Genomic DNA, 72,089 nt, shown 5'->3' on the forward strand with positions numbered 1-72,089 from the left:
ATTGCAAGTAGGGGCATAAAAAACTGGGTACCACACTAGAAATGCTACAATGGAAGACAAAAAATGGTGTGTCTGATAAGGCATTTAAGGGGATATTGAAAATTGTAAAGAACATTCTTCCCGAGAATAATGAATTGCCGTCCACAACATATGAAGCTAAACAGGTTGTTTGCCCTCTGGGATTGGAGGTTCAGAAGATACACGCATGCCCTAATGATTGTATCCTCTATTGTGGTGATAAATATGAGAAATTGGATGCTTGTCTTGTGTGAGGAGCGTTGCGGTATAAGATCAGGCGAGACGATTCTAGTGATATTGAGGGGCAACCTCCCAAGAAGAGAGTTCCCGCGAAGGTGATGTGGTATTTTCCTATAATACCACATTTGAAGCGTTTGTTCAGAAACAAGGTGAATGCTAAGTTGATGCGATAGCACAATGAAGAACGTAAGAAAGATGAGATGCTGAGACACCCCACGGATGGGCCCCAATGGAGATCAAGTGATAGAGCATTCTTGGACTTTGAAAGTGATGCAAGGAACATAAGGTTTGGTACTGATGGCTTCAATCCATTCGGTGCGTTGAGTAGTGGTCATAGTACTTGGCCTGTGACCCTATGTATGTTCAACCTTCCTCCTTGGTTGTGCATGAAGCGAAAGTTCATTATGATGCCGATGCTTATCTAAGGCCCAAAATAACTCGGCAACGACATTGACATGTACCTAAGACCATTGGTTGATGAACTTTTACTGCTCTGGAAGGAAGAAGGTGCACGTGTGTGGGATGAGGATAAATAAGAGAGTTTTGACCTATGACCATTGTTGTTCGTAACCATCAATGATTGACTTGCGCTGAGTAACCTTTCAAAATAGACAAACAGGGGATATCGGGTCTGCACCCATTGTTTAGACAACACAGACAGCATGTATTTGAAACCTATAGGAAGGTCATGTATATGAGTCATCATCAATTTCTTCCTACTAACCACCCATTAAGAAAGAAAAAGGGATGCATTTCAAAGGGGCGCCAGACCATCGTAAAAAACCTGCACACCATAATGGAAAGCGTGTATTTGAGATGATAAAGGATGTAAGGGTAGTCTTTGGAAAGGGTTTTGGTAGTGAACCTGTTCCGAACGATGATAATGGACGTGCACCCATGTGGAAGAAGAAGTCTATAATTTGGGAGCTACCTTATTGGAAAATCCTAGAGCTTCGCAACGCAATAGATGTGATACACCTGACGAAGAATCTTTGCGTGAACATGCTAGGCTTCATGGGTTGTCATGGGAACTCAAAAAATACATTTGAAGCATGATAGGACCTAAAACATATGAAGCAACGAGATGAACTACATCCGGAAAAGAGAGATAAAGGACAGGACTACTTACGCCCTGCTAGTTACACTCTCAATAAGGAAGAGAAGGATAGCATGTTTGAATGTATGAATAGTATCAAGGTTTCGTTTGGGTACTCCTCAAATATAAAGGGAATAATAAATATGAAAGAAAATAAGTTCACAAATCTAAAGGCCCATGACTGTCACGTGTTGATGACCCAGTTGTTTCCGGTTGCATTGAGGGGTATTCTACCAAAAAATGTACGATTGACACTCGTAAAGCTATGCGAGTTTCTCAATGCAATTTTTGCAGAAGGCAATCGATCTAACCAAGCTATTAAAGCTACAGAACAATGTGGTACAATGTCTTATCAGCTTTGAGTTGGTATTTCCACCATCCTTCTTCAATATTATGACGCACCTCCTGGTTCACCTTGTCAAAGAGATTGCTATTCTCGGTCCAGTATTCTTGCACAATATGTGGCCTCTTGAGAGATTCATGTCAGTCTAAAAAACTATGTTCTTAATCGTGCCCATCCAGAAGGAAGCATCACCAAGGGATATGGAATAGAGGAGGTCATTGAGTTTTATGTTGATTTTATTGACTCAATTAATTCGATTGGGATTCCAACATCACGTCACGAGGGGAGGCTACGGGGAACGGGCACCCTTGGAAGGAAATCAAGTTTGAGCAATGATAGTGATTTGTTCCATAAAGCATACTTCACGGTTCTGCAACAATCATCCTTTGTGGCTCCGTATATCGAGGAACACAAACGGATTCTATTTTCCTAATACCCAACGAAATACGATGCCTGGATTATACGTCATCACATGGATACTTTTCCCTCTTGGTTGCATCAACATCTTATGGGTAACTCTGCGATTCACGAATAACTCGCTTGGTTAGCTAGGGGACCTTCTAGTACAATCGTGAAATTTCAAGGTTACGAGATAAATGGTTATACATTTTACATGAGAGCCCAAGACAAAAAAGCACCAACCAAAATAGTGGTGTCCATATAGATGCCACAGATAGCAACAGGAGTAAGGACTCGTATTATGGTTTCATAGAGGAGATCTTGAAACTCAAATACGGACCGCTAAACTCAAATACAGATAGTATGGAATGACAATGGTGGACCTGACCAAGACTGGATACAAGCCTTGCCAATGATGTGCATCAGGTTTTCTACGTGAAGGACATGTCTAGCAAATCCAAGAAAAATTCAGAAGATAAAGAAAAATCATGGAAGCCAAAGCACTACATAGTTCTTCCAGGTAAAAGAAAAATCATGGGAGTCGAGGACAAAATAGACCAGTCAGATAATTATGATCAGTTTGATGGCATGCCTCCATTCGCTGTCGAAATTGACCCAAACATCATGCTAGCCAAAGAAGAGGCTCCATGCTTACGCCGTGATCATGACCGAGGAACTTTCGTCAAGAAGAAGTTTTCTAATATTACATTGTAATGCACTAAATATGGTGCACCTTTATGTAATGCTCTATGGCCATCAGAGCCTTCGAATTATATTGTAATGCTCTATAGTGAACCTTTATTCGATCAATATAAACAATGTTAACTTAACCACATACATCAATTGCATTTTTGCGCGTTGAAATTATTTAATTGAAGAGTTTGTTGATAATAGTGATGCATTAAAATAATTATTTTAGAAACTTAATCAACTAGTATAGAACAATTGACTGATTCAAACTTATTTTAGATATACTTGCTAATTTAATATATTTTTGCATGTTCAAAATATGTAAAGTTTTTATTTTTCTTTAACAACACCAGTGCAAAACAACGTAAAACATATATAAATTAAAACTACAAAACCAGCGGGAAAATGAAAAGCGAGGGCCTTTAGTCCGGGTTGTAAAATCCAACCAGGACTAAAGGCACTCTCTAGTCCCAGTTGGAATTTACAACCGGGACTAAAGGTCCCCACTTAGTCCCGGGTTGAATTTGCAACAGGAATTGAAGGCCCTTTAATCCCAGTTGCTAATTCAACTCGGGACTAGGGGGTGTTATAACGTCCGCCCCCTGATCCCCCACCTCGTTTCCTCCTCACTTCACTCCGCCACCTCATTTGCTCGTCTCTGCGACACCCTCCCCTGGCCTCCCCTCGCGCACCGCCATACACCGCCGTCCACCGCGACCTGTTGTTGTTGCTGCATTTCGCCTCCGTGCCCCGGATCCCCGGCCACCCCTTAACCTCCTTTCCCCGGATCCCCAGCGGTGCCCTCCCAGCCCGCCGCGCGCCCTATCGTCCGCCGTCCGTCCCACCGGTATGGGCGCGCCCCTAGCACCCCCTCCCCCTCCCCAAGCGGAGCTTGCTGATGCAAGCCCCATTTTTTTAGTGTTTTTAATGTGTAATTTGTATAAATTACATTTAATCCTTAGAAAATTAGTATGAACTACTTTAAATACTTAGAAAAATTGTACAAATTAGTTTAAATACTTAGAAAAATTAGTAATTTAAATACTTATAGACAAATTGTACAAATTGGTTTAAATACTTAGAAAAATTGTATATTTCATGAGTTTCTTTTAATTGCATATACATGTCATTAGTGTGATATTGATTTTCAGAGTGATATAATTGTATATAATTATGATATAATTGTATATACATGTCATTAGTGTGATATACTTAGAAAAATCTTATTTGAGGCATTTCTATTCCCAGTATCTTGTATTTCAAATTTCAAGAGCAAGTAAGACAATTTTAATGTTTGGATGGAAGCAACGGTATATTTCACAAGTATCTTATTAGAGGCTTAATGTGAAGATTTATCCTTCCTCATTAATGGGTCTCAAATATCTCATGTGTATATTTCACAAGTTTCTTTTATTTCATGGTTGTTTTATGATTTCATGCTTATACATTAATTGTACTACTTGATATAATTTTTAATTTAATGTATCTATGATTACATATGTGTTTAACTAATGTCATTATTAGTTGAGATGGGAGACGAAGAGTCAGCAAGGTATATAATGGAGGAGATTATTGCTGATGGTAGTGGTTCCAACGTTCCAAGGACCTACACCGAGGATGAGGGTAGCCAAGTCGACATGTTCCTCAACATGTCCGATGATGGCAATGATGAGCCCGAGCACGGTGTTGATGACAATGCGGAACAAGACCTTGTCGTGATGGAAGATTACGGTGAGGTATATATCATTTTCATTATTTTACCCCATCTATAATTTCATATTCATTATTACCATGTACTAATTAACTAATCTTGAACTTTTAGCCCTCTGGATTGATGAAGCGAAATAAGCCGCAGGGTCGTACAAAGATAATGGAGGGAAGGCCTCACATCACCGAAGTGACAGAAGAGGGTCAGCCAATTGCTCCCAAAAAAGTGGCAAGAAAGTTTGTGAGTCAATGCGGGGCTATTGTAAGGGACAATGTGCCCATCAGCATTCGAGAATGGAAGGGTAAAAAAGATGATCCATACATGCTCCCGCAGACACGGAAAGATATGTTGTGGGTAGATGTCAAGAAACACTTCACACTTCCTAATAGTGTCAAAGAAAAAGTTGTGAAAGATTGGACACTGAAGAAGATGGCAACCCAATTCCAAACCTTCAGGAAGAATCTGGATGCCAACTTTTTCAAGAAGCGCCGAACTCCAGATTTTAATGACTGGCCAAGTTAATGGATCACTTGAACTCATTTCAGTAATACAAGATGAGTGAAGTTACTGCGAACAAGGTTCATGTCAACTCAACCAATGCCCAAAAGAAGGAGTACCATCATTATCTAGGGCGAGGTGGTTACATGAGTGCAATTTTCTAAATGGAGAAATATGGAACAAGACCTATTCGATCGAGGTATTCTACCAGCGACTATTGACTGGCCCAATCGATCGAAGAATTGGTACTACACTCACAGAGGCAACCTGAGCCATGAGGATGGGACACTTTGAAACAATACGTCAGGAGGCCCTCAGGCTTATCCAAAACATTGAAGATGCTAAAGTGGGAAAGTTGAAGGTTGATAGAGAGAACGATAAGCTGACTTTGGCGCTCGGGAATCCCGAACACCCAGGACGTTGCCGAGGCTTTGAGGTCGTTCCGTGGAAGTTTTCTTTCCATAGGGACATTGACAGGTACAAAAGCCGGAAGAGAAGAAAGGAGGCGCAAGAGGAGAACTGGCGGCGCGTGTTAGAAGTTAAAATGCATGCACAAGAAGTAAGAATGCAAGATGAAATTAATCGGCAAGTAGCCCTAGCAGTTACTAAGATGGCCCAATCTGGAGTATTGCCGGGTCCCAACGTCATCATCAGCCCTTCTCAACACCAAAGCAGCTGTGCTTCCATGGGGATCACAATGAGAACATGCTAAGATTATTCATGGTTGCGCAAGACAACCAATGGTACCCTATGGATGACATCACTCAGCGCACTTCATGTGAGCTGTACAGACCATTTGACAACCTCACTATTGAGGTATACATATATATAATTTATACAATTATCTCAATTGATCCACGCCATGGAAGTTTAATAACTTCTTTATTTCTCCTATATGTACAGGTGGTGTATGGAAGGGCTTTACCAATCCTGCCAGGGCAGACAAGCCAAGGCATGGAGATTCCACCTGGCTACTCCAGCGTTGGCCTAGAGTAGATTTGTGATAGTCAATATGAAGGCCTAGAGCTCGACCTCCCCGGAGGTGATGGGAAAGGACACTAAGAGATGTACTTCACGGTATCATTCTATGGTGCAAACGCTACATCATCATCTCGGCAAGGAGGCATCATTGCTTCCCATAGTCCCCCCGCAACCACCATCTCCTCAAAACTCAAGACCGTCATCTCTAGCACATCCACCTCTAGGGCCATCGTCACCACCGGGACCGTCACATCCTGCTCGATCACCATCTCCATCTCCATCGAATCCTGGTGGTGCGAGCAACGACGACCAAAACACCGCTCCCCAATCACCGTTGCTGGGACTAAAACTCTGGTGCGAGCAAGGAACCTGTAGCACCTCTCAAGAAGTCACGACCACCACCTTCCAAGCCAAGGCAGCCAAAGGTGGAAGAACCTTTTAAGAAAACAAAGAAGTTTGAACCCATTAAGAAGCTACCAGGCGATATGACTCTTGTGGAATTGCAAGAGACATCGCAAGCAAAGGTGAGGGAGTTCTTCCAAGCATGCGCTGAACAAAGAAAAGCGAAGATGATGGAGCCAAAGCCAGTAGATCCAACAAAATTAAAGTTTTTTATTGGCATGAAAAAAGAAGTAAAGAAGACTTTACTATCGAACTGTGATCGTTTGTTAGTTAAGTCTTATCAGAAGAAAAAACAAGGAGAGTCATCTTCTAGTCGTACTATCCCCCAGCTTGGCTAGCAAGCAGATAAATATGCTCAAGCTATAGTAGCTTTGCCCTTACAACAAGAAATGAAAGTCATTACATTTATGGAAGATACATGTTTGTCGCTTGTTGAAGTTCTAGGGCAAGCTGAACCGCTAGCTCCTGAAAAGATTATACCTAAATGGCCCTTTGTGGTAGGCAAGCCTCTAGTCAGGCCTGTATTGGTATGGAAGCTCCCTACAAAGATGTATGAATTCCATCAATGGTACATGGAGCAGTCGGCCAACGAAAGGTACATGTTCGCTCTTCATGTTAAACCGATTGATTTTTATGTGAAGGTGAGAAACTCCTATGGTTGCAATTCAAGGATATATATGAAGTGTACCATCAGGATGCCCTTGACGTCTCTCTCACCAGCGCTTGTTTTCTGTAAGTATGTGGTTATCAGGATGTAAATTTTAGCTCAGATCATTATTTTGTGTGTGTGCGTCGCCCTACTAACTTTGTCTTTAATTTTATGTAGGATGCTAATTCAAGGGTGCCACAGATAATCCTACTTCAGTATTGGCTTCATGGATCAATCGCTTGTTAACCGAAAGCAGATATGGGATCAACCAAAACCTACATTGGATGCAATATACAAATTCTTGGAGCAACAAAATTACAAGCAGTACATATTGCTACCATACAACTTTAAGTAAGTGTGGGTACCGTCTATTTTTGTTTTCCCTTTCCTTACCTAATTAATGTTAGTTAGTTCCAATATGAACATTTATGTATGCAGTTTTCAATGGATCCTCCTTGTAATTATGATTGATAAAAGCAACGTTATTGTGTTCAATTCATTGACGAAACCCCCAGTGGAGTACAAAGACATTCAAGACATGCTAAACTTGTAATAATTCTGGACCTTTATCTCTATGCAAAAGTTTTTTTCCTAAATTTTCACCCAACACTATATCATTTATTATTTTAATTTGTAGCGCATGGAAACGATTCCGCAAGACTCACCGTGGTGAATTCGAAGAAAAGCTTACATTCAATACAATGTTCCCAGTAGTATGAAGTTTGCATATTTTGTACATTCTATAACACGAATTTTTTACAACTTATCTTTTTTTCCACTAAAGTGTTGTAGATAGGAACAAGATAATAATTTATGTGGATACTATATCTGTGAGCACATGTACCATTTTATGCAGGACAAGGTGATATTGGATAATATAGCTATATGTAAAATGAAACTATTAATAATTAATTGTTTTCTAGCTCTTTATATTTAATTGTTTGTGTAACATTCACATATCTCCAAATTACAGATATTGCGAATTAAAGAAGAACTCTTGGAGAAGGAGAGGCTTTTGGTAATCCAAGAATCTCTCATAGAACTTCTGGTGGACGAGGTGATAAATCCCAAAGGAGAATTTTATTCCCAAAGGAGAATTTTAGTACGATGGACATTCAGTAGCCGAATGAAGCAACACCACAATAGGAGGATCCTAAAAATGAAGAGGGCAAATTATTGTATATATAGTAATTATATAAATACTAGTTTGATGTGTATAATATACTAAGAATTGTATATATATAGTAGTTATAATTAATATTATGCATATATTATCATGAAATATATACGACTTGCATACAATATGAGCATATATGTGTAAGTAGTGTACGGTAAGGATGTATACGTATATATATGTGAAACAACAATTAGCATTATTATGGAAAAGAATTTAAAAAAAGATCTTTAGTCCCGGTTGGTAAAACCAACGGGGACTAAAGGGGCCACGTGCTTGCGCCTTTAGTCCCTGTTAGTTTTACCAACCGGGACTAAAGGGGGTCTTTAGTGTTGGGTGAATGAACTGGGACTAAAGAGAGCCCTTTTTATCCCGAATAGTTAGTCCCAGTTGATTTTTTGGGATCTATGTCCCTTACCAATCGGGACTAAAGGTGAGTTTTCCACCAGTGACTGTGCTCCTTGGTGGCAAGCCATTGATCGTACATTGCAAGAGCTCCTTGGAGATGGGAGTTCTCTTTGTTATCTAGTGGATTTGTTACAACATTAATTAGTTATAACATATAATGCAGGTTGGTCAATGCTGTAGCATGTGGTAGATCATGCAGGTATCATTAATACAAATAGGATCATCTCGTACAATTCAGTAAACCTTATCTCAGAAGACTTTTGACCCATCAAAATTATAACGTAGGTAAAAAACCGTCCGGACAAAATATTATTTCGCTTGGTTCTTATTTGGTTGCAATAGTTAGAGGTGATGAATATATTGGATTCGAAATAGTCGTAGATATTTGGTTATAGAGTCTAAGAAAAGACAAAAAAATATAAGATTCGCCAAAAGAAATTGAATGGCCGCTAGGTCAACCCAAACTACGCCAAAAATGATTTTGTGCTGGCACGTCGAAATTAGCGTGCTGGCGGGTGGAATTGGCACCCGCCAGCACAAAGGTGACCGGAGCCGCCGAGCTAGTGCCTGCCAGCACAGATGGGATGCATCTGTGCTAGTGGGTGCATTAGGTGGCCTGCCAGCACAAATGCGGCCCAGATAAAGCTGCGAACAGCTTTTTTCCCAGCCAACATTCCATTTGGAGCTTGCCCGAGAGGAGCTCTAGAAAAGCTCCAAAACCACCAAATCTAAGGGGGAAGGTTTTGCTCTTGTTTTCTTTGGAGGAGGTGGCTATAAAAGTTAAGTTTGTGCCACTCCAACTTATGTTTGTCATTTTAATGTAATATAGAATTGAGTTTGATTATATTTTTCCTACTTATTAATTATTACATCCATAGTTTTAATTAATGAGTTTGATTGAATTTAATATATAATTAAGTTTGATTTTTTGTCCTTCTTATTATTAATTATTATATCCACAGTTTAATTGAGTTTCATTGAGGGTAATATAGAACTGTTTTTTATTATATTTCTTCCTACTTATTAGTTACTACATCCATAATTTAATTGAGTTTATAGAATTGCGAGCCATAACTCATTAAATTAGTTAATATAATATAGAATTCTTGTCATAGGTTGTTAAAGATGGATCATAGAGCATGAATGTATGGCATACGGAGACATTCACATACATTCATGTCAGAGGTATCAAAGTTTGTGGAGGTTGCGGAGAAACACGCTCACATTTGCAAGACAAAGCAAATACGTTGTCTATGTTTTGATTGTAGCAACAATATTGTATGGGAGGATACTGATCTCATCAAGAGGTATTTGATAAAGCAAGGTTTTGTGGATCAATACATAGTTTGATCCCACCATGGTGAGGCAGGGGATACTTTCAACAACACAGACATCGATACTAGCTCTAATGAAGTGGGTGGTAATGATGCAAATGAAAACAATCATGTTATGATGGATGACGATTATGACTGTGGAGATCAAAATGGTGATCGAACAGATACGCGTGTGGAATCACTGGTGGACGAGGAACGCGATGTTGATATGGAGGACATGTTGCGCCACATTGAATCAGAAGTGTTGCGAGGGAGTGCTAAAAGGTTAGAGAATTTTGAGACACTCAAGAAGGCAACAAAGGACCATATGTATGAGGGATGTGGGAAGGAGTGGACAGTGTTGTGTTTCATCCCTCATCTTCTGATATCCTTACTCTGCTGGGCAAGTTGCTCCCGAAGCCTAACTTTATGCCAAAAACACATACGAAGCAAAGAAGATTATCAATCCATTTAAGATGCGAGTGCAAAGCATACACACGTGCAGGAACCACAACATATTATATCGCGGTGAGTACGTAGCATTGGAAAAGTGTCCAAATTGCGATGCTAGCTATTACAAAAGTAATGTCGATTTCTATGAGGACCATGCCAGTTCCTTCATCAGGAATAAGAGGAAGAAGGGTGCAAAGAAAAGTACTAGTACTCAAGTGGAGGACGAGTCCTATATAGGTACTGACACGACGACTCAGCGCAGAATCCTTACCTTGGTGATGTGGTACTTACCGTTTGTGGACCTGTCACAGCACCTCTCGGCAAAAGGAAAAGGATCAAAACCTCAATTTCTTTACATCAAATGATGTCCCAATGGATCATGAGCATAACAAACCATTCTTGTATCAGTGGGATCTACTGGAGGACCCATAGGAACTAAATAACCTACATGGATGGATCATGAATGCAATGAAGCAAGGCATTAGAGCAATCACCGCGTATGTCCCAACTAAGATTTTCCTTGGCAATCTACGTACCAGATTGTGATCGATTTCAAGGATTTGCATAGACTTTACTGTCGACAACACCTCGATGTGAATCTCATTTCCGTATGGTGCTTGTAAGTCCACATGTACCGTATACATGAGTTTTAAATACATACGTATTTTATTTCAAGTACCTGAGCAACCTATTCTGCAGGATGCAATGGAGGGAGGAAGAATTGATGCACTACAGGTTCAAGGTAGGGTACCTTGACCCAGCACGAATAAGCGAGCTAGAGTACAAGCTCAAAATGACGAAAAACGATTAAAGCACAAATAGAAGCAGCAGAGACACAAGCGGAGAAAGATGATATAAAAATAAAAGTCCACAGAGAAGAATGCACAAAGTGTCCATATACATTGCAAAAGTAATGAATAAAAAGGCTGACAAGGATTATATCATGGCTCCTTACGATTTTTATTAAGCTAGTTTTCATTACTATATATATACTAGGTGCTATTTAATGCCATCTATAATATAAATTATTCTAATATAATGCAGAGACCACTGGATTTGCATCATTATTTTACCCAAGCTAGGAGAAGCAGTGGTCCTCAACTCAGCCAACCATCATAAAAATAGGTACAAGGATTTTATAGGTATTATACAAAAGTAAGACATTCCTTGGTAGTACTTAAATTCATGTTGACATTCTATGCACCTAAGTTGTATAACTAACTCTTGTCTTTATATCCTCAAAGTACGTACAAGCTTTACATATTGAAAGGCGGGATCTACAATCCAAAAAGGATGAAAGCTATTATCATCGATTCGTAAGAACATAAAAACTCATTAATAACAACTCATCATTTTATTATTTGTATGCAGTGCCACAAGCAACCTCCCAGCTCTGTGCTATGCGGATATTATATGTGTGAGTTCATCAGAAACAATGGGAGGTACCGGATGAACCCTTAAGATGTAAGTCTCTTATACACTGCCATGTGTTAACTTCCTAATAGTAATACATCCTAATCTTCATTTACTATATACCTGCAGATGCTTACCATCGACAGTAACTATAGCAAGATCGAAGACAAACAAATCGACAACATTTGTACGGACATGGCGAAGTTCATCTTACGCGAGATTTGTCATGAGGATAGAGCATTCCTTGATAAAGATGGCATGTTGATGGCGAACGAGTGCACAAATCTTCGTAGATGGGCGTAGTATTTTTAATATTAGCGTGGCAAAGAATAGCTCTATTCCAAATGTTGGATCTTAATAATGTGAATTATATATTATATACGATGCAATTTTTTTAATAATGTGAATTATTTATTATTCAAGTTTGTTGTTATGTGGTTAGAAATACATATTTCAATTTGATGGCTAAAAACTGAAAATAATATATTGAATGGAAAAATACATATTCCTGTCAGGCGGCATAAGCATCCATCTGTGCTGGCGAGTGATGTAACCATACCGCCAGCATAGAAAGCATCTGTACTTGCGGGTGGCTAACGTCGCTCGCCAGCACAGACAGCATTTGTGCTAGCTCAAGGTTGCTAGCGGGTGTGACACCCGCCAGCACAAACCTGTTCTAGCTGCCAGCACAAATGCTTTCTGGCGTAGTGCCATCTAACTACCTTTCCACTATCACTATGACCATATAACGCCATTATCATCCCTTATCATTGTAACCCATATCCAGACACCCCCCCTAGGCCCCTAACAATAAAAAAGCGAATTCCTGGCTCCGCCCCCTGTCCGCCATCAAACATTTTTTGTAACTTGTGAGCTCTTGCTAAGACTTAAAACTCCAACCTGCTCAGTTAGCGTGTGGTTCAGGATATAATAGTCCTTTTAACCACTAAAGAATGCATTAAATCTTACATACGCTTAATCTACGTTCAATGTATTTTTTGTGTTTAAGGGTGGTTAGGTGATAGACAACCGGAAGGCTTTCACTAAGCATCTGACACAGGGAAGAGCAAATGTCCCATGTATATGAATATTCTTCCCTTTTATTTGTGCATTTATATCTTCCACACACTTAATCATACATACATAAATTCCTTTAAACCTCTTGCTTTGCAGTTTTTGATTGATCCCATGTATTTAACATACTTCCTTCTATCCATAATACAGGTCATTTTAGCAATCCACACTCTCTATGTAACAGATATACAGTTCTTCATTCTAGACTTTGGAGGCACCTTTAATCATTCTTTCCTATTTTCTCTTTCTTAGGTTTCATAGTTCTCTATTTCTAATGACTTGCATCCCATTTGGTCAATGATGGCCTGTCTATCCTTCAATATCCCAATGATACAGTTCCCTTTTATGGAACATAATTTCAAAGAAGTTAAGAATATGAAGCTCGTGCTTATAGCTTTAATTTTGAGCAATTATTGGCCTTAAAATAAACTTTCATAAAAATAAGTTATTATGCTATTGGGAAGCAGGGGGGCAATACATCCCAATGCACTGTACACAACGACATAATAAACATTGGAAAGTCATAGAAGGCATATTATTTCGTAGGAAACTGAGTACTTGGAAAAGTAACACTAGTAGAGAATTGGCTTTCGATGCGCCCCCTTTTGTCCCGGTTTAAAGTTGGCCCGGGACAAAAGGAGGTGTGCCACGGTAGGCAAAAAATGAGGGGAGAGTTAGTCCCGGTTGGTAATTGCAACCGGGACTAAAGGCCCCCCTTTAGTCCTGGTTGCAACGGCTAGCTGGGGGGCGTCGGTGAACCCTTTTATCCCGGTTGGAGCCTCCAACCGGGACAAAAAGTTTAGTCCCAGTTGGAGCTTCCAACCAGGATAAAAGGGTGTCCCTTTTGTCCCGGTTGGATCTTCCAACCGGGACTAAACCTTCAACCGGGATAAAAGGTGTTCCTTTTTATCTCGGTTGGAGTTTTTAACCGGGATAAAAACTCATCCCCATTGTATACCAAGAAAGAGGACTTTCTTCCTCCTCTAGCCCGAGCCAGTCCAGCACATTGACAGAGAGAACTGAGCTTCACCTACTCTCCGGTGGTGCCGAAGCAAGGGAGGTGCTGCCCGAAGTTTTTTCCCTCATTTTTGTGGGAATTTCACTCAGCCAACACAAGTGTTGTGAAGGTTTGCTACTTCATCCTCGTGTTATGATTTGATTTATGCTTTGGAGATGGAAAGATTATTTGCTAGAATGTGATGATGAAGTAGAAAATGGAGAGGTATTTTGAGCTAGAATGTGAGGGAGATTGATGTGTCATATATAGTATGCATTATTGCAGTGGTTTAAGAATGATGCTACCTTATCTAGACGGTTTATCTTATCAAATTCAATATGGTTTTTCAAATCTATACTTGTTGAACTTGCATACCGTGTTCATTTTGGTGAGGATGTTCTCCGCCGAGCAGCAACGTATGTCAAGAAGGAGGTTCGATTCTACGAGAAAGAGTGGATACGGACATCGTGACCGTGTCCCCTTTTCCGTAGAATCGAACCTCTTTCATGACGAAGTACGGTGCCACCCAGTTGAGGACATGCTCACGAGATGATCACGGTTTTCAAGTTCAACAACTTCTGCAATGCTAAGATAAGAATTTTTGTACATAGATGACTTCTGCTACTTGTTGAACTTATCAAATTCAATAAGGTTTTTCAAATCCATACTTGTTGAACTTGCATACCGTGTTCATCTCTCCAAGGATGTTCTTCGCCGAGCAGCAACGTATGTCAAGAAGGAGGTTCAATTCTACGAGAAAGAGTGGATACGAACATCGTGACCGTGTCCCCTTTTCCGTAGAATTGAACCTCTTTCAAGATGAAGTGTGGTACCGCCCAGTTGAGGATATGCTCGCGAGATGATCACGGTCTTCAAGTTCAACAACTTATGCAGTGTTAAGGTAATAATTTTTGTACATAGATGGCTTCTGCTACTGGAGGAAGTGGCGATGGTGGGGGCGATCGTGGTTCCTATTTCGGCAAGGGGAAAATCATAGTTGGCCCTCAGCATAAGCTGAAGAAAAAGAGCGCGCTGGAAAAAGCAATGCTTCGTTATTTGCAGCAACGTCATGAAGAAGCTGTTGCCGCGGGTCAGGAACCTCCTTTTGGTGGTCGTTATGCTCCACCCTCAGTCCCGGGTGTTTCGCGTCCACTTAGTACTACCGTTTCAGGCGGCACAAATAAACCTAAGGATGAGGCTGGGTCAGTGGAACCTTCGTCTTCACCGTCCAAGGATGCTTAAAGTCCTCCTAGATAATAACCAGTGGATGGCTTGTTGTATTGTATCATGTTGTTTGAATCTTTAATTTAAATATGTGTATTTGGATCTTCATGTTGTTGTATTGTACCATGTTGTTTGGATCTTTAATCAATTTTCAGGCGTAATCCATTGTCAAGTGTAATCCATTTTCATGCGTAATACGATGCATATGGATTGGCAATGGATGTATAATGCAGACAGGCGGAGCAAGGTGTTTAATAATGGCTTGCATTATTTTCTCGAAGTGGCCAAGCGAACAAGCCAGAGAATGGGTTCGTATGTTGTCCATTCTTCCAATGCAATAACAAGAAGGAGTATTCAAAGGATTTCTGGGGGACTATTCACAGCCACTTGTTTAAATACGGTTTCATGCCTAACTATTTGGTTTGGACCAAGCACGGTGAACTAGGGGTCGTAATGGAAGATGGCGAGGAGGAGGAGGAAGATGACACCATTCCGGACTGGGTTGCAGGCCAAGCTTTTGCAGGTACTAAAATGGGCGAGGCTGATAAAGATGAGTTTGCAGAAAATAGCACTACTGATGACCTTGGTCAGGTGATACGAGATGCATACAGAGATTGCGAAAATGAGAAGGAAGCAGCAAAGTTGCAGCGCATGATAGATGATCACCAAAAATTGTTGTACTCAGGTTGCCAGCAGGGCCATAAAAAACTAGGTACGACACTAAAATTTGTGCAATGGAAGGCAAAAAATGGTGTGTCCGATAAGGCATTTCAGGGGATGTTGAACATTGTCAAGAAGATTCTCCCCGAGAATAATGAATTACCGTCCACAACATATGAAGCTAAACAGATTATTTGCCCTCTCGGATTGGATGTTCAAAAGATGCACGCATGCCCTAAGGATTGTATCCTCTATCGTGGTGATGAATACGAGAAATTGGATGCTTGTCCCGTCTGCGAAGCCCTGCGGTATAAGATCAGGCGAGATGATCCTGGTGATGTCGAGGGGCAGTCTCCCAAGAAGAGAGTTCCCGCGAAGGTGATGTGGTATTTCCCTATAATACCACGCTTGAAGCGCTTGTTCAGGAACAAGGTGAATGCTAAGTTGATGCGATGGCACAAAGAAGACCGTAAGGAAGATGAGATGCTGAGACACCCCGCAGATGGGGCACAGTGGAGATCAATTGATAGAGCATTCCCGGACTTTGAAAGTGAAGCAAGGAACATAAGGTTTGGTTTAAGTACTGATGGATTCAATCCATTCGGTGAATTGAGTAGTGGCCATAGTACTTGGCCTGTGACCCTTTGTATGTTCAACCTTCCTCCTTGACTGTGCATGAAGCGGAAGTTCATTATGATGCCGACGCTTATCCAAGGCCCAAAACAACCAAGCAACGACATTGACGTGTACCTAAGACCGTTGGTTGATGACCTTTTACAGCTCTTGAAGGAAGAAGGTGTACGTGTGTGGGATGAGGATAGACAAGAGATCTTTAATCTATGAGCATTGTTGTTCGTAACCATCAATGATTGGCCTGTATTGAGTAACCTTTCAGGACAGACAAATAAGGGATATCGGGCATGCACCCACTGTTTAGACGACACAGACAAAATGTATTTGAAGCATTGTAAGAAGGTCGTCTATATGGGTCATCGTCGATTTCTCCTTGCTCACCACCAGCTGAGAAAGAGCGGGATGCATTTCAAAGGGGCGCCAGACCATTGTAAAAAACTAGCACACCGTAATGGAAAGCATGTCTTCGAGATGATGAAGGATGTAAATATAGTCTTTGGAAAGGGTCTTGGTAGCCAACCTATTCCGAACGACGATAACGGACATGCACCCATGTGGAAGAAAAAGTCAATATTTTTGGGAGCTACCTTATTTGGAAATCCTAGAGGTTCACAACGCAATAGATGTGATGCACCTGACGAAGAATCTTTGCGTGAACGTGCTAGGCTTCATGGGTGTTTATGGGACCTCAAAAGATACATTGGAAGCACGACAAGACCTGAAAGCCATGGGGCAACGAGATGACCTACATCCGGAAAAGAGAGATAATGGACAGCACTACTTACGTCCTGCCAGTTACACTCTCAGCAAGGAAAAGAAGGATAGCATGTTTGAATTCTTGAATAGTATGAAGGTCCCGTCTGGGTACTCCTCGAATATAAAGGCAATAATAAATATGAAACAAAAGAAGTTTACAAATCTCAAGGCTCATGACTACCACATGTTGATGACTCAGTTACTTCCGGTTGCACTGAGGGGTGTTCTACCAGAAAATGTCCGGTTGCCGCTCGTAAATCTATGCGCGTTTCTCAATGCGATTTCGCAGAAGGCAATCGATCCATCCAAGCTATCAAAGCTACAGAACGATGTGGTGCAATGTCTTGTCAGTTTTGAGTTGTTATTTCCACCATCCTTCTTCAATATTATGACGCACTTACTGGTTCACCTAGTAAAAGAGATTGGTATTCTCGGACCTGTATACCTGCACAATATGTGGTCTTTCGAGAGGTTCATGGCAGTCCTAAAAAACTATGTTCTTAATCGTGCCCGTCCAGAAGGAAGCATCGCCAAGGGATATGGAAGGTGATCGAGTTTTGTGTTGATTTTATTGATTCAATTGACTCGATTGGGGTTCCAACTTCACGCCACGAGGGGAGGCTCCGAGGAATGGGCACCCTTGGAAGAAAATCAAGTTTGAGCAATGATACTGATTTGTTCAACAAGGCACACTACACTGTTCTACAACAGTCATCCTTTGTGTCTCCGTATATCGAGCAGCACAGGCATATGGTAGTTTCCAAAAACCCGACCAAATCCGACGCTTGGCTTACGCGTCATCACATGGAAACTTTTCCCTCCTGGTTGCGCCAACAACTTATGGGTAACTCTGAGATTCATCCACAGCTTGCCTGGTTAGCTAGGGGACCTGCTAGCACAATCGTCAAATTCCAAGGCTATGAGATAAATGGTTATACATTTTACACGAGAGCCCAGGACCAGAAAAGCACGAACCAGAATAGTGGTGTCCGCATAGATGCCATGGACAGAAATAATAACAAGGAGTCGTATTATGGTTTCATACAGGAGATATGGGAACTCGAATACGGACCACTGTACATCCCTGTATTTCTTTGCAATTGGGTGAAGCTAACTGCCGTAACCAAAGATCAGTACAGAATGATAATAGTAGATCTGAGCAAGACTGGATACAGTGATGACCCGTTCGTACTTGCCAATGATGTGCATCAGGTGTTCTATGTGAAGGACATGTGTAGCAAACCGAAGAAAAATTCAGAAGAGACATGGGAGCCAAAGTGCCACATAGTTCTTCCAGGTAAAAGAAAAATCGTGGGAGTCGAGGATAAAACAGACCAATCAGATGATTATGATCAGTTTGATGGCATGCCTCCATTCGCCGTTGAAGTTGATCCAAGCATCCTGCTATCCAAAGAAGAGGCTCCGTACTTACGCCGCGATCATGATCAAGGAACTTTCGTGAAGAAGAAATTTTACAACGTTGTATTGTAATGCGCTAAATTTACATGACCTTTGTGTATTAATTGATACAATTTTTAATTTACCCTATGTATGATTTCATGTGTTCTTAAATTTATTAGGTGAAGATTTTTTAGATAAACATGAACAATGTTAACCACATACATACATGGATTTTTCTGCGCATTGAAATTATTTAATTGAATAATTTCTTGATCAAAGCGATGCAGTAAAATAAATATTTTAGAGGCTAAATGAACTGGTATAGAATTAATGACTAAATCACACTTATTGTCAATTTACTCGCTAATTAAATATATTTTTGCATGTACAAAATATGTGAAGGTTTTTGTTTTTCATCCTGAAATGCAGTGAAAAGATAAATAAAATCCATTTCCAAAAAACACGCGGGAGAAGAAAACTAGGAAAAAGACCTTTTGTCCCGGGTGCCAACAGCAACCGGGACAAAAGGCCCCCCTTTTATCCCGGCTGCAAACTGCAACCGGGATAAAAGGGTACTTTTCGACTCCCGCCTGGATGTACCCTTTTATCCCGGTTGCCAATTGCAACTGCAACCGGGATAAAAGCCCCCCCCCCCTTTTATCTTGGTTGGTGGTGGCACCCGGGGTAAAAGGGTAGGCTCCCAGGCCCACCTGGCGGACGCGCCCTTTTTGTCCCGGGTCCCGTCACCAACCGGGATAAAAGGGGGGGCCTTTTATCCCGGTTGGTGATGGGACCCGGGACAAAAGGCCCTTTAGTCCCGGGTGCCATTACGAACCAGGATAAAAGGGGGGGTTAAAAGGCACTGTAGCCCCTTCTACCCCCGACGCCAGTTACACTTAGCAAAATTTTCGCCAAGTCCCGCGCGTGCTCTGCTCCGTCGCCGCCCGTCCGGCTCCCTCGCCGGCCGCCGCCGCCGTCGTCCCCCATTGCTGCCCGGCTGTCATCGTCCCGCTGCCGACCGCGCCCCGACATTCTCCTCCTCCATCGCCTCGGCCGGCCCGCCTCGATCCTCCTCCATCACGCCCGGCCCCTACCTCGTCGCCGCCGGCCACTAGCTCCATCACGCGGGCCTCGTCGCCGCCTCCATCCTCGTCGCCGCCTCGTCGCCCCTCGTCACCCCTCGTCGTTGCCTCGTCGCCCCAGGTCGCCGCCTCATCGCCCCTCGTCGCCCCTCGTCGCCGCCTCGTCGCTGTCTCGCCTCCGCCGTCCCACCATCCCGCACGCCTTCGCTCCGTCGTCGCCTCCGCCGCCCCAACTGCCACCGTCCCGCCGCCCCGGCCACCTCGTCGCCCCGGCCACCGTCGACCGTGCGCGAGAGGTCCGCCGCGCCGGCCGGCACTGGCGCCGGGAGTATCGCCTTGCTGGGCTTGCGTCAGCAAGGGCCTTTTTTTAAGTTAGAAAGTAAATAGGTAGTAATTAGGTAGAAATTCAATAGATTTTTGTATATGTGTTAGAAACTCAAATTAGTGTAAATTAGTAGTAATTAGTAGTAACTAGGTTCGTCGCTCCACCTAGGTTAGAAATGAATCGTGTTTCGGCGTGGTTCCGTCCCCGCCTCCGCCGTCCCGCCGCCCTGACCGCCGCCGTCCCAACCTAGACCATCCGTGGTTCCGTCCCCGCCTCCGCCCTTAAGCCTGCGTCGCAAATTTAGTAGAAATTTGGTCGAAATTAATCATTGCTGCGGCCACCTCACTCCATCCCTGCCTCCTCTGTTCCGCCACCCCGGCCTCCGCAAATTCATGTTATTGCTAGAAAATCGTAAAAATTCATGTTATTGCTAGAAATTCGTACAAATTCATGCTATTGCTAGAAATTCGTACAAATTCATGTTATTGCTAGAAATTCGTAAAAATTCATGGTATTGCTAGAAACTCGTACAAAATTCATGTTATTGTTAGAAAATCGTAAAAATTCATGTTATTGCTAGAAAATCGTAAAAATTCATGTTATTGCTAGAAATTCGTACAAATTCATGTTATTGCTAGAAATTCATCACAAAGTACTACTAATTTGTAGAAATTTGTATAAATATTCCGGACTTTGTAGGATTCATGTTATTTTATGATTTCATGTATATACCCTTATGTACATATAACTAAGACGATTTCTATGACTGTCATGTATGATTCCATGTATGTTTCAATCAATAGTTGAAATAGCAGACAATGAGACCGCAAGGTGTATCATGGAGCAGATAATCGCTGGTGATGGTAGTGGCGACAACCTTCCACTATCGTACATGGATGAAGAGGGCACCCAGGCGGACATGTTCCTCAACATGTCTGCCGATGGGAATGACGAGCAAGAGCCCCAGCAACACCTTGCCGTGGCGGAAGGTTCCAGCGAGGTATATATAACGATTCTTGTATTGTTTCACGCCACTGTTACTACTACGTACTAATTAACGAATCTTAAATTGTTAGCCCTCTGGATAGACACAAGGGCAGAAGACCCGAGGTCGTACAAAGGTGATGGAAGGGAGGCTTGTCATCACGGAAGTGACAGAAGAGGGCAGGCCGGTTGCTCCCGAGAAAGTAGCAAAGAAGTACGTGAGTCAGATAGGGGCAATCGTCCGGGACAACGTGCCTATCAGCATCAGAGAATGGAAGGGCAGAAGCACTAATCCGTACGCCCTCCCGGAGAAAGAAAAGAATATGCTGTGGGAAGACGTCAAGAGACATTTCACATTCCCCGAAGGATATATTGAGAAGGATGTGAAAGCATGGACGCTTAAGAAGATGGCTACACAATTCCAGACATTCAAGAAGATGCTGGATACCCACTACATTAAGAAGGGCCGAACTCCAAACTTCAACGCGTGGCCAAAGTTGAGGGACCACTGGGATGCATTTGTTGAATATAAGAGGAGTGAAGACGGTGTGAAAAAGATCATGACCAACATAACAAATGCTAGTCAAAAGGGCTACCATCATCATCTGGGGCGAGGTGGGTAAGGCTCAGCAATTCCCAAGTGGAGGAAGATGGAACAAGATCTGATCGAACGGGGAATCGTACCTGCAACTATTGAATGGCCCGAACGATCAAAAAATTGGCACTACGCTCATGGAGGCTCCCTGAGCCAAGAGGATGGGACGTTGATTTTCAATGACACAATACGTGAGAAGGCCGAACATCTTGTGAAGAACATTGAAGATTCTAAGGCTGGGAGGTTGAAGGTGGACCGAGAAAATGATGAGCTCACATTGGCCCTCGGTAATCCGGAGCACCTAGGACGTTGCCGAGGGTTCGGGGTCATTCCGTGGAAGTTTGCTTTTTGAGGTGACAGCACCTTGTACAGAAGCCGGAAGCGAAGAAAGGAACAGATCGAGGAGAGCTGGCGGCAGATGCTAGAATCCAAAGGGCAGGCACAAGAACAAAGAATGATGGAGGAAATCAATCGTCGAGTGGCCCACGTAGTTGCGGAGTTGGCCCAATCTGGAGCATTGCCGAATCCTGACAACGCCCTTCTCAACGCCTCTTGAGCAGTTGTGCTTCTACAGGGGTCCCCGATGCGCAGACGCGCAGGTTACCCGTGGAGGAGCAACGGTTCCCCGTGGATGCCATCATGCAACGGACCTCATGTGAGCTGCATGCACCGGTCGGCAACCTCACTATTAAGGTATACGTATACATAATATTTATGCAATCTTGTTAATTGATCCACGCCTCGAGATCGGAGTTCAACTTGTTTACTTCTGCTATATGTACAGGTAGCGTACGGGAGTGCGTTAGCAACCCTGGCAGGGCAGAGCAGTCATGGTATGGAGATTCCACCTGGCTACGCCAGCGTCCGCGTAGAGCAAATAGTTGATAGCCAATATGAAGGTCTAGAGCTCGACCTCCTGGGAGGCGACGGGGAAAAGACACTGGCAGATGCACTTCATGGGATCATTCTATGGCGAAACGCTACATCATTATTCCCGGCACAAAGCCACCTCCTCAGAGCTCAAGACCGCTCCCCGTAGATCCCCAGCAGTGACCTTCTCCTCATACCTCGAGACCGTCATCTCCTGCACAACCTACTTCAGGACCGTCCCTTCCATCTATATCAAGGTCTCCATCTCCACCACATCCTGGTGGTGGGAGCGACGATGACAATAACAACACCCCTCCCCGATCACCGTCGCCGGCACCAAGAGTGGGCCCCATGAAGGAACCTGCACCACCACTAAAGAAGTCACGAGCACCGCTTCCCAAGCAAAGACAGAGAAAGAAGAAAACAAAGGAGCCTGAAGTGACTCGTAAAGAACGCTGGGAGGCAATGTCTCATGCGGAACAGTGGGCAGAAATCCAACGAGAGGCCAGTGAGTGGTTCAAGAAACAAGCCGAAGAAAAAAAAAAGCAAGCGAGATGGAGCCACCACCAGTAAATTGAAGAGATTTAAACTTTTTTATCAGGATGGAAGAAGGAGCCAAGAAAAGGATACCACTCTTATCAAACTATGAACGGGCTTTAGTAAAGGCTGATGAAAATGATAAAAGGAAAGGAAAGTCATATTCCAGCGGTGCTATCCCCAACCTCAGCCATTTATCAAAAAAAGACGCTCAACGGGTAAAAGCAATGCCCTTGCATCAACAAGCAGAAGTATTGAAGTTCATGCAAGAAACAGGTCTGGGACTTGATGAATGCCTAGGGCAAGTTGAGACGCCAACTGCACCGCCCCCTGAGCCGAGATGGCCTTATGAGCTAGGCAAACCTTTAGTAAAGCCTTCATTGGTACGGAAGCTATCAACAAAGATGTACGCATTCCATCAATGGTACATGATGGCATCCGCCGACTTGAGGGAGATGCTCGGCCTGAAGGTAAAACCGATAGATTTTCACGGCGAAGGCGAGAAAGTGTTGTGGCTAGACTTCAAGGATATATACAAAGTGTACGATCATGATGCCCTGGACGTCTCTCTGATCAGCGCTTGGGTTCTGTAAGTGTCTGTTTATCTCTACATGTAAATTATGGCGTGCGTCACCGTACTAACTTCATCTTCCATTTCATGTTGGATGCTAATTCAGACATGCCGCCGAGAGGCGTACCTACATATAGGCTTCATGGATCCATCTGTAGTTAACCAACAACAGATACAATTAGCGCCGGAAAAAACCTTGGTGGAAGCATACAATTTCCTAGACAAACAAACATTCAAGGATTTCATACTACTTCCATACAACTTCAAGTAAGTGTGTGTATACCGTCTACTTTCGATGTCTTTTTTCTTATCTCTACATGTTAGTTAGCTCTAATATGCATGAACATTTTACGCACGCAGCTTCCACTGGATCCTTATTATAATTGAGCCTGAAAGAAGCCACGTCACTGTCTTCGATTCGTTGAGGAAAGATCCGGTGGATTACCAAGAAATGCAAGACATGCTAGGCTTGTAATAATTCTGGACCTTTATCTCTATGCAAAAGTTTGTTTCCTAAATTTTATCCCTGTTACACTATATCATTCATTATTCTAATCCGCAGCGCATGGAAACAATTCATAAGGACACACAAAGGTCCATTCAAAGAAAAACTTACATGGAACACAGACTTCCCGGTACGTATGAAGTCTGCACATTTATTACATTGTATAACAAGAATATTTCATAACTTATTTTTTTTCGCACTGAAGTGCTTAAGACAGGAACCCGGTAATAATCTATGTGGCTACTACATCTGTGAGCACATGCACAGTTTTATGGGACCCAAGGGACTAAAGATGACGTCGCACAACTTTAAAGTACGTAAAATAAAACTATTACTAGTTAATTATTTTCTAGCTCCTTATATGTATTTGTTCGTGTAACATTCACAAATTTCCAAATTATAGATGTTAAATATTCAACAAGGACTCTTGAAGGAAGAAAGAGTAGCGGCAATATGTGAAGGTCTCATTGGATTCCTAATGGACGAGGTGGTAGATCCAAAAGGAGAATTTTATTACGATGGACGATAATTAGAAACTCCGATCAGCAACACCTCGATGGGAAGATTGTAGATAGATACTTTGATTTATTTGTATATATAATACGTGCTAATTATGATCGATTTGTACTAGTTGAATTGTGTATATGAATTGTGTATAAGAATTGTGTATATATATAGTAATTGTATAATTACAAATCCCATTCGTTTAAATACTAGTTGATTTCATTCTAACAAAATCTCAACTACTAAAGGTTAACAAAAGGGCCGCGGTACTACGTACGTGATGCATGCATGAAAAATCCAGGCGCCAGGCAGTGCCATGCAGGGCGCCATTTAGTCCCGGTTGGAATCCAGCCGGGACTAAAGGGTAACCCTTTACTCCTAGTTGGGAAACCCAACCGGGACTAAAGGGGAGCCCTTTACTCCCGGTTGGTGACACCAACCGGGACTAAAGGGGGACCTTTACTCCCGGTTAAAAGACCCGGGACTAAAGACCCCCTTTTGTCCTGGTTGATTTATCCCGGATGGATTTTCGGAAGATATGCACCCTACCAACCGAGACTAAAGGCTAATTCTCTACCAGTGTAAGATAATCTCCTATGGTAGGAGGCTAATACTTATCGACTCAGTTCTAAGTAATCCTGTCCATGTAAATGGTTTCTTTTTTCTCAAAATCCCGAAAGAAGTTTTCTTAATAGATTGGATTACTTTAGGTCAAGATTCTTCTGGCCAGGGGATGGAAAAAAAAGTGGAAGCATAGTCTAAAAAAATGGAACATTCTGTGAAAAACAAAATAACAAGGAGGTCTTGGACTTTGAAATCCATAACAAGTGTCTTTAAGCAAATATCTTTACAAGCTAATTGATGAGGACAACATTTGGAAACAAATTCTTAAAAACAAATATCTAGGCGGTTTAGTAAGGCCTCATTTGGATACACAATGCTAAACTTTAGCACAGCAATGGAGTGCTAAAGTTTAGCACTTGGGGTTGTTTGGATACAGTGCTAAAGTTTAGCATCTTGGGTGAGAAATGATTACATTGCTCTCATTTATGACTAGCTTGGGGAAAAGTGGAGAGGAGAGAGAGGGGAGGCAACTAGGAAAAAAGTGGGTTTAGGGACCACTTTAAGCACCCATTAGCACCTTTTAGCACTCCTTGGGTGTGCTAAAGAAAATAAGGGTGCTAAACTTTAGCACTCGCCTTTTAGCACCCCTGTTTGGGAGTTCAAGTGCTAAAAGTGGGGTGCTAAAGTTTAGCACCCCTTTCCAAACACTTTGCTTTGAGCTGTTCACCTTTGCTTTCACGCTATCCTTTTTATAATAATGGTTGGATACGTTGCACTGGATATATAGACTGAGATATGAACTGTTCTTGTATTAAAAGAACATCACTGACCATCTGAGGTAACTTGTCTCGATGGCTCTAAAAACATATCGACAGAGATAAAACCATCCAATATGTGCCCTTTTTAAGTAAGCGAGATATGCTAATGCTGCTAGCGCAACGAATGTAAATACCTTGAGCAAATTTGCAAACCTGGCAACTTACCTGATGGAAAATGAAACCAGTCTTAGGAGCTGTTTGGAAGCCTGCCAGAAACTGGTGTAAAATACCCCCTCAATATTTTTACAGTTGTAAACTAAAAAATATGTTTGGATGACTCGGTAGACTTTATTAACATATACATCGGTTTTAGCCCTTTACACTGGTGAGAAATAACACAGACCTCGCTAGGCAACGCAAAAAATACGACGGATATCGGGGGCCATCTCCTCTGTTCGTGCGATCCTACTAGTCGCCGCCGGCGATGACGGCGCATCGCTCCTGCTAGCACCGACCAAAGGGTGATGGGGGCGCACAAATCGGCGGCGGCGATTCGACCTGCGGCAGCGATGAACCAATCGGTGGCGACAACGAGATCTGATCCCATGGCTGCCTCGCCGGCCTCGCCTCTCTCCAATCCGCGATTGATTCGGCGAGGACGGCATGCTCATCAGCGATTGCATGAAGCACCTTCGTCAAGGATGATATGCCCATCAGCACGACGAGGCCATGACCTACGGAGACGAACCCATCAGCGTAGGTAACTGACCCATCATCACGAACCTGCAGCCAGCAACGGTCTCCAATTTCTGAGATTTGAATCCATTTGTGCTCTATGCATTCCTTTCCAGTTCCGATTTTGGGTTCAATTTTACATTCAACGTCACTTTTTAATTGCTGTTTTTGCGCGGATATGAACTAATGGAAATCCCCTACCCCAGGAGCCTCGTTGTCTTCAGATCCGACGAGCTTGGCATTCATCTCCTTGCTGCCCCCGACTGGCGGCTGCACTATTCTAAGGGCATGCTCGTTGCAGTGTCCTCTTTGTCTTTCGCTGCAGCGTGTTCTTCCCTGTCTCGTTTGCAAAATCGCTGCATGATGGCCAAACAACATTTATACAAGGGAAAAATATTACAAAGGTTTTCTTGTGCACGACATTACACCTGGAACTTGGTTATAGCTGTAATTTTTCACAAATCTCCCAAACAGGGCCTTAAAGAATAAATATAACGAGCAAACTTTCACTCTAAGTTCCAGTGGGCGGACCCATGTAGGAGTGAGTGAGGGCACAGGCCCTCACTCAAAAATTTTATGCAAAAGTAGTTAGCAATTTTTCACCATATTAATATTTATCAATTCATATACTCTTTGAGGTGTGCCCTCGCTCAAAAATTCTTTTAGGTCCGCCCGGCAGTGAACACGTTGCAGGATAATAGGTGAGAACAGGCGTAAAGACAAACACGTTCTTCTCTGGGTCACGCCAAGAATTCCTTTTCCCAAATTCTCTCCACCTACCCCACTCGTGTGATCAATCTGCATCTATATTTTTTTCCCAGTTCCTCAGACACGTGCATGCACAACCCACATACACATACCTTATTTTGTTTTGCTCATTAGCAACTAGCCTCTTAGTTTGACCGTGAAATATCAGCAACCAGTAAAGGCGAATATATTGGTCAATAGTCAAGAATCGCAAGTCAGGGTTTTGTGGGCCATCTTTATTCTAGCATGATCATGACTATATCCTTTTTCGAAAGGAAAGGCAATGTCTTTATTCCTGTTACCCAGAGACGTACTATTTGTTTACTCTAAACTTTTACACCTATTCCAGGAAACTAAGCTATTTTCCTGTCCCTCATTGCCACATGTACGTTTTGCTTAGACCTTAACTATTACTACTACAGAAATGGTTTCTAGCAACGGGCAATAACACGTTTGTAGGGGTAGGTTTTGACGGTCGTTAAGTACCAAATATGACCGTCAATATTCTCAAGGATGAATGAGAACTAGCATTTCTTACACGCATATTTAGTTTTAGAATAATGTAGTTCCACATGTCCTTTGAGAGTATTTGGGTGTAAGTGAATAACCACAAAAGAAAGGAGAAAACACACTCCCATGGCGAAGAAACACAACTCTGACCAATGAGAGATCACCACGGGGGCAGCACACAGATCCATGGACCCACAAACTGCAGCAAACCGCCTTACTGAGGCGGGTAGCATCCACAACCATCATTGGGATCCACCTGGAAGTCTACCGGACGAAGGCGGTTGTGAGTGGGGCCAGAGGGGGGTCAACCGAACCAACCGTCTCTATCTCCCCTCATCCCCAGCTGACGCGTGGCAGCGGTTGACGGCTTCCCTACGTCGGTTAGATGAGATTCCCCCAAATATTCCTCCTGTAAACCGCCTCTATGGACCTATAAATAGAGGGGTGTGCTCTCCCTTCCAACACACACCAAGAAGAATCACTCTCTCCCTCATTTAGTCTCTAAGCTAGTGGAGTTAGGCTAGAGTAGCTTTACTCAGGTTCGAGGTCCTCTTGGAGCTAAAGGTATGGCGCGTGTATCTTTATTTCCTTGTTTGACTTTATACTTATCAATAGAATCATCTTCTTTATATAGTGTTGTGCTTGGCTCATATGCTTCCTTGCTAGTCATATACCCTTGTCATACTAGTATACTAGGCTTATATGCTCTTGTGATAGTCATATAACCTTGCCATGGTTTAATATGTTTCATATGTAATGCATGTTTAGACTAGTCGATCTATGACACGGCATCGGTCCAATGATCTTTATGGTTGCTCTAGCCCTACGCTTGTCCATCCGGCGGGTGGGAGTCCAAGGGGAGTTAGAGTATTGTTCATCAATGCAAGTATGGTGCTTGGGTTGTATGAGTGGCATAGGATATGAGTTTGCCCCACGGATTGCTAGGGGTAGGCAGCAGGTGGTGACAACCTTGTCCGTCCATCATAATCCCCACTTTCAGGTACACTGTACAAGTTCGTAAATTAGCAGTAACTATGCTGGCAGACCAGTAGGGTACTATCTCGCTGTAGTGCTTGGATGCATAGAACTAAGTCCTAAATGTGTGTATGTTGTGTATTTGGAGCTGATTTCTAGGGGCAAATCATCCCCCAATTCAATCTTACAAATGCATTTTCAGGATCGGGCTGGCTGCTACAGTACCTACCGATGTTTTCAGTACTGGCTGTTCTTTTCGTCCACCCCTGAAAAAAATGACCTCGCTTCTACAAATCATTTTTATAGCAGTGTATCCTTTGTTGATGCAGCAACTAGGGCAATTTTATTCCTTTCTAGTAAAGGAATGTATAGTTTTTTCCCTCATCAAGGGGCAAGAGCCTCCTCACGACTCCCTGTATCCCAATTTGTCATGGACCTCCTTGTTGCCGGACACTCCCTCCATCTCCTATCTTTGGCAGTTAGCAACCACATGACGCAAGGAAACACTAATCTTAATCCTCTTTCTTATTGACATTGATGACCCTTTTGCTTCTCTACTTGAACGACAACTTTGCTGCTCATTGCCCTAGCTGTTTTTCTGTGAAGGGCTAGCTACGTGTTCCACCACTGCTACAAGAGTGCCAAAAAGCCTTCTGCTCGTGTCTGCCGGGATCAAATGGGGTCCTGGCAAAACCCAATAGCTATAATATGGTCACTTGGCTGTTGATAGTCTATAAGCACACCTAGTCTAGGCATCATCCAATGTCTTTAAACTTTTGTTTGAACAAGAAGGAAAATTGATTAATGTAATGAATAAAATCCATCTTCTATGATTCCTGTTAGGCCCCGTTTGTTAGGATGGAATTGAATCTCATTCTAAGAATCTCATTCTAGCAATTAGATTCAATAGGAATTAAATTCCATAGAATTAGATTCATTTCAATTTTCTTGTTTGGATGTACAAAGAAACTAATTCCTAGAATTAGATTCCAAATATTGTTTGGTTGATTAGAGAGGAAACTACTTCTTTGGAAAATATAGGAAAATACTTAGCACTGTTTTCGAAACTAATACACGAGTTAGAAACTACTTCTCGAGCTAGGAATTAGAAACTAATACTTAGCACTGTTTTCGAAGAAAACCACATCATACACGAGTTACATACCTCCAGCTAGGAAAATATAGATAAAATACAAGATAATACTTTCAGATGAGCTACATATTATTACAAGTTCAATAGATATTATCCATCACTTGATATAGATGAACTAGTTTCTTCACTTGTTGAGCTGTTTTAGAAGCCACCTCTTCCTCATCCTCTCTGGAAGCGCCAACAGAGACTCGTACTTGCGTGCGTCACCGGTCAGGATATCAAATAGGTCCAACAAAGTGTCTTCATCCAATCCTTGTACTTCATTCAGTGTGTCTAGAATTTCTTTTGATGTTGGTCCTTTAGGGGCTTCCTCCTTTAGTGCTTCAGCAAACTTGTCTAGTTTTTCAGCCATCATAGAGGTAAAAGAGTCGCTTGACCGTTGCCTCTTTAAACTTCCTGAAGTTGCCGATGATGTGGGCTCTTTGTTACTAAGATCTTCCTTACTCATGTCTTTTGAGCTCTCAGCTGCAGTCCTTGCCGCTTCACCGGTAGCATGGTCTTTGCCAAACACCAAGCTGATTGAGTCCCAGTACAAGACAGTCTTGTGCCTATAACCAGAAGCTTCTTTGTTTTTCTACAAAAAATAAATGTTGTACTGGTTAGAAAACAAGTATATCACAAAAATTGAAGGACCAGCAGTAATGATACTATCAGGTAACAGAAACAACTTGTATTAGGAGGCCGGCATTACTAGTGAAGCAAATAAAGAATTATGCTGAATGCAAATAGCAATACTAACAAAATTATAGCATTACTGATGAGTTGTTCCTGGCAGAAACAACATGCTCAAGATCACAACTTCTAACCAAGCACCATATGCCTGAACATTTCTAGCCATATGCCTGAACAAATACCGGTAACAACATGTAGGTGCATTGCAAAGCTACCTGTAATGGGGTATCCATTCATAAATAAAGCAAACACCACACAGCTACCTCTTAACAGTTGAAAATAAAAACTGAGAGGATGCCAGATGCTTGTTGAGGGATAATATCACTTCCAAGATGAGCGTCAAAAGTAAAAACAGTTTTGGCCAACTTATGACTATGGCTGAAATGTCCATATATTCTTGCGTCGATGGCCAGAGAATAAGCAAGCAATGACCACTGCATTAATTAGGTAAAGAATTCTAGTAGTTTTATTGTTCTTTTCACTTTCACGTTGATTTTTCAGAAGCTGATCAAAATCAAGATAGACTTGTATCTCAGGGCCCAGCTGAATTATGATTGTTGGAAAGATAAGATATAATCTGTTATTTGGACCTCTAGTTCTTACATAACAATTGTTGGAGTTGAACAGTTTACACACTATCAACAGAAGAAAACTTCCAGTCTAGCAGAGTGTGGACGCTGATGGTTTTGATCAAAGGAAATGTTCAGTTATCCACAGTTCCACACCAATGTGACATGCCACGAGTGTCAGGTCAATATCCTGATAGGATATAAAACCCGTAAGCTATCTAGCTGTCTCCAGAACCTTAACATAAAACAGAGGCAGATAAACCAAAAAGACGTGACATGACCATTCTTTTTCAACTGTTAACATTCATAAGAACAGTACTACGTATAACAATGTTATATAACAATAAACAGTAAACTCCATGACATTAAATAGTGGTACGAGAGAACACAACTTACAACTACATATAACAATAATAAATACGATTGAAACTTACCGCCACATATTCTTCCCATACAGCATCACTATCAACAGATATTTTGTTTTTGTTCCAATCCCAACCAAATCCACTTGATTCCAGCATACCATTGATGATAGTGTAGTGTTTGTCAAAGGTCTTGTTCCTCGCCATGATATTGTCTTTTGAGATATCCACATTACACTTTTCTCGGACATTCTTGATAGCAGCTGTATAGACATGAGACTTCCACCCATTCTGGCATCTGTCACCCTTGTTATAGTACTCCACAAATGTGTCAAGAAGAGCCTTGTCCATGTCATCATTCCAAGAAATGTAACCCCTGCCCGAGCCTGACTTCTTGCCCTTCTCCATATCCTACAGGAAAAATGTTCACAAAAGGTTATTAGTAAAATATCAGGAAGCAAAACCAAATATCATAAGTTTAAGCATGCATTGATGATAGAATTTATCATACATTGACCACGTCTTGCTTGGTAATCAGCAAACATTTGGTTAGCTTTGGTATCCCTAAAATTGCTCCATTCATTTGTTGATTGAACATTGGTAATCATACCCACTTCACTTTGAACTTCATGAGGTTCAAAAGATATTACTTGATCAACTTGGTGTATAAGTAAATCATCCATATCTCTCTGTCTATCAATTACAAAATTGTGCAATATGCAGCAAGCATTAATGATCCTAATCTGCAAGAATTTAGTAGAAATGAGTTACATGCTAGCTAAGGTCATTCAGAGGTGAATTTCAAGCTAGGTTACTACGGAATACCTGATTTTGTAAGTCAAAATATGAGTTGCTTCTTAGTATAGCCCACCTCATCTTTAATAGCCCAAATGTTCTCTCTATCACATTTCTAGCAGTTGAATGGCGCAAATTGAATAGTTCTTTGGCAGTGGATGGGTTATGCCCTTGAGCAGCCCACTCATTCAAGTGGTAGCGAGTGGATCGATATGGAGCAAGAAAGCCCGGTCCATTGGTGTATCCCGCATCTACTAGATAGTATTTCCCACTTGGAATAACAAATGCATCGTCCCGAGACATTGCATCACGTAGCACACGTGAATCTGAAGCTGATCCTTCCCATCCCGCTAAGACATAAACAAATTTCATGTGACGATCACAAACCCCCAAAACATTGGTGGTAATCTGTTGCTTCCTATTCCTATACCTCCCTTGGTCAGCCAAAGGCACAAAAACGTCAATGTGTGTACCATCTAATGCTCCAAGGCAATCTTCAAACCACTTCCACTTGGAATCCTCAGGTTCTACAACTGATGGATCAGGAAGCTTGATAAATTCATGGCATAATGATAGAATACCTCTAAGCACCTCATTGAAGTGACGGCAGATTGGCTCAAGTGACCATCCATATGAGCTACGAATCATCCTCATCTTAGTGCCATGACCCACTACAAGCAAAAAGATTGCTACCTTTTCTTCTACCGACACATTCTTGTTATCACACATACCACATCTCTCACGTAAGATGGCACATAGGTCATAAAATGATCTCTTAGTTAGGCGCAAACTATCATAGCAATAGACATTTGATCCTTGGTACAGATTTCTTAGCATTTGTTTGCGTGTAGCTACATCTCTCTCAACCACTTCATTTGGATCAACAATATGTCTAGGTCTCTTACGCTGATACCAGTGCACAATCATGCTCATGACAGCAGAAACATACACTGCTGTCACTAATAATATTTAATTACACTAATCATGCATCAATCATAAGCTTTTCTGAAGCACTACTAGTGTTTTTCCTTAGTCAGTTGTCCTATGTCCTTGTCAGAGATCGAACATCCTGCAGCTTCAAACTATTTACAGATTAGTTTCCTTTTCAAATGCTACGCTTTCTTATGAGCAGGTAAGAGTTGATGCCTTTTCCTCCAAGATATTGACGGCTAGCGTTAACAAACTCATTTTAAATCTCTACCAATAACAGCATGGCTTTACCTGACACTGACATGTATCAATTACAAGGTTAGACACCGCATTAAGCTTCCCATGTCACTGAAGAAAACTAACATGGAGGCACAGAGTGATTGGAACTGGGAAAGAAAAATGCACATAAGACAAACTCATCCAGGTCACTCCGTACCATGCTTTAATATTTCAAATAGCTCAGCTCTTAGTATTCCTACAATATTCAGTATTTCAAATAGCCCAGCATGAATCCCAGTGTATATAACAGGAAGAAAAGGGAATTTGATATTTGCTAGTTGTCCATCTGGAACCAATGTAAACAAATATATAACAGGAAGATGGGTAAAAAAGCCAATATCAACCAGAGAGTTGCATCGCTCTAGTAATTTGCACTGCACTACCTATTGATTTTGACACTAGTTTCAGTAATTGAACCTAGGCAAACAGCACATCCAAGGCAAACAGCACATCCAAGGCAAATTATAAAATTGATAATTTTGCATTTCTCATCCAAACTTGTTTATATTATCTAAAAGTTTGAGTTAATTAATAATAGGAAGACCTTCCTGCATGCTCTAAGAAAAAGCTTGACTAATTATACTACTGTGATGGCCTCTTTTGCACTAATTCTGCCAGAAGCCCAGAAAGCATGGTTATACAGATCTACTGCAGCACATACATTAGTGAACATAAATCACCATGCTGAATGAGACTTGTTATCATCAAAACAGGAATTATAAAACAGTAGAAACACATGTACAGAGCTATGGTTTACACAAATCTAGTACATATCTCCATTCTACTGAAAGTAGAAACTAGCAAGCTTAAAACTTTTGATAAACAACTAATTAGCAGTTTCATGCTTAAAACTAGCAAGCTTAAAACTTAGATCTGCAGGACTCACCAAGGCAGGAGTATTGGTGGTGCACGTCGATCTTCCAGTGAGTAAAATGGATAGCTGCCGAGCTCCTCCTCCTCCCGTCCTTGTGCTTCCCTTCCCTCAGATCTGTCTACAGCCTCTAAAAAAAGAACAAATCGAGTCAAGGGTTAGGGTTAGGAGAGAAATTGCTGTGTATGTCGACGAGGAAGAGAGGGAGGGAGAGGGGGAAGGAGCACCGGCTCACCGCGTGGCGTGTGGTCGCCGGCGAGAAGCTGCTCGCGCGGAGGAGCGGCACGGGCGGCGCACTCTGTGCACGGGCGGCGCACTCTGTGCCGGCTCTGGAGGGGGTCGACGGAGGAGGGGGCAGCGGAGGAGGGGGCCGGCGGAGGAAGTGGAGGAGGGGGCGGCGGAGAAGTGGAGGAGGGGGCGGCGGAGGAAGTGGGCGGCGGCGCAAGGGGAAGGAGTCGGGGCGGCGCGCGCGGGGGGAAAGAGGTCGGGGAAGGAGACCGAGGAAACGATTTCCTCTTTTTTGGGTCGGAATGTGCGGGGGGAAAGATTTAGATAGATTGGAATCCTGAGGAATCCCTCTTTCCAATTCCGGGAGCAGCCAAACAAGATGGCTTTGGAAATTAATTCCAATTCCAGCCAATTCCAATGAAACAAACAGGCCCTTATGTTATTTTAGTTGTAAGATTCCTGTTATGTAATGAAACATCTCTAGTGATTTTTCACATATTTTAGGAGATTTTGAATATGTTACATTTCACATATTTACGGAGAGAAATGGATCGAATACGGAGGGATATATACGGATACGAATGCAGATAGTCTTTATTTTTCAGATTATGTTTTGGATATGATAGTGTTATATATGTCGGATATTGATATCTTATCCTATTTGCATATCAAATGTTCAACTTTAGTATTCGGATATGAATATTGTATGCATATTGAATATTCTTTAGCATTCAAATACGGATTATCTGTTTAGTCTTCATACCCCTCCGGCCAGACGGATGATCGGATAATATTGTTAGAGATATACTTGTAACGAGTTTTGTACTATTGTGATCTTAGAGATTGACTCGGGTTGCTTAGGGATGGGATATTCTTGTAGTTCAAGTTATAAGGCAAACGAGTCCTAGATGATCACAATAGCACTCATGTAAGTCTCTTGGTGAATTTCACCCTATATTAACATGCAACCGTGGCCGACCAAGATAGGCAACCACGTTTCCTCCAATTCTTACATGGTAATCAGAGCATCCTCTTCCACAAACATCCACAACCTCCCAAACTAATCCATGGCATCATCATCTGCCCTAGAGCCGGCACTACTAGGGGTTGTCTCTGAGAAATTAACTCGAGACAACTACATCCTATGAAAGGCTCAATTCCTTCCTGCTATAGACGAGCTCAACTCATGGGGATCCTAGATGGATCTACCCCTGAGCCACCCAAAACTCTGGAGGTGGTCAAGGCAGACGGCAAGAAGGAGATCATCCACAACTCTAAGTACGACTCCTGGATTGCAAAAGATCAGCAAGTACTAAGCTACCTGCTGAATTCTCTCACCAAGGATGCATTAGCACCGGTGGCAACATCAACCATAGCAGTAGAAGCATGGGGGGCACTTGAGAGGATGTTCTCAGCACACTCCAAGGCACGGATTGCAAATCTGCGCGTCCTACTCTCCACAACCAAGAAGAGGATCATGTCCTCCTCAGCTTATTTCACCAAGATGTGTTCCTTCCAAGATGAATTAGTCACGGTTGGAAAGATTATAGATGATGATAAGATGGTCCACTTTATTCTGAATGGTCTTCACTTTGACTATAACCCCTTTGTGTCATATATGCTTGGTCGTGTTGGATTTCTCTCCTTGAGCGACTTGTATTCTCAGTTACTCACATATGATCAATGTATGGAGATGTTTCAAGAAGGAGGACAGTTCTAGTCGTTAGCTAATATGGCTGGTAGAGGATGCAGCTACAACTATGGTGGTCGTGGTCGTGGCAGTAACAACAGTCGTGGTCGTGGCTGTGGCAATGGTGGTCGCGGTGGATCATATCGTGGCAGCAGCTCCGGCTCTAGCAACACCAAAACACATCCAAGCAAGGTGGACGCAATAACAAGACGGTTTGTCAGATCTGCAAGAAGGTAGGACATGAAGCAAATCGTTGCTGGTATAGATATGATGATGATGAAGATAAACAAAATCAGAAGACGGCAGGGGCGGCTACTACTGGTCATGGTTATGACACAAACTGGTATGTAGACAGTGGAGCGTCTGATCATGTTACTAGTAAACTTGAGAAGATGACAGTCCATGATAAGAATAATGGGCGAGATCAAGTACATGCGCCCAATGGAACATGTATGAAAATTAGTAACATTGGTCATACAACTTTATATACCCCTAGCAAAAATATTATTCTGAAAAATATTTTTCATGTTCCTAGTGCTAGAAAGAATTTAGTTTCTGTCCACAAGCCAGCTCGAGATAATGATGCCTTCATCGAATTTCATCCAAATTTCTTTTGCATAAAGGATCAGGAAACAAAGAAAGTCATCCATCAAGGGAGATTCCGTGGAGGCCTCTATCCCTTAAGATCTCATCTATCTCCAAAATTTTCCAGAAAACAAGTTTTTGTCATCCAAAAAGCCCTCAACTACATGATGGCATAGTAGACTCGGTCATCCAGCTCTTCCTATTGTAGAAAAAATTCTTAGTTTAAATAAGCTTTCATGTGCTAGTGATAAAAATTCAGAGTCTATTTGTAATTCTTGTTAGGTGGCCAAGAGCCGTCAGCTTCCATACCCTATATCAAATAGTTCATCTAAAGCTCCCCTTGATTTAATTTTTTCTAACGTTTGGGGACCTGCTCCCTTATCTATTGGGCGACATAGCTACTATGTTAGCTTCATTGATGATTTCACCAAATATGCATGGATCTACCTGCTAAAGAAAAAGTCCAATGTCTTTCAAGTCTTCCAAAATTTCCAGCAACTTGTAGAAAGAAAATTCAATCGAAAGATTAAATCTATGCAATCTGATTGGGGAGGAGAATATGAGAAGTTGAACTCCTTCTTTCAACGTATAGGAATTACACATCATGTTTCTTGTCCTCATGCTCATCAACAAAACGGTGTGGCCGAACGAAAGCACCGCCATATAGTTGAGGTAGGGCTAGCTCTCCTCGCTTATGCATCCATACCCTTAAAATATTGGGATCATGCCTTCCTTACCGCTACCTACATCATTAACCTCCTTCCAAGCAAAGTCATTAACTTTGATGTTCCTATTGCTCGGCTTCTTCACAAAACTCTTGATTATACATCCCTACAAGTTTTTGGTTGCGCCTGTTAGCCTAATTTGCGACCATACAACTCAAGAAAGCTTGCTTTTCGCTCTACTCGCTGTGCTTTCTTAGGCTATAGTGCTATGCACAAGGGTTTTAAGTGTCTCGACATCTCCACTGGATGCATCTACATCTCTAGAGATGTTGTCTTTGATGAGGATTTTTTTCCCTTTTGCCCTTCTCAATCTTAACGCCAGTGCTCAGTTTGCCAAGAAATTATCCTTTTACCCTTGCATTTGCTTAACCATGGGGATATAAGTTGTGTAACTAGTGTTACTAATGATCCTGATGAGGATGTTGATGATGTACAGGTACCTATCCCAGCAATTTCGAAATCAAACCATGAAGAAGAAGCTGCATATGATAATATTAGAGGCACTGATGGAGTCCCAGTCGTAGAAAATCCAAGCGACATCTCCCAAACAGATACGCCTGCACCTGACGCTGGCGGATCGGGCATGGAATCCTAGGTGAATTCACCTGCGCCAGCCGGCTCGTCTACAGCCGCCGAAGCCATCCCAAGCGCGACATGTGGGGGGCAGAGCGCGTGCATTCCGCACCTTCCAATCACCGACCACGCGCGCGCCTCACGCCTCTCCGTCGCCGGCGCGTGGCACTTGGTCTCCACTCGCCCTGACCATTCCAGCAGCTCCGTCTGTGCGTGCACCTGGTGGATCTTCTGTGCCTCCTGCTGGATCTGGTGTGGAGCCGCAGCCACCAGCAAATGATGCACTTCCTCTATGGCGCACATGACTTCAACATGGTATTGTTCAACCCAAAAAGTTTATAGATGGGACTATTGGATATGGAAATTTCTCTGCTACCGGAGAACCTGAGAATTTATAGGAAGCACTAAACAATTCAAGATGGAAACAAGCTATGCAGGAGGAGTTCACAACATTGCTCAAAAATAATACCTGGCATTTAGTTGAGCCGCCCAAGGGTGGCTGCAACTTATTTGACTACAAATGGGTGTACAAGGTTAAAAAAAGGCTGATGGGACAATTGATAGATATAAGGCATGATTGGTAGTAAAGGGGTTTCGCCAAAGGTATGGAATTAATTATGAGGACACATTTAACCTAGTTGTTAAGATTGTTGTGGTAAGGCTTGTCTTGTCTTTAGCAATATCCAAAGGTTGGTGCTTAAGATAGTTGGATGTTCAGAATACATTTCTGCACGGTGTTCTGGAAGAGGAGGCATATATGAAACAACCCCCAGGTTTTGAAAAAATTGATGCTCCACATCTAGTATGTAGACTTGACAAAGCAATCTATGGTCTGAAACAAGCTATGCGTACTTGGTATGCAAGATTGAGCTCTAAGCTAATTAATATTGGGTTTATAGCTTCAAAATCAGATAATGCTCTGTTTATTTATCAAAAATTAGGAGTTGTCATTTTTATGCTTATATATGTTAATGATATCATTGTCACTAGTTCTTCTAATGGAGCTGTTTCAGCCTTGCTTCAGATTTGAGGAAAGAATTTGCTCTTAAAGATCTTGGTGACTTGAATTACTTCTTGGGAATTGAGCTTTAGAGAAGTGAGGAAGGATTGTTGCTTTCTCAGGAAAAGTATGTGCAAGAGATTCTTACACGAGTTGGTATGGTGAAGTGTAAAGGCTCTCCAACACCATTGTCAAGTTCGGAAAAACTCTCAAGTTTTGAAGGTGAACCGCTAGGTACAGAAGATAGTACACATTATAGGAGTATAGTTGGTGCTTTGCAGTATCTTACTCTTACACGGTCGGATCTAGCCTTTGCAGTTAATATGGTATGTCAATTTTTGCATGCGTCGACCTCTATTCATTGGACAGCTGTTAAACGAATTCTTCGTTATGGTCAATATACGTTGAATATTGGATTAAATATAAAGAAGTCAAACTTCATAACTTTGGGTGCCTTTTCTGATGCTGATTGGGCTAGAAGTGTTGATGATAGAAAATCTATTGTAGGTTTTGCAATATTTTTCAGTCCCAATCTTGTGTCTTGGAGTGCTAGTAAGCAGGCTACAGTCTCAAGGTCTAGTACTGAAGTAGAATATAAGTCTATGGCTAATGCTAATGTAGAATTGATTTGGCTAGAACCATTATTATTGGAACTTGGAGTGCAATTGACACAGCTGCCTATTTTATGGTGTGACAATTTGGGAGCCACTTATCTTTCAGCAAATCCGATCTTTCATACTCGAGCAAAACATATAGAAATTAATTTTCACTTTGTTCGAGAGCAAGTAACGAAGAAGCAACTACAAGTCAGATTAGTAACTACACATGATAAGGTTGCATATGGATTCACCGAAGCTTTGTTGGTTGGTAAGCTAGATATTTTCAGAAACAATCTAAATCTCAAAAGAAAGATAAGTTTAGATTGAGGGAGGATGTTAGAGATATACTTGTAACGAGTTTAGTACTATTATGATCTTAGAGATTGACTCGGGTTGCTTAGAGATAGGATCTTCTTGTAATTCAAGTTATAAGGCAAACGAGTCCTAAATGATCATAGTAGTACTCATGTAAGTCTCTTGATGAATTTCACCTTATATTAACGTGCAACCGTGGCCGGCAAGGATAGCCAACCACGTTTCCTCCAATTCTTTCAAATATCCATATCGGTTTCACCCCTACACATATTCTTGAGGTTTCTAAATTAATTGAAGTAAAATAGAGGTGGGCAAGAAAGAGCCATATGTTGCCAAAACTGAGATTACGATAAAAAGTAACTTAATAATTGACTTTCTTTGCAGTAAGAAACCAGCCATTTATTCTTTGATTTAGAAGATAAACAACCAAATTGTCGCATAATAGTTAGACACGCAAGAAAGTTGAAAAAGAAATCAACCGCAAAACTTTATCCATCTATGTAATCATGACAAACAAGAAAGTTGCTACGAGCTCCAAATTTTGCTGCTCATGTCGTTGCAGCAGACCGTAACCCTGTTATGGTCCAATAAAGCTCAACTTTTACTTGAAGAAAAAGAGAACACGAATACACGATCGCATGCAAACATTAAAATGAATGTAACACAGTGCACTGATACAGTTTTGCTTGGTACCAAATGTGAAATTCTGATCAAAACTACTCATTTGAGTGGTTAATGATTGCTATATATGTTCCTTAACATTCATGTCACAAGTAGAAAACTGAGTATTAATCCCGGTTGGGAAGGGTATATCTCTCCAATGCCTAATCGGGATTAATTTTTCGAGACAAAGGATCTCCAATGCCTAATCGGGATTAATTTTTCAAGACAAAGGATCCCCTTTAGTCCCGGTTGTTGTTACCAACCGGGACTAAAAAATTTCGAAAAAAAAAGCCGCACGCTCCCCACACCCTCCCGCCGCCACGCCCGCTGGCCGGCCGGCCGCTGCCCTCAGCTTCGCCCCGCCGTCGCCCGCCTCGGCCCGCCTCCACTCTGCCCTCGCCCGCCATCGCACACCATCGCCCACCGCCGAGCCCACCCGCTCCGCTCCGCCCGCCGGCTCTGCCCGCTCTGCTCCGCCCGCTCGCTCTGCTACGCCTCCGCCCTACTCGCTCTGCTTTGCTCGCTCCGCTCCGCCTGTGCCCGCCGGCCTCGCGTGCTCCCCGCTGCCACCGGCTCCCCCACCCACGCTCGCCGCTCCCCCACACGCTGCCGCCGGCCCTCGCCCCGCTACCACTCCTCACTATCAGTGAGGGGCGAGTAGAGGGGGGAAGGGGAGGGGAGCAGAGGTGGAGGGGGCGGGAGAGGAAGAGAGGGAGGGGGAGAGGAGGAGATAGGAAGGAGAGAGATAAGAAAAAAGGGAGAGAGGAGAAGATATTATGTGGAGAGATGGGGGCGCGTGGGGAGCCTCTTTTATCTTGGTTGGAAATTCCAACCGAAATAAAAGACCCCCCTTTGTCCCGGTTGGTAATTCCAACCGGGACTAAATTTTTATCGCGGTTGGCGGGGCCCTTTTATTCCGGTTGGAATTTACAATCGGGACATAAGGGGGGCGTCAGTGCCAGATCTTTACAACTGGGATTAAAGCCCGTCCCGTCGATGTCGTTTTGGTGTCTCATTTTTGACCCGGGACTAAAGGTTTTTTTAGTTCCGGGTCCAAAGTCAACTAGAATAAAAGAACTGGATGGAAGGTCAGTTCTCTACTAGTATGTATATATACTTGCACATTGAGTAAAGGCCTAAAGGGCAGAGCTGCGCTGGACCCTAAAATTGTCGCGCTATACATCCTGCATCTACAGGCTCTTTTAGCGCCAGTTCTCACGCTTCATGTCACAGCATGGACACAACCTGCATAATTCCTTCCTGTCAACGAACCAGCAGCCATCCTCTGCGACACATCCGATCCATGGCTCCAGTCTATCTCTACAGCTAGCAAACATGGCAAGTAGAACCATGCTTGTTGCTGACGCGTCGTGGTCGTTTCTCGATCCATAGATTCGCGCTCGCTCCTAGCACTAAAAAAATGATTTGGAGGGATGCTCTGAGGACGGGTGAAATTACCACCCACTCCTACAGAAGGAGCGGGATTACTGTAGTAACCAACCCGCCTCTAGAAAAGCATTTGCAGGAGCGGGTCACGTAACCCGTGACCCTGGAAATAGCCACCATTTTTAGGGGTGGGCGATGGGGTAACCCGGCCCTAGAAATCACCATTTTCAGGGGTGGGTTACCTCCATTTCTATCACCCGCTCCGGAAAATGATTTCCAAGGCGGGTGGTGACATGGCCCGCCCCTAGAAATGGTCTCGTGGAAATAAATTCATAACTTTTTCATACGATCTCATATGAAAACAAACTTTATATCAAAATTGTATAGCTCGACGAGACAGTTGAAAAGTTTTTCATTTGAGATTGATTAGTACTTCAAAATATCTGTTTAAGTTGTTTAATTTCAAAAACTAAAACTTTTGAATTTTCAAATGACTTCGGCTATACAAAAGCTCAACATCAAATTTGCAGAACTCGGCGAGACCTAAAACTTTGAAGTTAACAAGTTTTCAATTTGAAATTATTTAATACTTCAAAATGTCATTATAATTTCTTTAGTTTTTAAATATAAATTTTTGAATTTTCAAATGACTTCGACTATAGAGAAGCACTATATCAAAATTGTAGAGCTCGATGAGACCGGACACTTTTTGAAGTTGGCATGTTGTTCATTTGAGATTGTTTAATACTCCAAAATGTTATTATAAGTTCTCTAGTTTTGAAATCTACAAATTTTAAATTTTTCAAAGGACTTCGATTATAGAAAAGGTCTATAAACAAGGTCTAAATGTATATAAGTATATATAAATAAATAAGTATATGTGTGAGTATATGTTAATGTATAAGTATATGTGAATGTACGAGTATATGTGAATGTATGAGTATATGTGTATTTTTTGAATACAAACTTTTTCATGTTATTTCAGATGAATATAAACTTTATATCAAATTGTAGAGCTCTACCGGACCAAAACTTTGTAGTTGACAATTTTGCATTTGAGATCATTTAATAGCTTAAAAATTCATTTTAAAAGAAAAATACAAATAGAAAAATAATTGTAGGGGCAGGTGATGGCGACACCCGCTCTTGAAAATAGTTTCTAGGGCAGGTGATGGCGTCACCCGCCCCTGGAAATCATTTCTACGCGCGGGTGATGGCATGATCCGCCCCTAGAAATGGTTCCACGCAAAAAAAAATCATAACTTATCTTGGATGAAGATAAACTTTATATTAAAATTGTAGAGCTCAACAAGATCTAAAACTTTTTAGTTGACAATTTTTTTATTTGAAATTATTTAGTGGTCCATAAATGTGTTACAAGCTCACAAAAGAAACACTCCGCCACGCCATCGATCCGCACCGAGCGGCGGTAGCCATCCCGTGCAGCCCAGCTGCTAATTTTTTTTATTTTTTTAATCAGTTACTAGGGGCGGGTGATTCGCTCCTGCAAATCTGTGGAAATGGTTTGCAGGTGGATACCTGAAAAGTCAATGGGTTTATGCCTGCCCATGCACCTCGTAGTCAGACAGCTAGGGTTTTACTAGAGGGCCCTGTCAGGATGCTATCTTGAGAACAAAGCAACGTACCATACTCTTGATTGTTTGGTAGATGCAGATAATTGGTTGCTGGGATCGATGCTGCATGCATCTGCTTGCTCTTTGTTGCTATATATGCAAGGGATGGTAATTATATTGATTACTCTGTAAATGTTGAGTATTGTTCACTCATGCTTAATTTATCGATAGATGATTGATGCGCAAAAAGTAGTGTAGCATATGTTTAAAGTGCAGTTAGTACACATGTTGGGAAGATGATATTATGATCAACTGTTCACTTTTCTGCTTGTACGTTCAGTAATTTTACCTTGTTGTTCGTTCTCGTTCACAACGGTGAAAGACAATACTGCAGGCATTATTGTTGTAATTCTATATACTAATACATAATTATTAGCTAGGTGATTGCATATTATAGTCAGGATCACTTATTAGTAAGAATAATGATGCTTGTTCTTGATTTAGTTAAAAAGGCAAATATGTGATGTTGTTACAATGCGACCATACGCGTATATAGTGATAAGTTCTTTTACCTGTTGCAAGGCCGTAGTGAGTTAGTGACAAGTTTGATACCTAAATTTTAAGCCATAAATTTCTATTTTCATATAACACTTTGAGAGGTCACGGGTGAGTAATCATATGTATAGTTACGTTAGGAATGATCGGACTTGGGAGGAAGAGTTGATAAGATACCAATCTATACTACAGCAAGGAAATTCATAATATGTTGTTCAATTCCTTTGAAACTTCTGTTGCATGATGACTCAATATGGTGTCCAATTAGGACTTGCAGTTCTAATAGAACTTAAGCGTTGAATTCTACTATGTGTAGAACTTCTACTTTGCATATACGAGGGTCTTGGGGTGGAGCCTTTAGAAATCAATCAAGTCCAGGGCAAACACAAGGTCTCATCAAAAGCTCGTGAGAGGCAATTAGGAACGCTCAAAAGGGATATGCTAGATAGTTCTATAGTACTATATTCTTGTATGAGGCAAGAATCAAAGGGTCCTAGAGGGTCGAGTAGGGTTGTGAGGGAGTGACAATCACTATATTCTTGTCTTGTGCTTAAACAATTCGCGGTCGGCTTCGTCAAAAGCCTATTCTCTTGTCGCGGTTGCTTCGACTTCATCAGTTGGGGTTTTCTACGAGATTCATATATTTGTTCTTGATATGGTGCAAACTCATGTCGTACTCGCAATATATATCTTTTCTATATCGGGGGGTGCTGCGTATAACAAGGGTATCACATTCTACCAACTTCATTTGCCTAGATTCATTACTTCGGGTCACAAGTCCTTCATAGAATCATGAATATGTTAGGCTTTCTATCATAACCAATGTTCTCAAGTTGACAAATCGAGTCGAATTGCTTATCACGGAGTAATCAATTTGGACGAGTGTTGGTTATTTGTCGAATAGTTGATGCTACCCGGTGGGTCAGCGTAGGTCCATATATATAACCACTAGGCCATGTATACTACGTCTGTCATATAGTGTATATAACAGGTAATGCATACCTATGTATACCTTTTGCAATTCAAAAATTAACAATGCTGATCACAAAACATGGGCTTTCATGAGTTGATAAAGGTAAAACTTGCTTTCATGCAACTATATATCTGTTCTAGTTGTTGCCACCTAGACCATGGGCTGGGCTGCAACTCTGTAGTGGACTAACTGGGCTCAAAATGATTGTGTTGTGGTCCGACTTAGTTAGAGACGAGAAGAGTTGGAAGCAGTTTTCCTATCTAGTGTGCCCTAAACGTACCACGCATTCATTTCAGTTCGCAGCTCACGAAAGACAGGGAAAGTGAACTCCTTTTTTTCCAAAGTTGAAAACTGGTCATCAATACTTGTACTGAACTGAAGATGGAGGCTTTCTGGTATATTATCCTTTTGTCGCCGCCCAGGAGTACAGGACTCATAACTGACGTTTCTTTCTAGATCGGTCCAGTAGTGAAACGGTCAGCCCATGGGCCTGAATCAGGTGTTACATGGCAGTCCTAATGAAACATTAGTTTAATTATACCTCCCTTAACAAGTCCATTATGTACGGTGCGTGCTATCAGATCGACAAGACAAGACAAGAGGTCTCAACATCAAAAAGAAAAAAAAGAACAATGATAGGCCACTCCTTTAAACATTCTTACTTCTTTGCGGTGGAATTAAAAGTTACCCAACGTCATGGGCGTATATCAGGTTGGTTTGATATTAAGTCAGCGCACCCGTGTACTTTTCATCGATCTCAATCTTACTGTTTGAGAACTGACTTGAACTGGTGCCCATTATTGCATGTTAACTGGCGGTAATGGTGCTGATAAACGTGCGTATGACCAGGCGCCAAGCGATTTACGAAGTGCTCACAAACTTTACTTGACTGGATCACTGGATGTCACTTCCGAAGAGCTTGTGACGTGCAAAACTAACTCAATAAATTTAAATGGTTTAATATTTTCTTCTCCTTCGAAATTGTGGCCATCAAGGTGGTCCATGAGCTGAAGTCAAGTCAATGAAGCCATAAACAAGTTAACAATCATATCCGAACGATGCGCCTAGGTCACATCAACTAGTAAAGTATTCAGGCAAAGAGTCACGCAATTGTCTATTTTCTTGAAGCTTAAAGGGTAACCAGTGAGTCATTGGTCACAGGAGTCATGGTCTCAGTAACGGCATGCATGATTGATAGCAACATGGGAAAGAATATTACTCCACTATTAACTACTCGCTGACAGTCTCAGTCTACCGCGCGATCGATCGATCACATGGCGATATCCAGGCATCTTGAAGCTCTGAATCTGCTGACCACTGACTGCATGAAGCAGGCAGTTTTGAGTACTGGCCTCACTTATGTAATATCAATCAGCCATTAATTTTATATTCAACGGTGAGGTTGTCGATGGCGCGCCGCCGGCGAACTCAACCGCCTGCATGGTGTACACACAACTTCAGTCGGTTAGTGACCTCGCGCATGCACCCGAGCAAATATAAACTTAAATTCAAACGTTTTCATTTGAAGTCCCTGTTCAATTCAAATGCTATGTCTCTAAGAGCATCTCCACTAGATTACTCATCCTCCATCACCAATACATCTCTCTCCCTCACCAATAACGTTTTTTGTGTTTTTTTAACTAGTGTTGTAGCATATTACCAAAACACCTCATACCATGCATAGAGTAGAGAAATGAATCACATTAATTTTGGATGAGAGGAAGGTGTGTTTTGGTGATCATCAACAAATTATTGGTAATCGGATTGGTAATCTGCTGGAGCGCCTCTCATCATTAAAAGGACAAGTTTTTAGTATTGAGGAGAAGGACGAGTAATCTGCTGGAGATACTCTAATGAGATCATACAACACTTATTTTTTTATTGTCATATGGTAAGGTGCCATTCATCAAGAATGTTGTTTATATATCTCTTTGGACATACAACCACCTACTAGTGTTTCTAACTTGTAAGGGTCATGGCTTAGAAGTATTTCATTAAAGCTTAGCAAAAAAAAATTTGTTGGTGTTGACTCATTTGGTTGAGCAGATTTAAGGTGGTTAACACCACCCCTAACTCTTTTTCGCTGGTCATTTTTAGGTGGTCTTATTGAATAAGGTGTTGCTCACTGCTATTTAAAGAGAATGAGAAGAATACTCTGAAAGAGAATTGTTGAAAGTTGGAGGTCACAGTAGATCTTCAACAATTTTGGATGGAAATTAAGGAACAAGCTTCAAGACTAGGGGCATGTTTGTTTGAGCTTTTAGGTAGTTTTTCAGTATGAAAAGCTAGAAGCTCAAACAAACAACGATTTTCTCGCGTGCAGCTTTCGAAAAATTAGAATAAAAAAAGCTAAGTTTAGATAGAAAGATGAAAAACTCGGTCACTTGCTTTTTCGTAGCTTTCTTAGTGCAGAAAGCTAAAAACATCTTTTAAAAAAATTGTTGACTTTTTAGAATCAAAAATTGCAACTCAAACAAATTTAGAAATGCTAAAACAACTAAGACGGAGGGAGTACACACAAACAAAATTTATCCCAAGTGGACTGCTGGTAAACTTCCATATACAGTCAATTCAACGTTGGATATTAATCTACGCTACCCGATGCTCACCTTGTAGATCCCAGAAAATTGCCCCAAGAAAAAAAGGTTAAATCCCAGTGATTTTTGTGTCACTTCCAACGCAAAAGGCTAGAAGCACCAAAATGACATAATGGTTGGTAGTTTTCCACGGTCAATTCAACGGAACGATCTGCATCAGTCACCACCAGCTCTATTGGATTCCAGTAAAATTTTGTATCCGTCGCTTGTGCGCATAACGGAAAAAAGAATAGCCGTTCAACGCAGCGAGCAGCAGAAGGCGAAGGCGATGGCGATGACGCCGGAGGAAACAGAACTGCCCGGATGTGACACTAGCAGTAGACTAGTGGCTGCCGGAGTTGAGGATCCAGCGTTCGCAGGCAGAAGATGCCGCTATTCCGCACGAGCGCTTGACCGGCCGGCGGGTGGTGGTGGCCGGTCCGCCCCCTCCGGCTGACCGCTGTTCCGTGACGACCAGCGCCTTTGACCAGCTCCCTAACTCCCCCGCACGGAGCTCACCTACCGCCTCGCTCCCAGTTTGACTTCCTGACTGCTGGGTCCCACTGATGCCTTGTCCCACTGGTCAGTGGACAAGAGGTTCTCCGAAGTGTGTACGCTTGCTTCTTGCCTTTTTGCAGAGAAAGAGCAGTGTTTTCTCCCTCCCAAGTTGCAGCTTGCGACGGCGGCGGATGCAGCTATAAAAACCGGGCGGCTTCCGCAGCCGATTCAACAACACATCAACGCAAAGAAAAGTCGACCCTCGTGCGATGCGCAGCTAGGCTTTGCACACGTCGGCATATATCCAAGTTTTCGAGTCCAAGATCGAGGAGAGGCAGCTGGAGTCAAGGTACTAGCAGTGGTAGAGCTTGGAGAGAGGTCAAAGCTAGCTCGGAGCGCATGGCCATGGAGGTCCAGGGCTCCAGGCGGCACCAGGACGCCGGCGTGAAGGTCAAGTTCATCGAGACGCGGTTCATCAGCTCCGACGCCGCCAGCTTCAAGGCCGTCGTCCAGCGCCTCACCGGGAAGTCCTCCTCCCTCGCCGCCTCGCCGCCGCCGGCGCCGCAGCCGCGGAGGCCGCACCCGTGCCGGCCGGCCTTTGCTGGCGCGGGGCAGCAGCAGGCGGCCGCCGGGTGGCCGGAGCAGCACCAAGCTCTGATGACCGTGCCGGCGCCGAAGCAGGAGCCGCTCGCGGCGGCGGCCCCTCGCCTGGATGAGATGCACGAGCTCTGCGACTTCGCCGACCTGTTCTACACCACCGCCACCGCGGGCGCACGGCACGACGACGCCGGCAGCGCCTTCCCGTACTGAAATGACGTCGCGGGCCTTAATTCTTGTTTTGTGGAGCTCGAATGCTTGTGGTTTGCCGTTGCAAATTCGGAGTGTGTTGAGCACATTAATGGTCCAGTAGATGCGATGGTCTGCGATCTGCCACCCGCTGTACTGTTTGTTGGGTTTTCACAGGAATCAAACACATCGCGGACACAAGAAAACAAGAACACAAAGACTTCCGAGGCCGCAAACAGCTTAGCCTTTTCTTCTCTTCTTTATTTCTTACGTTACAAACCCATCAACATGCATGTGTATGCTTTTATACTCCGAAGTATCTAACCGGCCAGAATACAAGCTCCTTTCTTGTATACGTTCTGGACTCCATGCACTAGCATGTATACTCTACCAAAAACAAGCATACAACATGCACTAGTCAACTTTGATTAGCTGCCGGATTCCGCGAGCTCGCACACTTCCGCGAGTTCGTATACGGCAACTGGCCTGGCCAACCAAAGCATAGTTACGTATCCTAAGGATTAACTCAAACCTAACTCCAACTCCTGTACATGCACGACAAGACAACTCCACTTGCCTTATGCATACAAGGACTCTCACGCTAGCACATACATGGCATGCATGCAAATACTAGTAGATTTCTACACGCTAAACTTATCCATACTATCACTATTACCGTACTATAGACTAAGATTTACAAAAACAAGATTAGCTCCTTCATTCACCCCCTTAATCTTGTTATCTTCAAAGTAGTGCCAGTGATCCTAGAGAACTGACCTTTCATCCACCCCTTTTGTTCCGGTTAATATTTAGCCCGTGACTAAAGTGGCTTTAGTCCCGGGTCAAAAATGAGGCACCGAAAGGACACCGACTGGAGGAGCTTTAGTCCCACTTGAAAAGATACGATAGCGACGTCTTCCCTTTTGTCCCGGTTGGAAATTCGAACCGGGACAAAACACCCCCCTGTGTCCCGGTTGTTAATTTCAACTGGGACAAAAGATTTATTCCCGGTTGGAATTATCAACCGGGACAAAAGAGGACCTTTAGTCCCGGTTGGTAGCTCCAACCGGGACGAAACGCCCTCCCATGCGCGTCCCCCCCTCTCCACATTAACTTCTCCTTTTTCTCTCCTTTAATTTTTCTTCTCTCTCCTTCTCCTTATCTTCCACCAGCACCTCCCCCTTGCGCACAGTCACCCCCTTCTCCTCTCCCTCTCCTCCTTCACCTCCTCTCCCTCTCTCCTCCCTTTCCACCTTCTCCTCCTTCCCCTCCCCTCCCTCCCTTCCTCTCCCAGCCCCTCCCCCTCTGCTCCCCTCCACTTCCCTCTCTGCTCGCCCCTCACTAGCAGGCCAAGCGGGAGCGGTGGAGCGGGCGCGCGGGCGGCCGGGCGAAGCGGGAGCTCGCACAGTGGCGGGGATACCGGCGGGCAGAGCGGAGCGGGGCCGAAGGCAGGCGGCGGGCGACGGAGGGTGGAGGCGGGCTGAAGCCGGCACGGTGAAGGGTGGGCGGAGGCCGACGGCGGTGGGCGGTGCGGGAGTCGAGGCGGCGCGGAGGCCGTCCGGTGCTGTTTTTTATTTTTTTTCCAAAATTTTTTAGTCTCGGTTGGTAGTACCAACCAGGATTAAAGGGGGTCTTTAGTCCCGAGCGCCTTTTTATCTCGAAAAATTTATCCCGGATGGTTTTTAGAGAGATTTGGCCCCTACCAACCAGGACTAAAGCTAAAGTTTCCAGTAGTGGTAGCCATAAATAGTGCCTTCACCTCCTTCTTTGATTCATCGCAGTCCCATTGAAAGTGTCCATAGTTGCTGCACTTATAGCACCTTACTTTTGACTTGTTGAATTTCCGATTCTTACTGCCATCCTTTTGTTCCCTAGCCCTCCATTGTGCTTTGGTTAGCAACAGACGCTCATCATCATCCTTCTCTTCCATAGCTTTCCACAGGACTTTGATGAGTGACACATGCTCAGCACCATCATCATTATCACCACAACGCAGCCTTTCTTCATACGCTCGGAGTCTCCCAAAAACTTTTTCAACAGTCATTGTTGTTAAGTCACCGAATTGCTCGATAGAAGCAACAATCTGCCAGAACTTGTTTGTAGCAGCTCTGAGAATTTTCTTTACCAAATAAGAGTCCTTAATTTTGTCACTCAACCCATGAATCGTACTGATGATCGAGTGTACTTTCATTGCAAAGTCATCAACTGAATTAGTACTTTTCATCCTCAATCCATCCAGCTCTTCTCTAAGAGTTTGGACACGAGCATCCTTTACGCGCTGAGCACCTTGGTACATTATCTTGATGCACTCCCATGCCTCCTTTGATATTTCCTTCTCCGACACCGCCAACAAAGTCTCCTTTGGGATCCCTTGATAGATAGCAGCGAGCGCCATCTGATCCTTTTTAGGGTCAATTTTCTCTTTAGGGTCAGCAGGCTCGACAACATCCCAGACACCTTGTGCACGCATAAACACCTTCATCTTGATCGCCAGGTTGTAATTAAGCATCGGATAGTGCAACGACACTAGAGAACTCTCCTTTGCCGCAGCCACGCCTGATGTGCCCGTCATCTTCGCTTCACCAAGCTCTTGATACCAAATGTTGGGTTTTCACCAGAATCAAACACACGCGAACACGAGAAAACAAGAACACAAAGACTCCCGAGGCCGCAAACAGCTTAGCCTTTTCTTCTCTCCTTTTATTTCTCACGTTACAAACCCATCAACATGTGTATGCTTTTATACTCCGAAGTATCTAGCCGGCCAGAATACAAGCTCCTTTCTTGTATACGTTCTGGACTCCATGCACTAGCATGTATACTCCTACCAAAAACAAGCATACGACATGCACTAGTCAACTTTGATTAGCTGCCGGATTTCGCGAGCTCGCACACTTCCGCGAGTTCGTATACGGCAACTGGCCTGGCCAACCATAGTTACGTATCCTAAGGATTAACTCAAACCTAACTCCAACTCGTGTATATGCACGACAAGACAACTCCACTTGCCTTATGCATACAAGGACTCACGCTAGCACATACATGCCACGCATGCAAATACTAGTAGATTTCTACACGCTAAACTTATCCATACTATCACTATTACCATACTATAGACTAAGAGTTACTAAAACAAGATTAACTCCTTCACTGCTGAGCTTAGGCTCCATACGCGCAGTACTGGAATTGACGAGCGGCGTCGAAGTACAGTGAAATGCTGCAGGGTCGAATTTGTAACGTGCAAACAGCAGATCATGTTGCAATATACGTAGAATTTTTTCCCCACACATATCCGAAAGTTGTCAATTTTCTTGAATGCGCACTTATTTTTGTTGCGAGGGGTTACTGGTACGCATGACTTTCAGTAAAAAAAAAAGATTAATTTCAGTGTAATAAATCCGACCGTGAAATAAACTCAGCTTTGTAATTAATTCTTCAAAGATGAGGTTTGTTGATTTCAGCACTGAACTAAATTATAATTTTAATTTGGCTTTGTTATAAGTCAAATCCTTTTAACTTTGATCAAGTTTATTGAAAAGAGCACCAATATTTAGGGCACTCTCAATGGGAGTTCATTCTCATTAAATAGAGTGTCATGTCAGCGTTTTTGATGATGTGGCAAAGAGTTAATGAAGAAAGAGATGAAATGAGTTTCATGGTGATGAAACCCTGTGTACATTGTTTCCAACACAGTTTGTCTTGCATGTAGCCTAGAAAATAATAATAAATGAAACAATGCATTGTATGAAACTATTTCAACTACAAATTAAATGTTCTTTTGCTTATGTGGCATTTTAGAAACATAAACATGAAATTCCTCATTGGGAATGACCTTACAACATTTTATTAGTTTTATTAAATCTTTCATAAATATGTTAATGGATGAACTACATACTACCTTACTTCAACTAATCATCTCATCCTAAACGTAATATATTTATCAATGGAGAAAGAGATAAGTTTGTACAATCGATCCCTTCAAATATGATTAGGATCTGATCCACCAAATTCTTTTTCACAACTGTCTAAAGCTAATCTGAATGAATTAGGATTTCATAGTGATGTTTCTAAAATAGCTATATATTAGTAAAAGAAAATGAAATGATTTTTCAAACCACCCATCGATGAAGATGCGACGCCTGACATGGTCTGCTGTCTGCCACCAACTGGACTGTTGACCTTAGGGCATCAGGAGTGTATGAGGGCGATCCGGCCTATGGGTGGGCCCCATGGTCAGATAAGACCGCCTCTGCTGTGTATGAGGGCGAGATCGGCCTTATAGAGGTGGGTCCCGCTGCAAGTAAAAATCATTCGATTCCTCTGCTCTCGTCTTTCGTGCTTCCCCGCCGTGCTAGGCCACCGTCCGCCTGTCCCGCGCGCGTCTGGCCCCACCAGCGTCCTTTCGTCCCTTTTTTTAATCGTCAAGGCCGGGTCTTTAGTTTGAGGTCGGGTCTTCACCTTTGTGCCGTAGGACCCTCCTTGGACCGGCTGTTGACCTTAAGCTACTTAATGGGTGTTTGATATGAGAGGTTAAATTTTAGCAAGGTCACATTAAATGTTTGATACTAATTAAGAGGACTAAATAAAAGCTAATTATAAAACTAATTGCATTAATGGAGTCTAATTCGAATCTATTAAGGCTAATTAATTCATCATTAGCAAATGGTTACTGTAGCACCACATTATCAAATCATGGACTAATTAGGCTTAATAGATTCATCTTGCGAATTAGACTTCATCTGTGCAATTAATTTTATAATTAGACTATGTTTAATATTCCTAATTACTATCAAACATCTAATGCGACATGTGCTAAAGTTTAGCACGTATCCATACACCCCTCGACCCTCTATTTTTCCACACTCCGGAATGCCCTTACTCAGGTAACTCCATCGCACAGTACTGGATATGACAAGCAGTCATCGAAGTACAGGGAAATGTTTTTTTTGAAAGAAGAGTACAGGGAAATGGGCTGTGTCGAATTTGTAACGTGCAAACAACAGATCATGTTGCAATATACATAGAATATTTTTCACAACACATACCCGAAAGTTATCAAATTTCTTGGAGTTTTGTGCATTTTTTATTTTTGGTGGAAGGGGTTACTGGTATGCTGACTTTTCACTGAAAAGATTAATTTCAGTGTAATATTTCCAACCGTGTAAGGCACTCAGGTTTACAATTAATTCCTCAAAGTTTCGTTGGTTGAAGCACTTGAACTATATTCCTACTAATGATCTTATCCTTTTTTTCAGGAGTACTAATCATCTTATCTTAACCATCAAATATTTACAATCGGAGACGAATTCAGCGTAGCTCAGTTAGATTTACTCACACAGATTCAATTATCAACTCAGAATGGATACTACGATGCTATTTCTTACCATGACAGGAGACGTGCCCATCCCATGGTGACTTTATCAAATCATAGTGCTAATAGAGGTACGATTATGTACATGTATTTATATCAATGAACATGCGTACATATCTATGTGTATTGTGTTTCGAGGAAAAAAAACTTTGTACAATTAATCCGGTCCAATTTAATTTTGATGATCTGGGATCTATGCTATTAGGATTTGATAGATCATTTCCCTTTTCTAAAACAGTACCATGTAACTCGTCCCTGTTTTTTTTTTTTTGGAATTAGGACTTGCATTCATCATGCTGTAACTCGTCCCTGTTTTTTTTTTTTGGAATTAGGATTTGCATTCATCATGGAGCATGATTACAATCTGCCACTAACAAGCTGTGGATGCACGACGGGTCCAACGCCACACCACTGTCTCTACGGTTAAAAGTAGAAACATGGAGTGAAAGAATGAATACGAGGATTCTCTCCATTAATTAAATGAGTGGTATGGTTACATATTTATATAAGAGGTGAGGACATGCCCAAAGGTCACCATATCCCTTGGAATTCACACCCTTCCATGAAAGGTCCTGTACAGTTGTCTCTAATCCTAGTTGATCACTAAAAAAATATTTCACAACACTCCCCCTTGATCAATTAGCTAGTTGTAAGCTTCATGTCATCCTTATTCAATTATGTTTGATTATCATAAGGGAAAACCTTCTCCAAAAACTCTATGGGAAAAATATTGAGGAGAAACCAACTTGTATGTCCATATGCCATTAAAACTCCTTTAAAACCCAGTGGAAAAATATAAGGAGAAAATGATATAACATATTTAGATTATTGTCTCATTGTAAACTCATATGAGAAAAATCTTGAAAAGGAAAACTCATAAGTGAGTTTGGAGATCAATAATATTATGATCTAAGGATCATATTCGAATAACCTTCCCCAAAACCTAATAGGAAAATATGAGAAGGAATTATATATCTTTTATACCTTCTTAAAAACTCTTGTAGAGAAAACGGATATGACATGTAATATGTCTTGAATACCACCTGTGGGGAAAATAGGTGATATGACATATATTTGTGTATTGATATTGCCTCATTAAAACCTTTGATGAGAAACCTTTGTGAGGAAAAACTCATATTGGTAAAAGAGTACAATATGATGTTGGATAGAATAGAATTTTAGGAGAGTCTCCCCCTGAGCCTTGCAAAAGTTAAAGTTGTCACTCACCACTTACCATGAACACCATTCTACGATGTAGTGGTGGATAAGTACATTAGTGAGTATATTTTGCAAGATGTCCATTCCCTCACTTTGTGAAAATGAGGATAAAATATTTTGGGCAATAAGTTAATGATATTGCTCATTTGTAATATGGTTTCATCCGAGCAATACAAGTTGCATTATCATTTATGGATAATGTTTAGTGATTTGATGGAATCACATTTTATCATTCAGTGAGGTCATACATATACATGTGATGCTTCAGAATGATAGATAAAAGTTTATATTAAAGTTCATTTTGATGACTCACATGAAAACTTTTATTATCTATATCAGTCTATGATTTGGCAATATGGGGATCAATTAGCCAGTATCTTGATATCCTACTTTGTCATGTCTCGAAATAATAAATCAAGACTTTTTAGTACCATTTAGATATCTGTGGATATCCTTTTTTTGAATCCCACCAGTATGGTGTTGTTGGAGTTGCACTAATTTGTGCTATAGTAAGGTATCTATAAATGCAATATCAGGCCTGTTGTAATTTGTATAATACACAAGCACTTTGTTGGCACTAAGTTTATCATCCCAAGGTCTAAATGGATATTGATCCATCTTTAGGGATTGAATGATCACAAGTGTTGATGGATATGTTTGTCCAATATTATTTGAATATTGGTATACAATATCAATTGAATATTGATAAACTAATATATATGCATAAGTCGTAAACTTAAGCATAGTTTGGTTTACCTAAATCGTCATCTCAAATTCCATCATGAAATGATTGCTTGTTTGTTTGTGTGTTGAGATGATGGAAAATCCAAGTTAGATTTATTTACGAACACACGTGCAAATCATAGTGATTGGAGTAATCATTCTACGGAAGATACTCACTTAGTCAGTTGTACTACAATCAACTTGACTATTTCAAGTCATTGGTGACTTGAGTAATACACAATATATGTTGCAATTTTATTTAGATTTAGAACATGAAGTCTGTCGAAGACTTGTATATCCAAATCTATCAAAGTTATTTGATCTGCCAATAAAATATGGAAACATAATTTTCACATATACCACGAGGGTATGTTGCTTGGTCTCTGTGTAAAACTATTGCTACAATATCTCATTATCTCACCACCTTTGTTTCATAAAGAATGCATTTGTGAGAAGATGATATTACTATGGTAAATATCTCTCACTAGTGAACGAGAGAAATTCTCCATAATTGTCACCTTCGCTTTGACCTAATTTGGGTGTTGATACACTTTGCCTAGGATTTTTGTCTGGATCCAGTTTAAAGGTGTACAACAATTTTTTGAAGCATAGGTTGACAATTTGTAGTCTTTGTATAATTGATTCAATGGAACCAATATAGCATGTGAAATATTAACCCTTTAGAACTCTTATCTTATTTCCCACAATGATAGAGTTAGGGTGTTCAAATGATCCAGTGCCTAAATTTATGTGCACATGTACTAGGTTTTTAATGCTGAACATTCATAGAGTTTGGATTTGAATGCCCATAAAGTGTTTAACAACATGCATGATGTTGATTTGCATTTACTATCTTGGAGGATGTTTCCCCCTATTTTCACGAATGCTTGTAATAAGCTATATCCTTAGTGACCATATTTCTCCCCTTCTTATTTTAATTTGGGAGTTGAGAGATCTTGTTAGATCATCACTCTTTCTGGCACACTAATTGTAGGGATGGTATATTGTAATAAGTTCCATTTGAAGTATTACAATGACTATGAGAAATTAGAAAGAAATCCAAAAGAAAAAGAAAGGAAATTGGTACAAATTCCCAAATTCGGCCAAATTTTGACCGAAATTTGAATTTCAAATTTGAAATTCAGAAAAATTTGTCAAAAGTGTGGAATACAAGTGTAAGAGTGATTGGAACTGAAGGATCAAAAAATTCGGAATTGAAATAGTGCTAATTATCTCAGAGGAATCAAAGAAAGAAAAAGAAAAACTCAGTTACTGTTCACCGTCCGAAAATAGGAATTCAGAGAAAACAGCCTCAGAGTCCATTTTGGAAATTGATTTCTGGAGAATTTTTCAACCAAGTGCACCAGAACAACTATACCATGTTGAAATATAGACTTTGGACTACAATAATCATGTGTTGTTGGCCAGGAACAGTAAAAGGAAGGAAGTCAAACTCGAGCTCAAAGTCAGCACAAAATCACAAGTCGACTGAAACTCTGAATTTTGACTAAGTCTGAAAATCAGCAGTGTATCAACTTGGGGCTCGAATTCAGGGCAATATAGCTAAAGGGAGGTACTTGTTCATGAGCAAAATGGAACATTGGGACAATATAGAACATGTTTGAGAAGAAGTTGGACTGAGGGCAGAAGGATTAGACCACGAAATCGAGTCATCAAGTGAGCTCCATAACACTGTCACCGACTGACGAAGCTGAATGGAAGTATAAAAGGAGTTCAGACTTTTGCCCGAGCAAATTTAAACTTTGACGGCTTTCTGATGATTATCTCGAACAAAGGTTTATAGACAACTTGAAAAACTCGAGTTTATCTCCAACTTTGATTCGGACACCGGAGCACCGTTGGATTGGAATTCTACCGTGGGGAGGTTCTGAACCTTGGGCGTCAGAAGTTATCGAGGGAAAGAACAGCAGAACCGAGCTTGACGTGTCGCCGCCGCCGCTTCCGATAGCTCGCCAGCACGACGACTAGGCCACCTCCTCACCACGCAAGCCTAGGGGTAGACCACGGTGGCAGCCATGCGCGCGGTAAACCGTTCATATACTTACTGCTCCCGCGCCGCCGTTTCACCATCTTCTTTTTACCGCCGCCCGCTCTCCTCTGCCCGAGCACCGCCGCCGAGCAAAATTCCACCGCCACATCTCACCTCCCATCAATTCCTCTCGCCTACTCCTCCACAGACACCCCAGCTACACCCCAGACCAGTTGTTGTCCAACATCCATGCCAAAGTAACCGTGCTCGCCGTTGCTTCTGTCCGCCGTCGTCACACCGCCCGCTCACGGTGAGAACCACCTTGCGCTGTCTCTCTTCCTTCTTGAGTAATTGTAGTCGAGTCCTTGGGGTCCTAGGATGGTGTCGGGGTAGATGTTTGAGTAGGTTAAGCCGTTATCGTGAGTAGTCACCACCGGCCGAGAGTGTTGCCGCCCGTCGCCGTGGCGGGGATGGCTCCGGTCATCTCCCGGGGAGCTGTCACTGCGCACGGGTGTGTGAAGGTATAGGGGTGCTGCCCTGACCAAGCTTCGTCGCCGGTGGGGCGCCGGCCGGCGAGCCGCGCCGCCCCCTGTCACGGGCGCGTTTTTGGCGGGCGGAGGAAGAAGAGTCCGGGCGCTCAGGCCCGCGCGATAGTGAGAAGGGAGGGGGAGGAGAAGGAGGCCGAAGCGGCGCGGCCGTCTGTGGGCCGGCGCATCGTGACGGCCCAGTGAAGCGCGCGGTCGGCGAGAGATGGAAAGGAGGCCGGAGGCCGGAGCAGTTAGCGGGCCGGCGTCGCGTAGGCCCAGGAGCCGATGCGGAATCATTGGCCTGGTTTGGTAGGCCGGGGGCCCGTGAGGTCCAGCAGGCCGGTAGGCCAGTGGGGCAGGCTAAAAGTTGCGCAAAAAGAGGAAAAGGGACAGTGGGCTGTTTGGGCTGGAACCGGGTTAAAGGAGAATAAGAAAGAAGGAATCGGCCCAGTAGGCCCAGCAGTGGAGTTTAAGGCCGGCGGGTATAGATGAATAGGAGAGGTGGGGTCCGCGCCGTGGGGCCCAGTGTTCGTGTGAGAGGGTAGAGAGTGGGTGAGTAAGAAAAGTATTCCGGGTGATTTTCGGGAAAAATTAGATTTCCTTTAGCAAAATAATTCGTTTAAATGAGTTTTACACCATTTTAATCACATAAATTTGTAGGAGTGTCCAAAATTAGTGAAACCAATTTTGTTAGGCTTATTTTATTTTCCTTTATGCATTAAAATTTTTACACCCTAGGAAAATAATAAAAATTAGGATATTTATTTAATGCCTTCCTTTTAAGGTAATTAAATAAATACTTAATATTTATACAATGTATAAAAATATGAATAATACTTTATCAATCACAAATGATTCTTAACCCATAGGAAATTAGATTTTCAAGTTAGAAATTATTACCACCTTTTCTAAAAATTAAAGAAAAAGCTATAGGAAGGGTTAAATGAGAAAAATAAAAATATAAGTTAATCTTTTAGATTTTTGTGTGTTAACTTGCAACTTTATCATGATAAAGTCGTATAGTCCTTGTTGGCTTGCAACTTTATCATGAAGGAAAGTTGTATAGTCTGTTATTCAAAAAAGTTTGCATTCTAACCCCTGCATGTATATGACGTAGATCCAGAAGCACCAGAAGAGGATTACTGGGAATTTTCAGAAGGACCCTTGGAGTCCGACGAAGTGTTTGAATTTGTTCCCTGTGAAGCAAATCCGTCGGCTTCTACTAATCTTTTTAACGATCAAGGCAAGCCCCGGTGCATTTATACCTATCTATTTTGGAGTCGTTATTTCATGTGACTAGTTATAGGTTATTTGTTTATTGTATGCACTAAGTCTAGGAGTTGGATGAAACCTATTCTTGTGTATGATCCTGCCTTGATTTAAGGACATCTTTGCCACTTGTTCAAATCCTAGAAACTACCCAAATCTAGCATTGCTTACTTGCTTACATGATTGGTTTACCAACCTTAAGGAAAACTCTTAAGTCATACATGTTGCTTATAAAGGATAGTTTGGAGTATGAAAACGGACAGAAGCTAGAGATGTAGTTCTGTCTACTAGATTAATTTGGTTAAGGACCGATTTGTGTCTTAACCATTGATCAAGTGATAAGCATCTGATCACTTACTGGGTATGGGACCAGTAAAGCCCAGTAGATTAGTAAATTCTATGATCAGGAATGCTTTGTACCCGCGCTTGACGTGCTGGAGATTGGCAGGGGTGTAGCCTGAAACTCACATGGAGATCAGGCCAGACGTGGGGTCCCATGTGGGGGTGCATCCCTGGGTCCGGGTAGTTGTATTCCTAATCATTGACTTTGCTAATCGAGAGGTTGTTAGTACGACCTGGACAGTCGTATAATGCTGGTGATCAGGGTACTCTCCTGCAGGATGTAAATTGATCCGGATCGCCGCAATTCTCGGTTATGAATGCACTTGATCGCTGTTAAGCTTCGTAGTATGAACTCATGCGATATAAAATCTTCTGTTGCCAAGTACTGTATGAATTAACAGCTGTAATTGTTTTACTTCTGTTATCATCTAGAATGGTTAGGTAATGACTTAACTAAAATAAAAGACAAAACTAAGGCCTCACTCGTAGTAAGCTTTTTCGGCAAAAATTGTGTCAACCAAGCACACCCAAAGGCTGACATGCATTCCAAAGAAAAACTATTATATTAGTTAGTCGGGTAAGACTTGCTGAGTATCCCGTACTCAGGGTTTTCCCCTTGTGGTTATCTTTCAGAAGCTCCACAGGAAGCTACCGAGGAGGAGACCCCGAAGACCTAGAGTATTGACCTGAGTCTCACAATACTCTAGAAAACAGTTTATCGACGCATCTTCTCCTGAACTATTTATGTTTAATCTTAGAGCTTGTCTAACACTGCATCACTAAGTTTGCCTCAACTTATGTCTTGTAATAACTCGTACCTCTTAATTATGTATGTAAAAATATAATATTTGTTGATATTATCCCATCGCGGATATTATCCTGATGTATGGTTATGAGACACGCCGTGGATCCTTCGAGGAGTCCGAGGGACACTCGACGGACTACCGGACTTATGCTGTTTTAGGTGCGTTTCAGATAATTGCTGTTCTAACAGCGATTAGGCGCACTTAAACCAGCTTAAGTTGGGCGGTTCCGCCACAGCTGGTATCAGAGCTGTAGGTTGGGATAATCAACAAATATTACCTTTTAAATGCTGAGACTCTATTTTAAAAATAATAAAAACAAGAGTCATAGGTGGCAGTAGTGTTAACGGGTTGATTGTTTTGCAGATGCTAACTGTTTGCTGCGTGTCGCTAGTATTCGGTAGTTTATTATTTAGGGAAAGATTACGATGCCACCAATTTTTCTACGAGTGTGTATATGAGTCTGAAAGTACGTAGGAATCGTTGCATCATAATTGCATTGCATGTTTAAAACTTTTGGGTTTGGTGAGTGCCGCTAGACCTGACCTCGTTTCTTTTTTAGGATGTTCGAAGAAGGTTACACGGATAGGGATGGGTGGACCCGTGGTCGTTATCTGGACAAACCGGGGTTCGTGCAGTTACTCTGGAAGACACTACAAGAGTTGGGTTTTCATAGTCCCCCAGAGTATTATTGGAGAAAGGAAGATACCGGCCATAAGCAATATTGCACAGTGTATGTGCATATCCCAGATGATGATACCCGATCTAACTGGCGTTTGGAGGAAGTAATGGAATCGAGTTTTGAATTCAATGATACTATAGAAAGGGCAGCCATGACAGCTCTTAATGAGCTGTGTGAGAATCATAAGGTGGAAATAGGGTCGAGCTCTGCTCGATTCTATCCAATCAAGCATCAAGATGACGGGGTATGGAAGCGGAGGATTAAAGCCTTAAAGAACACATCTCGTGTGGAGCACGATGTGTTGGTGGCTGCTGCTTCTGACTACATGACCGCTATGTACAACTTACATCAAGCTTGTATCCGGGAGTATTATAATCAGAGGCAGAAGAACGAAGATACTAGAATGGAAGTGATGGGTGCCCGGTATGACAAGGAAATGTACAAGAAGGCGGCAATGGCAAGGGAGCATGAGATGGAAAAGGCAATGCGAGAGCAGTCCAGGCGAATTGAAGATTATGAAGAGAAACTTCGGGCAATGCAAGGGTTCATCGAAGCAAGTCGAAGCATGGCAGATAGAGCAAGAGAAGAAGCTGAGTCCAATGTCCATAGGCTGGAGGCGGAAAGATTTCAGCAACTAGACGAGATTTTATCACTTCGTCTAGCCCTGGAAGAAATGCAGGCTCAAGCACCTGCACAAAATATTATCAATGTTCCACCACCTCCCCCACCAGAAGAACCTCAACCACCGAATCCGGAGGAAGCGGATCAACTAGTACCTGTGATAGAAATGGAGGAAGATCTAGTGCCCCCGGCAGATCCTGAGATAGATTTATATGCTCACGAGAATTTGGAAGGCTTTGATGTGGACATGGAAGATGATCAGGGCGAAGTCCCTGCGGGCAATCAACAGTTTGCGTGGGCCAATGCCAATGCCGATGGACTAGATCCTCAGGGCTATGGTCCCATGCAGCAGTGGGGAGAAGAAGAACAGGAAGGCGAAGAAGAAGAGGAGCCAGAAGAGATGGAAGGAAATTCTAGAATTAGCACCTCTGACACTTCTCGCACTTGGAGTGACTACGGACCGGAGTCTGGAAGCGAAAATTCTGTCAATCAAGCTCCACCTGTTGCTCCCCCAGGACAAACTCTGATGATCGTGGACCAAGACGTCCTGCAAGAAGCCATGGCACGACTGGGATTAAATGCCGAAGAACTGGGCATTTTCCCTTATGACGGTTGAAACGAACTTAGTTGAAAATGTTGTAATATATTCTTGTAAGATATGGGTGATGGACAAGTGGCACTAAGGGGGTTTTGTAAATATTAACTCCTAGGCATGTAATATAAATAAGTATGTACATAAGTATGGTTTGTGTATGAGCATGCTGTGATATGTGATATGCTAGTATGCCGAAAGTTGTTGATAAAAATGCATCGTAGATATTAATATCTTGTTACTCTTGGCAGCATGACGGATCCCAGAGAACCCCGAGCTTCAGGTTCCGGAGGACAGGAAGGGGATTTACCCAGAGCACCTACATTGGCTGACGCGATAGCCAGTTTGATGAATTCCGGGGCAGAGCAAGCCCGATTACTTCAGATGATAGTGCAGAACACCGGCAACGGTGGACGTAGGAGGGATCCGGAGCAGGGGGTGTCCTACACCCAATTTCTGGAAACACGTCCCCCAGTCTTCTTAAAAGCTCAGCATCCTTTGGAGGCTAACGAGTGGCTTCAGGCCATGGAGCAAAAATTTCGAGTAATTCCCCAATGTACTGCCGTTCAGAAGGCCGAATTTGCGGGGCTTCAGCTTCAAGGTCCCGCAGCAACTTGGTGGACCAGTTATCTGGCCAGGCAGCCAGTGGGAAGGGAAGTCACATGGGAAGATTTTAAGGAAGCCTTTCGGACGCAGTTTATACCGGAAGGTGTCATGAGAATGAAGTTGGAACAGTTCTTGGGACTGCAACAAGGAACTCGCAGTATTCTGGCATATACCAATGAGTTCGATCACTTAGCTCAATATGCTCCAGAGCATGTTAATACTGAAACCAGAAAGAGGGATTGTTATCTCCGAGGACTTAATACAAGAATGCAGGAAAAGTTATCCACCTGCACTTTCGCTGATTACAGTTCCGTGGTAAGTATAGCCATTACCGCAGAAGAAAAGATGAAAGCGTTGGATGAAACATTGAAGAAGGAAGAAGCATTAAAGAGGAAAGCTGTTCCTTCTGGAAATTTTGGAAATGCTCCTCAGAGGATGAGGATGGTATATAGAGGTCCTCCCCGACCCATGTATCGTCCTTCATTCCAGCAACGGCCTTTCCAGTCCTGGAATGCCAGAGCTCCCAGTGCTGCCCCTCGTCCTGGAACTGCACCACCTTTCGGGTTTCGTAACCCTACTCCTTCGGGAACCCCACAGGTTTGTTTCAACTGTGGGAAGCCAGGACATTTCGCCCGAGACTGTCGTTTTCCCAAGATTGGGGGAAACGCGAACTTGAAGGCTCAGACCTCGGGCCAAGGCACTGGACAAAAGTTTGTCCGTCGCAAGTTTGTCAACACCAAGACGGGGCAGGCTCACTATATGACTGTAGAAGAAATTCTAGAAGGGGAGCCAATCCTAGTAGGTATGTACCCTGTTAACAACTATCCTGCTATGGTTTTGTTTGATTCCGGTGCATCGCATACTTTTATGAGTAAAAAGTTTGTTACCCAACATCAACTAGAAGTTCATACCTTAGATGTCAAATATGCTATTCAAGCTACTGGTGCCACACAGAATACCAATCAAGTAGCTCGTAATGTGATTTTAAACCTAGAAGGAAATAAAGTGGGAGCTTATCCTTTAATTCTGGAAGATCAAGGAATAGACCTTATTTTGGGAGTAAATTGGATGAAAGCACATGAAGTCCAAATTAATATGGTTACACGGGTCGTTAGCATGAAAGATGACCAAGGCCACTCTTTCGAACTCCAATTACCCGTTCAACCTTGTTTGGACCAAATGGTCAAAAAGACTAGAGCAGTGACTCTAGAATCTATTCCTGTCGTTAATGAGTTCCTAGATGTATTTCCAGAAGATTTGCCTGGGCTACCGCCTGACAGAGCGGTAGAATTCACTATTGAGCTAGAACCCGGCACCGCTCCTATTTCTAGAAGACCGTATCGAATGCCACCTAAAGAGCTAGCAGAATTAAAAACACCACTCCAAGAATTGTTGGATAAGGGTTTTGTCCAGCCTAGTACTTCACCATGGGGCTGTCCAGCCCTATTTGTTAAAAAGAAGGATGGTACCTTAAGACTATGTGTGGATTACCGTCCCTTGAATGCGGTAACCATCAAAAACAAGTATCCGCTGCCACGGATTGACTTGTTGTTCGACCAGTTGTCCGGAGCTAAGGTCTTTTAAAAAATCGACCTTCGGTCAGGGTACCACCAGATTAAGATAAAACCCGAAGACATACCAAAAATAGCTTTTTCAACCCGATATGGACTATATGAGTATTTGGTTATGTCTTTCGGATTGACAAATGCCCCAGCGCATTTCATGTATCTCATGAATTCAGTATTCATGCCAGAGCTGGATAAATTTGTGGTTGTCTTTATAGACGATATCCTTGTCTTTTCTAAAAATGAAGAGGAACATGCGCAACACTTGCGCATTGTCCTAAATAGACTCCGGGAACACCAGCTGTATGCCAAATTTAGTAAGTGCGAATTTTGGTTAAAGAAGGTTCCATTCCTTGGGCACATACTGTCCGAAAAAGGAATTGAAGTAGATCCCGGAAAAGTCAAGGATATACTGGATTGGAAATCACCAACTTCTGTTCATGAAGTAAGGAGCTTCTTGGGAATGGCTGGCTATTACCGTAGATTCATTCCCAATTTCTCTAAGGTTTCTAAGCCAATCACCGAGTTATTAAAGAAGGACACGAAATTTGAATGGAAACCTGAATGTGAAGAATCATTCCAAATCTTAAAAAAATTGTTGACTACAGCCCCAGTACTAGCTCAACCTGACATAGAAAAACCCTTTGATGTCTACTGCGATGCCTCAGGAACAGGCATCGGGTGTGTTCTAATGCAAGAAGGCAGGGTTATTGCTTATGCTTCTCGTCAGTTGAAGCGTCATGAAGAGCATTACCCTACTCATGACTTAGAGCTTGCTGCCGTAGTGCATGCACTAAAGATATGGCGACACTATCTTTTAGGTAGTGAGTGTCGTATCTTTACCGACCACAAGAGCTTGAAGTATATCTTCACTCAGATGGACTTAAACATGAGACAAAGACGGTGGCTGGAATTGATTAAAGACTATGAACTAGAGATTCATTACCATCCTGGTAAAGCTAACGTGGTGGCCGACGCCTTGAGCAGAAAGGCCCAATGCCATTGCACTACCGTCCAGTCTAACCTGAAGACCCTGTGCGAAGAAATGGGAGAATTAAGTTTGGAAATAGTAAAACAAGGCACCCTCCAGAATATTATGATTCAAGATACCCTAAAAGAAAGAATCATGACAGCCCAAAAAGAAGACCCATGGATTAAAGCACTTTATCAGCAAAAAGCCGAGGGGAAGATTCCTGAACTTAATCAAGAAGAAGACGGAGGACTATATTTCAAGAACAGGATAGTAGTTCCGGAAGATGAGAACCTGAAAAGATTAATCCTAGAAGAAGCACATTCATCCAAGTTCTCCATTCATCCCGGAACCAATAAAATGTACCAAGATTTAAGGCAAAGATTTTGGTGGGCTAAAATGAAACCGGAAATTGAAAGATATGTGTCAGAATGTGACACTTGCCAAAGAGTTAAACCCATACTACAGAAGTCGGCAGGTTTGTTACAACCCTCAGAAATTCCTGTCTGGAAGTGGGAAGATATTTCTATGGATTTCATAGTAGGATTACCTACCACTTCAAAGGGGTATGACTCCATTTGGGTTATTGTCGACCGCCTTACTAAGTCGGCTCATTTTATTCCAGTCAAAACAATTTACCAGGTGTCGACATATGCCAAACTCTATATAGCCCGAATTGTATCTTTGCACGGAGTGCCAAAAACCATAATCTCCGATCGAGGTTCCCAGTTTGTTTCCAGATTCTGGGAGCAACTGCAAAAGGATATGGGTACTACCCTCATTAGAAGTTCTGCTTATCATCCTCAAACTGGAGGACAGACAGAGAGGGTCAATCAAATTTTAGAAGACATGTTAAGAGCATGTGTCCTTACCTTCTCTAAGCTATGGGATGAATGTTTACCCCTAGCCGAGTTCTCCTATAATAATAGCTATCAAGCTAGCATTAAAATGGCACCTTTCGAAGCTTTGTATGGTCGAAGATGCCGAACTCCTCTGAATTGGTCAGGAGTAGGAGAAAGGACACACCTGGGATCGGACCTGGTTATGGAAACCGAGGAAAAGATCCAGAAAATTCGCAAGCACTTAGAAGTAGCTCAGTCCCGGCAAAAGAGTTATTCCGACAAAAGAAGACGATTCTTGGAATTTTCTACCGGAGATTTTGTATACTTAAAGGTATCCCCAATGAAAGGCGTACAGCGCTTTGGAGTAAAGGGTAAATTAGCCCCGAGATATATTGGTCCCTATGAAATCTTGGAACGAAAAGGTCCTGTAGCATATAAGCTGTCATTGCCTGATCAACTTGCTTCTATACATGACGTATTTCATGTATCCCAGCTTAAGAAATGCCTAAGGGTCCCAGAAGAAATTTTAGGAGATCCAGAAATTGAGCTCGAGCCCGACCTAACATATGAAGAAAAACCTGTTAAAATTCCGGATCAAAAGACGCGCGATACCCGAACCCGGAGTATCACGTTTTATAAAGTGCAATGGAAAAATCATACTCCGGACGAAGCTACTTGGGAAAAAGCGGAAGACCTAGAGTCTAAATATCCAGAGTTATTTGAAACCGTCAGGGACAGATGACCAAAGACCACCATACCACTATCCTTGTACAGAAAAAGAAAGAATAAATGATCTGACGCAGTTTCCTTTCCATTCCAAAAACCGAGAATTTAACCCCGGGAATCTCGGGACGAGATTTCTTTAAGGGGGAGAGGCTGTAATAAGTGCCATTTGAAGTATTACAATGACTATGAGAAATTAGAAAGAAATCCAAAAGAAAAAGAAAGGAAATTGGTACAAATTCCCAAATTCGGCCAAATTTTGACCGAAATTTGAATTTCAAATTTGAAATTTAGAAAAATTTGTCAAAAGTGTGGAATACAAGTGTAAGAGTGATTGGAACTGAAGGATCAAAAAATTCGGAATTGAAATAGTGCTAATTATCTCAGAGGAATCAAAGAAAGAAAAAGAAAAACTCAGTTACTGTTCACCGTCCGAAAATAGGAATTCAGAGAAAACAGCCTCAGAGTCCATTTTGGAAATTGATTTCTGGAGAATTTTTCAACCAAGTGCACCAGAACAACTATACCATGTTGAAATATAGACTTTGAACTACAATAATCATGTGTTGTTGGCCAGGAACAGTAAAAGGAAGGAAGTCAAACTCGAGCTCAAAGTCAGCACAAAATCACAAGTCGACTGAAACTCTGAATTTTGACTAAGTCTGAAAATCAGCAGTGTATCAACTTGGGGCTCGAATTCAGGGCAATATAGCTAAAGGGAGGTACTTGTTCATGAGCAAAATGGAACATTGGGACAATATAGAACATGTTTGAGAAGAAGTTGGACTGAGGGCAGAAGGATTAGACCACGAAATCGAGTCATCAAGTGAGCTCCATAACACTGTCACCGACTGACGAAGCTGAATGGAAGTATAAAAGGAGTTCAGACTTTTGCCCGAGCAAATTTAAACTTTGACGGCTTTCTGATGATTATCTCGAACAAAGGTTTATAGACAACTTGAAAAACTCGAGTTTATCTCCAACTTTGATTCGGACACCGGAGCACCGTTGGATTGGAATTCTACCGTGGGGAGGTTCTGAACCTTGGGCGTCAGAAGTTATCGAGGGAAAGAACAGCAGAACCGAGCTTGACGTGTCGCCGCCGCCGCTTCCGATAGCTCGCCAGCACGACGACTAGGCCACCTCCTCACCACGCAAGCCTAGGGGTAGACCACGGTGGCAGCCATGCGCGCGGTAAACCGTTCATATACTTACTGCTCCCGCGCCGCCGTTTCACCATCTTCTTTTTACCGCCGCCCGCTCTCCTCTGCCCGAGCACCGCCGCCGAGCAAAATTCCACCGCCACATCTCACCTCCCGTCAATTCCTCTCGCCTACTCCTCCACAGACACCCCAGCTACACCCCAGACCAGTTGTTGTCCAACATCCATGCCAAAGTAACCGTGCTCGCCGTTGCTTCTGTCCGCCGCCGTCGCACCGCCCGCTCACGGTGAGAACCACCTTGCGTTGTCTCTCTTCCTTCTTGAGTAATCGTAGTCGAGTCCTTGGGGTCCTAGGATGGTGTCGGGGTAGATGTTTGAGTAGGTTAAGCCGTTATCGTGAGTAGTCACCACCGGCCGAGAGTGTTGCCGCCCGTCGCCGTGGCGGGGATGGCTCCGGCCATCTCCCGGGGAGCTGTCACTGCGCACGGGTGTGTGAAGGTATAGAGGTGCTGCCCTGACCAAGCTTCGCCGCCGGTGGGGCGCCGGCCGGCGAGCCGCGCCGCCCCCTGTCACGGGCGCGTTTTTGGCGGGAGGAGGAAGAAGAGTCCGGGCGCTCGGGCCCGCGCGACAGTGAGAAGGGGGGGGGGGAGGAGAAGGAGGCCGAAGCGGCGCGGCCGTCTGTGGGCCGGCGCATCGTGATGGCCCAGTGAAGCGCGCGGTCGGCGAGAGATGGAAAGGAGGCCGGAGGCCGGAGCAGTTCGCGGGCCGGCGTCGCGTAGGCCCAGGAGCCGATGCGGAATCATTGGCCTGGTTTGGTAGGCCGGGGGCCCGTGAGGTCCAGCAGGCTGGTAGGCCAGTGGGGCAGGCTGAAAGTTGCGCGAAAAGAGGAAAAGGGACAGTGGGTTGTTTGGGCTGGAACCGGGTTAAAGGAGAATAAGAAAGAAGGAATCGGCCCAGTAGGCCCAGCAGTGGAGTTTAAGGCCGGCGGGTATAGATGAATAGGAGAGGTGGGGTCCGCGCCATGGGGCCCAGTGTTCGTGTGAGAGGGTAGAGAGTGGGTGAGTAAGAAAAGTATTCCGGGTGATTTTCGGGAAAAATTAGATTTCCTTTAGCAAAATAATTCGTTTAAATGCGTTTTACACCATTTTAATCACATAAATTTGTAGGAGTGTCCAAAATTAGTGAAACCAATTTTGTTAGGCTTATTTTATTTTCCTTTATGCATTAAAATTTTTACACCCTAGGAAAATAATAAAAATTAGGATATTTATTTAATGCCTTCCTTTTAAGGTAATTAAATAAATACTTAATATTTATACAATGTATAAAAATATGAATAATACTTTATCAATCACAAATGATTCTTAACCCATAGGAAATTAGATTTTCAAGTTAGAAATTATTACCACCTTTTCTAAAAATTAAAGAAAAAGCTATAGGAAGGGTTAAATGAGAAAAATAAAAATATAAGTTAATCTTTTAGATTTTTGTGTGTTGACTTGCAACTTTATCATGATAAAGTCGTATAGTCCTTGTTGGCTTGCAACTTTATCATGAAGGAAAGTTGTATAGTCTGTTATTCAAAAAAGTTTGCATTCTAACCCCTGCATGTATATGACGTAGATCCAGAAGCACCAGAAGAGGATTACTGGGAATTTTCAGAAGGACCCTTGGAGTCTGACGAAGTGTTTGAATTTGTTCCCTGTGAAGCAAATCCGTCGGCTTCTACTAATCTTTTTAGCGATCAAGGCAAGCCCCGGTGCATTTATACCTATCTATTTTGGAGTCGTTATTTCATGTGACTAGTTATAGGTTATTTGTTTATTGTATGCACTAAGTCTAGGAGTTGGATGAAACCTATTCTTGTGTATGATCCTGCCTTGATTTAAGGACATCTTTGCCACTTGTTCAAATCCTAGAAACTACCCAAATTTAGCATTGCTTACTTGCTTACATGATTGGTTTACCAACCTTAAGGAAAACTCTTAAGTCATACATGTTGCTTATAAAGGATAGTTTGGAGTATGAAAACGGATAGAAGCTAGAGATGTAGTTCTGTCTACTAGATTAATTTGGTTAAGGACCGATTCGTGTCTTAACCATTGATCAAGTGATAAGCATCTGATCACTTACTGGGTATGGGACCAGTAAAGCCCAGTAGATTAGTAAATTCTATGATCAGGAATGCTTCGTACCCGCGCTTGACGTGCTGGAGATTGGCAGGGGTGTAGCCTGAAACTCACATGGAGATCAGGCCAGACGTGGGGTCCCATGTGGGGGTGCATCCCTGGGTCCGGGTAGTTGTATTCCTAATCATTGACTTTGCTAATCGAGAGGTTGTTAGTACGACCTGGACAGTCGTATAATGCTGGTGATCAGGGTACTCTCCTACAGGATGTAAATTGATCCGGATCGCCGCAATTCTCGGTTATGAATGCACTTGATCGCTGTTAAGCTTCGTAGTATGAACTCATGCGATATAAAATCTTCTGTTGCCAAGTACTGTATGAATTAACAGCTGTGATTGTTTTACTTCTGTTATCATCTAGAATGGTTAGGTAATGACTTAACTAAAATAAAAGACAAAACTAAGGCCTCACTCGTAGTAAGCTTTTTCGGCAAAAATTGTGTCAACCAAGCACACCCAAAGGCTGACATGCATTCCAAAGAAAAACTATTATATTAGTTAGTCGGGTAAGACTTGCTGAGTATCCCGTACTCAGGGTTTTCCCCTTGTGGTTATCTTTCAGAAGCTCCACAGGAAGCTACCGAGGAGGAGACCCCGAAGACCTAGAGTATTGACCTGAGTCTCACAATACTCTAGAAAATAGTTTATCGACGCATCTTCTCCTGAACTATTTATGTTTAATCTTAGAGCTTGTCTAACACTGCATCACTAAGTTTGCCTCAACTTATGTCTTGTAATAACTCGTA

At 42.5% G+C, this 72,089-nt stretch overlaps 2 protein-coding genes across 2 annotated transcripts; one reads left to right on the forward strand and one right to left on the reverse strand.

Moving 5' to 3' along the window:
- Window positions 1-29,978: 29,978 nt before the first annotated feature.
- Window positions 29,979-32,246, reverse strand: LOC101765143. Its single transcript, XM_004965469.2, has 3 exons — window positions 32,060-32,246; window positions 31,621-31,959; window positions 29,979-30,519 (listed from the first exon to the last, which is right to left on the reverse strand). The coding sequence occupies exons 1-3, from the start codon at window positions 32,144-32,146 to the stop codon at window positions 30,070-30,072; spliced, it is 876 nt and encodes a 291-aa protein (XP_004965526.1). The 5' UTR covers window positions 32,147-32,246; the 3' UTR covers window positions 29,979-30,069.
- Window positions 32,247-48,599: 16,353 nt separating this feature from the next.
- Window positions 48,600-49,504, forward strand: LOC101765544. The gene has a single exon (XM_004965470.4). The coding sequence runs from the start codon at window positions 48,763-48,765 to the stop codon at window positions 49,171-49,173; it is 411 nt and encodes a 136-aa protein (XP_004965527.1). The 5' UTR covers window positions 48,600-48,762; the 3' UTR covers window positions 49,174-49,504.
- The last annotated feature ends 22,585 nt before the right edge of the window (window positions 49,505-72,089 follow it).

The sequence above is a fragment of the Setaria italica genome, chromosome IV, assembly GCF_000263155.2.
Source record: "Setaria italica strain Yugu1 chromosome IV, Setaria_italica_v2.0, whole genome shotgun sequence".
Classification (NCBI taxonomy): Eukaryota; Viridiplantae; Streptophyta; class Magnoliopsida; order Poales; family Poaceae; genus Setaria; species Setaria italica.

Coding starts and splice junctions, on each gene's coding strand:
- LOC101765143 (XM_004965469.2), bottom strand. CDS start 32,146: ATGTTCAATCAACAAATGAATGGAGCAATTTTAGGGATACCAAAGCTA. Junction 31,960..32,059: donor CCAAGCAAGACGTGGTCAAT/GTATGATAAATT, acceptor TTTTTCCTGTAG/GATATGGAGAAGGGCAAGAA. Junction 30,520..31,620: donor TATGGGAAGAATATGTGGCG/GTAAGTTTCAAT, acceptor TATTTTTTGTAG/AAAAACAAAGAAGCTTCTGG.
- LOC101765544 (XM_004965470.4), top strand. CDS start 48,763: ATGGCCATGGAGGTCCAGGGCTCCAGGCGGCACCAGGACGCCGGCGTG.